We start from the raw sequence: 72,089 nt of genomic DNA on the forward strand, positions 1-72,089 counted from the left end.
TAATGAGGTGTTTATTATGGGGGACTTCAACTACCCAGATATAGACTGGGAAACTGAAACTTGTATATCTCATAAAGGAAACAGATTCTTGGCAATAACCAAAGACAATTATCTCTCCCAACTGGATCAGGACCCGACTAGAGGGACGGCCATACTGGACTTAGTATTAACCAATAGACCTGACAGAACAACAGACGTGCAGGTTGGGGGACACCTGGGAAATAGTGACCATAAAGTAATAACCTTCCAATTATCATTCAAAAGAGCGTTTCTACAGGGAGGAACAAAAATACCAAACTTCAAAAAAGCTAAATTTAGCCAACTAATAGAGGCCATAGGCCTAACTAACTGGGACAAAGCCCTCAAAAATAAAAATACAGCCACAAAATGGGATATCTTTAAAAACATCCTAAAATTTCATTGTGAGAGGTACATACCGTATGGGAATAAAAGGTTAAGGAACAAAAAGAAACCAATGTGGATAAATAGAACTGTAAAGAAAGCAATAAATGACAAAAAGAAAGCATATAAAACACTAAAACAGGAGGGTGGCACGGAAGCACTGAAAAACTATAAGGAAAAAAACAGAACATGTAAAAAACAAATAAAAGCGGCAAAACCAGAGACCGAGAGATTAATTGCCAAAGAGAGTAAAACTTACCCTAAAATGTTCTTCAATTATATAAATGTTAAAAAGTATAAATCTGAAGGTGTCGGCCTTTTAAAGAGTAATGAGGGGGGAGTCGCAGAGAGCGACGAGGAGAAAGCAAAACTGTTAAATATTTTTTTCTCCAGTGTATTCACTGAGGAATATAAACTGTCAGATGAAATGCTGAATGCTGAAATAAATTCGCCATTAAAAGTGTCCTGTCTGACCCAGGAAGAAGTACAACAGCGACTAAAAAAGATCAAAATAGACAAATCGCCAGGACCGGATGGCATACACCTCCGTATCCTAAGGGAATTAAGTAATGTCATAGCCAGACCCTTATTTCTGATATTTGCAGGCTCTATACTGACAGGGAATGTCCCACAGTATTGGCGCATGGCAAATGTGGTGCCAATATTCAAAAAGGGTCCAAAAACAGAGCCTGGAAACTATAGGCCGGTAAGTTTAACATCTGTTGTGGGTAAACTGTTTGAAGGTTTTCTGAGAGATGCTATCTTAGAGCATCTTAACGGAAATAAGCAAATAACGCCATATCAGCATGGCTTCGTGAGGGATCGGTCATGTCAAACTAATTTAATCAGTTTCTATGAGGAGGTAAGTTCTAGACTTGACAGCGGCGAATCAATGGATGTCGTATATCTGGACTTCTCCAAAGCATTTGACGCTGTACCACATAAAAGGTTAGTATATAAAATGAGAATGCTTGGACTGGGAGAAAACGTCTGTATGTGGGTAAGTAACTGGCTCAATGATAGAAAACAGAGGGTGGTTATTAACGGTACATACTCAGATTGGGTCACTGTCACTAGTGGAGTACCTCAGTGGTCAGTATTGGGCCCTATTCTCTTCGATATATTTATTAATGATCTTGTAGAAGGCTTGCATAGTAAAATATCAATTTTCGCAGATGACACTAAACTGTGTAAAGTAATTTACACTGAAGAGGACAGTATACTACTACAGAGGGATCTGGATAGATTGGAGGCTTGGGCAGATAAGTGGCAGATGAGGTTTAACACTGACAAATGTAAGGTTATGCACATGGGAAGAAATAATGCAAGTCACCCGTACATACTAAATGGTAAAACACTCGGTAACACTGACATGGAAAAGGATCTAGGAATTTTAATAAACAGCAAACTAAGCTGCAAAAAACAGTGTCAGGCAGCTGCTTCCAAGGCCAATAAGATAATGGGTTGCATCAAAAGGGGCATAGATGCCCGTGATGAGAACATATTCTTACTACTTTAAAATCATTAGTCAGACCACACATGGAGTACTGTGTACAGTTCTGGGCTCCAGTGAACAAGGCAGACATAGCAGAGCTGGAGAGGGTCCAGAGGAGGGCAACTAAAGTAATAACTGGAATGGGGCAACTACAGTACCCTGAAAGATTATCAAAATTAGGGTTATTCACGTTAGAAAAAAGACGACTGAGGGGAGATCTAATTACTATGTATAAATATATCAGGGGTCAGTACAGAGATCTATCCCATCATCTATTTATCCCCAGGACTGTGACTGTGACGAGGGGACATTCTCTGCGTTTGGAGGAAAGAAGGTTTGTACACAAACATAGAAAAGGATTCTTTATGGTAAGAGCAGTGAGACTATGGAACTCTCTGCCTGAGGAGGTGGTGATGGTGAGTACAATAAAGGAATTCAAGAGGGGCCTGGATGTGTTTCTGGAGCGTAATAATATTACAGGCTATAGCTACTAGAGAAGGGGTCGTTGATCCAGGGAGTTATTCTGATTGCCTGATTGGAGTCGGGAAGGAATTTTTTATTCCCCTAAAGTGAGGAAAATTGGCTTCTACCTCACAGTTTTTTTTTGCCTTCCTCTGGATCAACTTGCAGGATAACAGGCCGAACTGGATGGACAAATGTTTTTTTTCGGCCTTATGTACTATGTTACTATGTTACCTGCAGGATGACTGGCTTGACCATCTCCCCACGGCTGAGTTCGCCTACAACAATGCTGAGCACAGCTCAACCAAGCACAGCCCCTTCTTTGCTAACACAGGCTCGCACCCAGTGTTCATTCCTCACCTGCCCGTCGCCTCCACCCTCCCATCAGTAACCGAACGCCTAACAACCCTACAGGAGGCACAAAAGAACATTATAGACAACCTCCAGCTCGCCCAGAGGCGCTTTAAAGAGGGAGCAGACAGACGTCGCAAACCCACCCCGGGCTTCCATGTGGGAGACAAGGTGTGGCTGTCCACCAGGAACCTCAGATTGAAGGTCCCCTCCAAAAAGTTGGCCCAAAGATACATGGGACCGTTCAGGATCACCGCCCAAATCAACGAGTTCACGTTCCGGCTCGACCTTCTGGACTCCATTAGGGTGCACCCTGTCTTTCATTGCTCACTCCTCAAGCCATACGTGGAGAACACCTTCACAGGCCGCCACTCGCCCCCTCCACCACCCGTGAGGGTAAAGGGTGAAGAAGAATACGTTGTCACAAAGATCCTCGACTCCAGGATCCACCAGGGAAGACTACAATACCTAATTGGGTGGGAGGGTTACCCTCTCGAGGATAACTCCTGGGACCCAGAAGAAAATGTCCACGCCCCCAGACTGGTAAAAGAGTTCCACCAACGGCACCCTGCTAAGCCTGCCCCTGCGGTGCCCGGAGGTCACCTTAGAAGGGGGGGGAGTACTGTCGGGATTCGAACCCGTGACCAGCCACATCCCAGGCGGTAGCCCTGCTTACTAGGCTATCGTCCTCTCTGGACATTCCTCCCTGAAACCTATTATGTAACCTCAGTCTTGCCAAGCCTTGCTCATCACCCTTGATTCCCCACACCTGGTGCTTCCCTATATAAATCCAGCCCCTTGCACTCTAGCTTGCTGATTATTGAGCTCCTGAGCCTTGATCAAGCTTCTCCTCATCTGCTGCTCTTGCTACTACTGGAAGTCCACTGCTGACCAGGAATTGCCTACCGACTACTCTTCTGCTTTGTCCCTACCTACTGAACTGCTACCACCGTTGCCATCCGGATTGTCTGACCACGCTTACTGCCGCCTGCCCTGACCCACCGCCTGCCTACCAACTACTCTTCTGCTTTGTCCCTACCTACTGAACTGCTACCACCGTTGCCATCCGGATTGTCTGACCACGCTTACTGCCGCCTGCCCTGACCCACCGCCTGCCTACCGACTACGCCTCTGCCAGACTTCCTGCACCTACTACCTGCCTGCGGTCCTTGCCACTGGGCTCCACTCCTACCTCCAGACAGCGGTCCTCTGACTCAGGTGAGCCTGTAGGACTGTTCCAGGTAGAGAAGGATTATCTTCACTTAGGGCCGCCTCTCCAACAGACCCTAGGCTCAGGAGTTTTCCGGCTTCAGGGAACAAGCACAGAGAAAATGATCAGAACCACCACAATAGAAACAAAGTCCTTTGTGATCAAGCTCCTGTTCAGACAGCCTGACTTTGTCGACCTGCATGGGCTCTGGAGCAGCAGACAACATGGAAGGCTGAGGGGTATGAGCTTGCTGAAGGAAAGACGCCAGACGAAAATGTCTCCTCTCACGTGCCACCTCTCTGGCATGTTCCTGCCACGGCAAATCAATTAGAGTGGCCAGGGAGATGAGGTCATCCAAGGTAGAAGGAACATCTCGTCCGGCCAGCTCGTCCTTTATTTTCCCACAAAGACCTTCCCAAAAGGTAGCCACGAGTGCCTCATTATTCCAGCCTAGTTCAGAGGCCAGCATGCAGAACTGGACTGCATATTGGCTCCCTTGACGCAACCGCAGTATAGAGGAGTGTCCTGGCTTGTCGAGCACCCTGCAAAAGACTTCTAAGAAGGCCTGTAGATCCCTTATGACTAGGTTATTCCTTTCCCAGAGAGGGTTGATCAAGGCCAGTCCCTCTCCAGTAAGGTGTGACATAAGAAAAGCCATTTTGACATGGTCACACGGTCCGAGAAATTAGCTCAGTCAGTGAAAAAAGGTGATAAGACATTCTTCAGATACATAAATGAAAAAATGAAACTAAAACAAGGAATTACCAAATTAAAAACAAAAGAAGGAAGGTATATGGAAGAAGATAAAGAATTAGCTGACTGCCTCAATTAATACTTCTGTTCAGTTTTTACAAAAGAAAATGAAGGAAAAGGATCTCCGTTAGGAAGGAAGACTAATAAATATTTTGATGCATGTGTCTTTACAGAGGAAGAGGTTCTAAGTCAGCTGTCTAAAATTAATACGAATAAGTCACAGGGGCCTGATGGGATACACCCAAAGCTATTAAAAGAGCTTAGCAGTAAACTAGCAAAACCATTAACAGATTTATTTAACCAATCACTGGTAACAGGAGTCGTCCCAGAAGATTGGAAATTAGCAAATGTTGTGCCCATTCACAAGAAAGGTAGTAGGGAGGAATCAAGCAACTATAGGCCAGTAAGCCTGACATCAATAGAGGGGAAATTAATGGAAACCATACTTAAGAAGAGGATTGTGGAACATCTAAAATCCCATGGATTGAAAGATGAAAAACAGCATGGGTTTACTTCAGGGAGATCATGTCAAACTAATCTTATATATTTTTTTGATTGGGTGACTAAAATAATAGATGGCGGAGGTGCAGTAAGCATCGCTTATCTAGACCTTAGTAAGGCTTTTGATACTGTCCCACATAGAAGGCTTATCAATAAATTACAGTCTTTGTGCTTGGACTCCCATATTGTTAAATGGATTAGGCAGTGGCTGAGGGACAGACAACAGAGGGTTGTAGTCAATGGAGTATATTCAGACCATGGTCTTGTTACCAGTAGGGTACCTCAGAGATCTGTTCTGGGACCCATATTGTTTAATATCGTTATCAGCGAAATTGCAGATGGCCTCGATGGTAAGGTGTGTCTTTTTGCTGATGACACAAAGATTTGCAACAGGGTTGATGTTCCTGGAGGGATACACCAAATGGTAAAGGATTTAGGAAAACTAGAGGAATGGTCAAAAATCTGGCAACTAAAATTTAATGTTGATAAGTGCAAGATAATGCACCTGGGGCGTAAAAACCCAAGAGCAGAATATAAAATCAGTGATACAGTCCTAACCTCAGTATTTGAGGAAAGGGAGTTAGGGGTCATTATTTCAGAAGACTTAAAGGTAGGCAGACAATGTCATAGAGCAGCAGAAGATGCTAGCAGAATGCTGGGGTGTATAGGGAGAGGCATTACCAGTACACAGAGGGAGGCGCTCATGCTGCTCTACAGAGCACTAGTGAGACCTCATTTGGAGTATTGTGCACAGTACTGGAGACCATATCTCCAGAAGGATATTGATACTTTGGAGAGAGTTCAGAGAAGAGCTACTAAACTAGTACATGGATTGCAGGATAAAACTTACCAGGAAAGATTAAAGGACCTTAACATGTATAGCTTGGAAGAAAGAAGAGACAGAGGGGATATGAGAGAAACTTTTAAATATATAAAGGGAATCAACAAGGTAAAAGAGGAGAAAATATTTAAAAGAAGAAAAACTGCTACAAGAGGACATAGCTTTAAATTAGAGGGGCAAAGGTTTAAAAGTAATACAGTCCTGATCAAAAGTTTAAGACCACTTGAAAAATGGCAAAAAATCATATTTAGCATGGCTGGATCTTAACAAGGTTCCAAGTAGAGCTTTAACATGCAACAAGAAGAAAGGGGAGTGAGACAAAACATTTTTTGAGCATTCAATTTAATGAAAACAACGAATAAACTGAAACAGGCTGTTTTTAAAGTTTAGGACCACACCTCCCAAAAAAAAACTAAACCCCCCCAAAACAGAAATCCAACTTCCAAACATGAACTCAGGAATGAGTAGCTCCACCGTTATTGTTTATCACTTCAAAAATTTGTTTCGGCATGCTTGATGCAAGCGTTTCCATGAGGTGAGTGGGAACATTTCTCCAAGTGGTGAAGACGGCCGCACGAAGGCCATCTACTGTCTGGAACTGTTGTCCATTTTTGTAAACTTCCCTTGCCATCCATCTCCAAAGGCTCTCAATTGGATTTAGATCAGGGAACACGCAGGATGGGCCAAAAGAGTGATGTTATTCTCCTGGAAGAAGTCCCTTTTCCTGAGGGCATTGTGTACTGTAGTGTTGTACTGTTTAAAAACCCAGTCGTTACCACACAGACGAGGGCCCTCAGTCATGAGGAATGCTCTCTGCAACATCTGGACATAGCCAGCGGCCATTTGACGCCCCTGCACTTCCTGAAGCTCCATTGTTCCACTAAAGGAAAAAGCACCCCAGACCATTATGGCGCCCCCTCCACTGTGGAGCGTATAAAACATCTCAGGTGGGATCTGCTTGTCATGCCAGTAACGTTGGAAACCATCAGGACCTTCAAGGTTAAATTTTTTCTCATCAGAGAATAAAACTTTCTTCCACCTTTGAATGTCCCATGTTTGGGATGGTTGTGATGGCTGCAGTCAGCACCAGTAAGGGCCTTAATTTGGGTCAAGGATCGTCCAGTGTCTTGACGGACAGCCAATTGGATCCTCCGTCTCAGTGCTGATGAAATTTTTTTGGGTCTTCCCCATGACTTTTTTGTTCCATAACCCTCAGGATCATTTAAGAAATTCCAAATTACTGTCTTACTGCGTCCCACCTCAGCAGCGATGGCGCGCTGTGAGAGACCCTGCTTATGCAGTTCAACAACCCGACCACGTTCAAAAAGGGAGAGTTTTTTTTGCCTTTGCCATCACAACGTGTGACTACCTGACAGAAAATGACAATGAATCCACATCTTTGCACAGATTTGGCCTTTTAATGGCATGTTGTCCTAAAATTTTGATCAGCTGAAAAACAGCCTGTTTCAGTTTAATCGTTATTTTTCATTAATTGAATGCTCAAAAAATGTTTTGTCTCTCTCTCATTTCTTCTTGTTGCATGTTGAAGCTCTACTTGGAACCTTGTTAAGATCCAACAATGTAAAATATGATTTTTTGCCATTTTTCAAGTTGTCTTAAACTTTTGATCAGGACTGTATCAGGAAGTATTACTTTACTGAGAGAGTAGTGGATGCATGGAATAGCCTTCCTGCAGAAGTGGTAGCTGCAAATACAGTGAAGGAGTTTAAGCATGTATGGGATAGGCATAAGGCCATCCTTCATATAAGATAGGGCCAGGGGCTATTCATAGTATTCAGTATATCGGGCAGACTAGATGGGCCAAATAGTTCTTATCTGCCGACACATTCTATGTTTCTATGTACGGATGGAGTAGAGTTAACACTACTATTTTCAGAGATTTCTGAGTTGTGATATTGTCACGGATGGTGTTGCAGGAAACAATAAGTAACAGATAAAGATCCGACTGACTTGATCCCAAACTAAGGAACATAAAGGTGAGCCCTGTAAAAGCCCTAACGCTCTCCCTGACTGATCAGCCCATGCAAAGATCTCTATGATAGATAATTGCATGCCCTCGTGCCTCAACTGTATGACACCTGAACACCCTATAATAGTGAGGGGACACGACCACCGGCTCCCTACACTGAATACGGAGGGAGTCAGGGTCACCTAGGATCAAGCCAACAGGAAAACACAAATAAATGAACAGACTTATCTGTAGAGGCAGCAGTTGCAACATCTAGCATGAGGACAATCCAGGAAGTTGTATAAACCGCAAAGTGATGCAGTATGGGAGGGGATTTAAAGGGATGCAATCAGTGCAACTAGATGACAGCTGAGAGAGGGAAACGAGATGACAAAACGAAAGCAAAACAAAAGAAAATCAAGCAAGAGGTACTGAAGAACGTCTGTCAGAGCTTCTCAGATATCTGGTGGTGACAGTTATCTAATTTAAGCAAACACCTTCAATTGCTTTTTAATGGTTTTTGTCTCAATATAACGCGATGAGTTAAGAAATTTGAGTTAAGAGCTGGACTGCTAACCCTGCTACATCTGTAACATCATTCTACTCCTTTTCTTCCTGGAGCAGATGCTTATATATCTGGCGGGGCAGGAGACATGCCGCCTACATCTCACAGATACCTGAGCCCTGTGGGGGCTGAACTGGCAGAGGAAAAGGACATTCATGCACAAGCAATGTATACAGAAATGGGTGGTTTTTCTGCACAAGTCACAGGAGAGAAGCAGGAGGAGCTAGAGGTCGATGAAGAAGACCAGGCAGATTGTCAGGAGGGTGTCAAGAGCCACATCTGACTCCATTATACCCGGGGTCAGGAAGTCGCAGCGGGTGGCTGCACGTTCGATGTACAAAGACAGTGCTGTTTCGTAATGGTAGCTTTCTGGGTTTGCCTTGCAATCCTTTTTGGCTCACTCTCGGATCCGTAGCTTCTCCTCCTCAGCTGTTTCTTGTCCAGCAATCCCAACCTCCTTATATTCCCATCTCCCACTTCTCTGGTTGCCAGATATAGAGCTTCCTGCCTGGACTTCTATACTGACCCACTGGAGCTGAGTAGCTGAGATCCCTGGTTGTTGTTCCAGAGTGTTACCCTCCGGATCCCTGTTGGGCCTTGGTGGTCAGCTGTTGTCGCCCACCTGGGATTATATGTTTGTCTGTATTGTCTGTCCTCTCCTTGGTGTTTTCCTCTTAGTGTCAGTGGTGCGGACTAGTAATCCCACCGCCCTGTTCATTACACAGGGCTCATCTTAGGGAAAGCCAGGGTTTAGGCACGTGATCGGCGTACGGGTGAGGAACCCGTCTAGGGACGTCAGGGCAGTCAGGTGCCAGCCGCAAGGTGAGTCAGGGGTCACCACCTTTCCCTCTCCCTTGGACAGGGCCTTCCCATTTCCCTCTCTTTGTGTGACGCCGGTCATAACATTATATCTGGCCCTTATTTTGTGTAGGTAAAAAAAAATAATAATAATTTTCTTTCTACCTACTTAGAATCCAGTATGAATCCAATTGCTGCTTTGTCAAAGCAACTTCAAGGCCTGTCTTTGGAGGTGGCAGAATTGAAGGCGTTGGTCCTCCAGCAACAGCAGCAATTGCAACAGACCGCAAGCCCAGCGGTTGCTACAGGTAACCAGGTTGTTGCGGAACCCTAGGTTGTTCTTCCTGACAGATTTTCTGGGGGAAGGGACAAATTTGTGACGTTCCGTGAGGCCTGTAAATTATATTTTAAACTGTGCCCTTACTCCTCTGGTAATGAAGAACAGCGGGTGGGGGTTGTTATTTCCCTGCTGCAGGGGGACCCGCAATCCTGGGCGTTCTCTTTACCCACTGATTCCCAGGCTCTCCGGTCAGTGGATGAATTTTTTGGGGCCTTGGGTCTCATATATGATGACCCTGACCGAGTCGCACCGGCTGAATCAAAATTACGGAGACTCCTACAGGGAGAGCGGCCAGTAGAGGAGTATTGCGCAGAGTTCCGTAGGTGGGCTACGGATACCCAGTGGAACGACCCGGCTCTCAGGAGTCAGTTCTGCTCTGGGTTATCCTAAAGGATTAAGGATGCGCTTGCGCTGTATGAGACTCCATTTTCCCTTGATGTGGTGATGTCCCTGTCTATCAGAATAGATAGACGTCTTAGGGACAGATTGAAAAATCCGGAGCAATTGGTAACCCCTCTCAAGCAGCAGTTAGTCTGTACGGACTTAGACGAGCCTATGCAGCTAGGAGGAACTACTCGTCAGGTCCATCCTCCTGAGGCTCGCCGTAGGCGTGGGGTTTGTTTTTTCTGTGGGGAGAGGGGTCATTTTATTAATGTCTGTCCTTCATTCCTCAAAAACAAAAGACCGTCAGAAAACTACTAACCCCAGGCTGTGTGGAGGATGTCAGCCGGGGGGTATACGTTTCCTCCATACGAACATCGCAATTTGTGTTGCCAGTGGTTGTCGTTTTTGGCGTTAAGACGGAGACTATTTCTTTTTTTCTAGACAGTGGAGCAGGAGTAAATTTGATAGATGCCCATTTTGCCCACACTATGGGTTTGTCTCTCTGTACGCTACAGAGACCTATTCCCATATTCGCTATTGATTCTGCTCCTCTGTCTCAGAGAAACCTCACTCACATTGTCCATAACTTACACCTTCGGGTAGGGGACCACCATAACGAGTTGCTTTCATGTTATGTTCTGGAGGGGCTTCCCACTCCGGTGGTGTTGGGTCTTCCCTGGTTGGTAGCCCACAATCCAGTGGTGGATTGGCAGGCCAGGGAGATATTGGAGTGGAGTGAGCAGTGCAGAGAAAATTGCTTAAATAGCAATTGCTTAGTCGCCTCCATAGCTACCCTACCCACATTTGTTTCGGACTTAGAGGACGTTTTTTCTGAAAAGGGTTGTCAGAAGTTACCACCTCACCGTCCTTATGATTGCCCGGTTAACCTGATTCCCGGTGCAAAATTACCCAAGACCAGGTTATATAATCTTTCGGGTCCAGAGAGACAAGCCATGAAAGATTATATCTCCGAGAGCTTGGCTAAGGGACACATCAGACCATCTTCTTCACCCGTGGCTGCAGGGTTTTTCTTCGTTAAAAAGAAAGATGGGGGCCTGCGTCCTTGCCTAGATTTTCGCGAATTAAACCAGATAACCATCCGAGACCCATACCCTCTTCCTCTCATTCCTGACCTGTTTAATCAGATTGCGGGTGCTAGGTGGTTCTCCAAACTTGATCTTAGGGGGGCCTACAATCTGATTCGTATCAAGGAAGGGGATGAGTGGAAGACAGCCTTTAACACCCCTGAGGGGCATTATGAAAATCTAGTCATGCCTTTCGGTCTGACCAATGCTCCTGCTGTCTTCCAACATTTCGTTAATTACATTTTTAGTCATTTTATCGGCAGGTTTGTGGTGATATACCAAGATGATATTTTAATTTATTCGTCGGATCTGAAAACACATGAGGTGCATGTCAGACAGGTACTGCAGGTCCTACGGACGAATAAATTATATGCTAAAATTGAAAAGTGTGTTTTCGCCGTTCAGGAAATACAGTTCCTAGGGTATTTATTATCTGCTTCAGGTTTCCGTATGGATCCTAGGAAGTTCCAAGCAATTTTAGATTGGGATCTTCCTGAGAACCTCAAAGCACTGCAACGGTTCTTGGGCTTCGCAAATTTCTATAGAAAATTCATTAAAAATTATTCGGTGATTGTAAAACCCCTTACTGACATGACTAGGAAGGGGATTGATTTTTCTAAATGGTCAGACGCCGCTAAAATTGCTTTTTCCTCTCTAAAAGAGAGGTTTACCTCGGCACCTGTACTAATCCAACCTTATGTCTCCCAGCCTTTTATTGTTGAAGTAGATGCGTCAGAGGTGGGAGTGGGGGCTGTGCTGTCTCAGGGTCCGTCTCCTGGCAAATGGCGTCCTTGTGCTTTCTTTTCTAAAAAACTATCTGCAGCAGAGAAGAACTATGATATTGGCAATAGGGAACTATTAGCTATTAAACTAGCGTTTGAAGAATGGCGTCACTTTTTAGAGGGGGCAATCCACCCTGTCACTGTTATTACGGACCACAAAAACCTTCTGTACCTCGAATCAGCTAACCGTCTCACCCCTAGACAAGCTAGGTGGTCACTATTTTTTACCAGGTTTAACTTTGTTATTACCTATCGTCCTGGGGCAAAAAATACCAAGGCAGATGCATTATCTCGTTGTTTCCCTGGAGGGGGTAATGTGAGTGATCCGGTACCCATTCTACAAAGAGGAGTGGTTGTCTCTGCGGTACACTCTGTTCTGGAGGGGAAGGTGTTAGAGGCCCAGGGGGACGCCCCGGTCTCTTGCCCCTCAGAGAAATTGTTTGTACCGTTGAACCTGCGTCTCGAATTATTAAAGGAACATCATAATTCGGCACTTGCTGGGCACCCGGGTAGTAAAGCAACCTTGGAGAAATTGTCTCGTCGTTTTTGGTGGCCAAGGTTGCGTCCGGATGTAATGGATTTTGTGTCTTCTTGTTCTACTTGTGTGCGCGCGAAAGTCTCTCATACACGTCCTGCAGGGTCTTTATTGCCACTTGTCATTCCCAATAGGCCATGGACACATCTGTCAATGGATTTTACCACTTACTTACCTTTGTCTGCGGGTAAAACAGTTATCTTGGTAGTAGTGGACAGGTTTAGCAAAATGGTACACTTCATTGCGTTACCCGCACTACCTAATGCTAAGACTCTTGCTCAGGTATTCATCAGTGAAATCGTAAAGCTTCACGGGGTCCCTTCCGATGTTTCGGATCGGGGAACCCAGTTTATTTATAAGTTTTGGAAAGCTTTTTGTTCCCGTTTGGGGGTACACTTGTCCTTTTCCTCAGCTTTCCATCCTCAGTCGAATGGACAGACTGAGCGTACCAACCAAAACCTTGAGACATATCTAAGATGTTTTGTGTCTGAAAACCAAGAGGTGTGGTCATCATATTTACCGTTAGCCGAGTTTGCCATAAATAATCGCCGTCAGGAATCTACTGGCAAGTCACCATTTCTTGGTGCATATGGTTTTCATCCCCAATTCTGTACTTTCAAAGAGGGGGGTCTTCTGGGGTTCCCGAAGAGGAACGGTTTTCGTTGTCTCTTTCATCTGTATGGCAGAAAGTGCAAGCTAATTTGAAAAATATGGGAGGTAAATATAAATGCATGGCTGATAAGAGACGGTCGCCAGGTCCGGACCTAGGAGTGAATGACTATGTGTGGTTATCTACTAGGAATATTAAATTAAAGGTTCCCTCTTGGAAACTGGGTCCTAGGTTTATTGGTCCTTACAAAATAGTAGCCATCATTAACCCCATGGCTTTTCGCCTGGAGCTACCTCAGACTTTTAAAATTCATAACGTCTTCCATAAATCGTTACTCAAAAAGTATGTTCCACCTCTAGAACTATCACCGCTGCCACCCCCTCCTGTTATTGTGGATGGTAATCTAGAGTTTCAAATATCCAAAATTGTTGATTCTCGTCGGGTACGCCGTTCTCTTCAATATCTGGTGCATTGGAGGGGTTACGGTCCCGAGGAAAGAATGTGGGTTCCAGCGTCTGAGGTAAACGCCGACAGGTTAGTTCGGGTTTTTCATGCCTCTCATCCTGAGAGACCTAGTCCTGAGTGTCCGGAGGCCCCTCGTAGAGAGGGGGGTACTGTCACGAGGGTGTCAAGAGCCACGTCTGACTCCGTTATACCCGAGGTCAGGAAGTCGCAGCGGGTGGCTGCGCGTTCGATGTACAAAGACAGTGCTGTTTCGTAATGGTAGCTTTCTGGGTTTGCCTTGCAATCCTTTTTGGCTCACTCAGGGATCCGTAGCTTTTCCTCCTCAGCTGTTTCTTGTCCAGCAATCCCAACCTCCTTATATTCCCATCTCCCACTTCTCTGGTTGCCAGATATAGAGCTTCCTGCCTGGACTTCTATACTGACCCACTGGAGCTGAGTAGCTGAGATCCCTGGTTGTTGTTCCAGAGTGTTACCCTCCGGATCCCTGTTGGGCCTTTGTGGTCTGCTGTTGTCGCCCACCTGGGATTATATGTTTGTCTGTATTGTCTGTCCTCTCCTTGGTGTTTTCCTCTTAGTGTCAGTGGTGCGGACTAGTGATCCCACCGCCCTGTTCACTACACAGGGCTCATCTTAGGGAAAGCCAGGGTTTAGGCACGTGATCGGCGTACGGGTGAGGAACCCGTCTAGGGACGTCAGGGCAGTCAGGTGCCAGCCGCAAGGTGAGTCAGGGGTCACCACCTTTCCCTCTCCCTTAGACAGGGCCTTCCCATTTCCCTCCCTTTGTGTGACGCCGGTCATTACACAGATGGAGATGGAGACAGGGACTCCCTCTAAGTCCCTTGCGCTAATGGCCAGATGCATGCTGAGTTGCTTGCATAGTGACAGCCGTATTATGAAAATTTGGCAGAGGGATGACTACTGGTTCTCCACCATGTTAGGCTCTCACTACCACTCCAAAATGAGGGCTTTTTTTTCCACCCGCTGAGAGGGAGGATAAACTCAACTAATTTTGAGACATCCTATGTAGTCACATGAAGGTGTGGAGAGTAGAGAGAGAGGAGGCACTGCCAGACGTCACATTAATATTTATACACAGTCTTCAACTACCTGTCCCTTTACACGTCTCGGTGGTGCACAGCCTTGACAGTATACACACAAAATAGGAAGACGAAGCGCAAGTTAGCGCGAAACGGCCGTTGCCACTGACTTCAGCTGTGTTGCACCATACGCTCCAGCCCGAAGATTTTACCTTTTTGTACGAATAAAGGACTTTTAACCACGCCGGTGACTGCTGCTTTTTCTATTCCTCTTCCTATTTCCTATGTAGTCAGTTGGCCACTCTCTATGTGCACCATCACTCATCCTCACGAAGGTCTGACCTGGGGGGCTCTCTGCACTCACGTTCCACTGCCATGACTGTTGGAGGGGGTAGGGGACCAGGAGCAGCACCAGCTGGATCAGCAGCAACTTAAATCTGGAGTCTCTAATGAGCACTTTTCTTTACCCGCCTAGTGAAAAAAACACCCACCAGCAGCAAGATATGGAGCAGAACCTGATCCAGCAGGTGGTGGCATACTTGGACTGCACCCTGCCACCCCACATGGAAGATCACCTGGACTACTGGGCAGCCAAACTTGATTTGTGGCCGCAACTGGCCGAGTTTGCACTGGACAAGCTTACCTACCCGGTCAGTAGTGTGGCATCTACCCAAAATGTTCTAAGACCGATCTTTGTAAAGATGAATCAGGTCTAGATCAGCCAGGATTTTCACAGGCCAGTGCCTGATGCATCAGACTAGAATTCAGTGTTTCCCAACCAGTGTGCCTCCAGCTGTTGCAAAACTACAACTCCCAGCATGCCCGGACAGCCTTTGGCTGTGTGTGCATGCTGGGAGTTGTAGTTTTGCAACAGCTGGAGGCACACTGGTTGGGAAACACTGGACTAGATCATTCTGGGTGCCACACCCAAACTTTGTGAAAAAAGAACAGTTTCTTCGGGTCACCTGCTTCAGTCACTATTTTGATGCCATGCTGTTACTTGGGGCGGCTGCTTCAGACCAGGGTCAGTAGGTATTTATTGCACTTGCACTTTACATTGTGTGTTTCTTCCCCCCCTCTCCTTTGGCAGTCTCTGCTTGGTGTGGGCTGCACCCAGATCTACACTCCCTTACTCACTTGGAGTGTGTTTGTATGCATGTTCTGGGTGCTTATTGCTATGTGTGCCCCACCAGGCTGATACTGTCTTATTTGCGTATGGGGGGATACTAGTCCCTTATTGGTTTGGAGCTTTCTCTGTTTTTATACAATTATTGTTACATCGTAGCGTTCCCATTATGTGCTGTTTTTTGTATATTTTTAACTGATATACCATGTAATATTTTTGGATATCCAATAAAGGAAATAATTAAAATAGAGTTGCTCTCTGTGTGGTTGCTCTTTGAGCTGTGTAGGTGATAATACGAATAACTCCATGTGAGATATTTATGATATAACTGTTTCTTGGTGTTTTACTTGGCCATTATGTTGACTCTTCATGCTTTTGCCACCTTACACAACCTGATTGGGCCACTATGTTGACTCCTCATACGGTTGCCTCCTCCCCACTCTGTGACTGACCATGATGTTGAATCTTCATGAGGTTTCCACCCTCTCCACACTGTGGGCCACTGTTTAGACCTCTCATGCAATTGCCAACCCACTACTCTGTGACTGGGCCATTATGTTGATTCGTCATGTGGTTGCCACCTCCCCACTCTGTGAACGACCACTATGTTGATTCCTCATGCGGTTGCCACCTCACCATTCTGTGACTGGGCCACTATGTTGACACCTCATGCAGTTGCCACACTCCCCACACGTTAACTGGGCCACTATGTTGACTTCTCATATGATTGGTACCTCATCATTCTGTGACTGGACCAATTTGTTAACTCCTCATTCAGTTACCACCCTCCCCACTCATTGACTGGGCAATTATGTTGACTCCCCATGCGGTTGCCACCTCACTACACTGTGACTAGGCCATTGTGTTGACTCCTCATGTGGTTGCCATTTCACCATTCTGTGACTCCGGGCGGTTTTGTTTACTCCTAATGCCGTTGCCAGCCTCCCCACACTTTAACTGGGCCAATGTGTTAACTCCTCATATGGTTGCTACCTCAGCATTTTACTGCTGGGCCATTGTGTTGACTTCTCATGTGGTTGCCACCTCCTCACTGCATAACTGACCACTAGGTTGATTCCTCAGTCGGTTGCCACCTCATCACTCTGTGACTGGACCATTGTGTTGATTCCTCATGTGGTTTCCACCTACGCACTTTTTGACTGGTTCAATATATTGACTCCTCATGTGGTTGCCACCCTCGCCACACTGTAACTGGGCCACTGTGTTGACTCATCATGCAGTTGCCACCTCACCACTCTGTGACTAGGCCATTACATTGACTTCTCATGCTGTTGCCACCTCACCACTCTGTGAATTGGCCACTATGTTGAATCCTCTCGCTTTATCCACCCTCCCCACTCTGTGACTGGCCCACTAGTGTTTCTGTTTGGCCTTGTTGACATCACCATTTATTTTAATCTTCTTCTGATCTGTCAGAAGGATGGAAAAATTAAAAACATAACCGATCTTGTCTTTGGAGCATCCGTAAGTCCTTTGTCACACTGTCAGTATTTTGCACCTGGATTTGCTCATGATTTGGAAGCCAAAAGCACGAGTGGGTACAAAACACAGAAGACATGCAAATATTCCATTCACGTGTCATCTCTGTTTTGGATCCACTCCTGTCTTTTTTGGTCTTAGCAATACTGATGGATTACTGACCAAATTTTGATTGTGTGAGGGCAGATGCTCAAAAGACAGGATATGTTTTTTGGGGGTTATTCTTTTGACGGATGAGAAGATGTGAAAAGTAACTAGTGACGTCAACACAAACTTACTGCTGACACACTCTCCACTCTGTCGGGGGCTCTACTCGTATAAGCGTTTAATAGAACACGTTCTGTAGAAATCTATGTGGAATCAGCTGACGACTGTGTCAAAGGAGTGCGCTCTTTCACGCTATAGTAGGATCTTGGGCCTCTGCACGCTTCTTCATACCTGGCGCTAACATTGACCTGTAAGGCTGAGTTCACACTTGACTTAGGTAATTTCACACTAGATTATTTCTTTTCCGGCACTGAGTTCCGTCACAGGGGCTCTATACCGGAAAAGAACTGATCAGTTACATCCCCATGCATTCTGAATGGAGAGAAATCCATTCAGGATGTCTTCAGTTCAGTCTTTTTGACTGATCAGGACAAAGATAAAACCGTGGCATGCTGCGGTTATATATTTAGCCAAAAAAACTGAACACTTGCCTGAATGCCGGATCCGGCATTTTTTTTTCTATAGGAATGTATTAGTGCCGGATTCGGCATTCAAAATACTGGAATGTCGGACCCGTCCTTCCGGTCTGCACATGCGCAGACCGAAAAAAATGTGAAGAAAATAAACGCCGGATCCGTTATTTAATTAGAAATAAGTGAATTTTCATGCCGCTGCTGTACAGTAATACAATCGTATGATCTATACCAGTGTATTACTGTACAGCAACGGCGGCATGAAGCGCATGGCGTCATAGCAACCAATGACTCCTTGCGCTCCTGCTGTCTGCAGGAATCCTTGCCGTGTTACCACGGACCGCTCTCGGCCGCAGAACACGGCCGTGTGCATTCAGCCTGACGCACAGTATTATTTCACTACCACAGCAGACTCCCTATGCGTGTTACTGCAAGGCACAGTGTTCTACACCACTATACAGGCTCTCTGCAGACAGGAAATAGCCGTTTTTTAATGCGCTTTGTCAAGAATAATTTCGGATCGAAACAAATTTTTGAAAATTCACTTATTTCTAATTAAATGTTATATAACTTACATAACCAATAATAAAATTATATATAATTTATATTACTACGTGCATCGGGCATGTGATCTGGAAGAAAAATAATAATATTATAATAATAATAATACTCAGAGATTAGATAGAAATAGATGTTGCGGGCATTAGTCTAATTATAGAACAAACCTATCTATTAATAAAAATTAATAAAAGGAAGATTATAAACAATATAGCGGCTCACCCCTCTAAATTATTGGATCAAGGTGCACTGATTATTAGTCAACCCACCGGGGGGAATGCATGTGGTATTATAAAGTGTGTGTGTGTATATAATCTATTTTTAGTTTGTAATTTATATAACATATAATCATATATACGTGTGATATGTGTCACTAACACTCACCAAGTGGATTATATTCATGTAATCATTTTTAGTTTCTATGCATGCTGTCATAACAAATGTATGATTCCCCCCCCCCCCTCCCTCTTTTTGCATTTTCTCTTTTTTTTTTTCCATCTCCCTTTTTATATTAATTCATTATTCCAATTCTCTACATCTACACCCACCCACACACTACTGACTACTACTATATACAGACTCTCCTCCACATCCTAATAATAAGTACATAACACTCACTATTTCAGCATTATATACATGCCACACCTCCATTTTATTCTCCATTTAATCTATAGACATTCCCTTTCTTTCTCCCCTACATATAATATTAGTGGAGCATTTCCCCCCTTCACCACAAGATGGCAGTGTGTGACCATAACATCGTGTATTCTCCTCCTACTGGAGGACGCACATGACGCGCCCCTACTGCCAGAACTACGCTGGATTCCGAGTGAAACAACACGCATGCGCTCCGCACGTGTGACCTCATCACGCTGTGCACTGTAGCGCCGCCCACATGCTGCACGTCCTATAACCGCCTCGGTTCCCCTTTCTTCCCTCACAGATCAGTGCAGGTAAGCAGCGCCTCATGGATTCCTGCCCTCCTCCTATAGATGGTACTGGTGGTTTCCTCCCATTGGGATTGCAGGTCTGGCGCTGCCCCAGCCTCCTCCTCTGCCCCATGTCATGCCTGTGTCTCTGCTGTGTGCGGTCCTGTCTATACAGACTGTCACCTTAGGGACCGCTGTATGGAGGGGCTAAGCATTGGGCCCCGCTGCTCTGCTGTGGCAGCATCCCGATGCTTGAAGGGTAAACTGAAGGAGGGAGCTCCCTCCCCCATCGGGCTGCCGCGCTGTGGCAACGTCCCGATGGTTACCATGGCAACCCGGCGCTTTCACGGGCATCCGCGGTAGATCTAAGGGTACTTTCACACTTGCCTTGTTGGATTCCGGCAGGCAATTCCGTCTCCAGAACTGCCTGCCGGATCCGACAATCTGCATGCAAACAGATACCCTTTGTAGACTGATCCGGATGCGGATCAGTCTCACAAATGCATTGCCATGCCGGATCCGTCTCTCCGGTTTTCGTCCGGAAAAAATCCGGTATTTATCTTTTTCACATTTTTAAAAGTCTGCGCATGCGCAAAGCACAAAACCGCATCAGTATTTCCGGAACACTTGGGGCCGAATCCGGCATTCCGGCAAGTGTTCCGGAATTTTGGAGCATGCTGCGGTATTTTCCCCGTCCAAAAACCGTACAGTGACTGAACTGAAGACATCCTGAACGGATTGCTCTCCATTCAGAATTCATTGAGACAAAACTGATCATTTTTTTCCCCCGGTATTGAGCCCCTAGGACGGAACTCAATGCCGGAAAAGTTTAACGCAAGTGTGAAAGTACCCTAAACCTGATCAGGCTTAGGGCTCGTTCACACAGACATGTGCTGCCCGTTGCCATATTGCGGACTGCATTTGCGGATCCGCGATACACAACACCGTTCCATGTGCATTCTGCATCACGGATGCGGACCCATTCACTTCAATGGGTCCACAAATCCAGAGATGCGGAACGGAAGCACTACGGAGCTCTTTCTGGGGCTCTGTGTCTCCGCACTGCAAAAAGATAGAACATGCTTTATCTTTTTGCGGAACGGAGGGATCACGGACCCATTCAAGTGGATGGGTCCACGATCCCCATGCGCCTGCTTCACGGTCGGTGCCCGTGTATTGCGTACCGAAATTTGCGGTCCGCAGCACGGTCTTCACACGGTCGTGTGAACGAGCCCTTAGTGCGAGTTCAATACACTGCAGTACACTATATAGTGTATTGTAAGCTATCAGACCCACTGGATCTTCAAGAACCAAATGGGTCTGGGTCCAAAAAATGTAAAAAAAAAAAAAAAAAAAAGTGTAAAAATAAAATAATTTCCTATAGCCATACATAATTGGTTAAAAATGTAAAAGATAAAAAACACTAAACATGTTTGGTATAGCCGCGTCCATAAGGACCTGATCTATAAAAGGATTATGTTACTTTTACCGCATGGTGAACACCATGAAAAAAAAACCAACTATGATGGAAATGCAATTTTGCCCACCGCATGTACCAAAAAATGGTATAAAAAGTGATCAAAAAAGTCATGTATCCAAAATTACATAAGCCAATCGTCCAAAAAATATGGCTTTCAGAAAATGGAGACACAAAAACATTATTTTATTGAATAAAAGAAAGTAAAAAAAATCTATTTTTTTATCACTTTACATTACAAAAAGTGTAATACCAAGCAATCAAAAAGTCATATGTGCCCCATAATAGTACCAATCACACAATCATCTCATCCCGCAAAAAATGAGACCCTACCTCAGACAATCGCCCAAAAAAAAAAAAATAATGGCTTTCAGAAAATGGAAACACAAACATGATTTTTTTCAAAAATGCTTTTATTGTGTAAAATAAAATAAAAAATGCACACATTAGGCATCGCTGTGTCCGTAACAATCTGCTCTATAAAAATAGTATGTGATCCAACCCGTCTGGCGAAGTTGCGGACATACCTGTTCCGGACATAGGGCGTACCGGTACGCCCTGAGTCCCCGATCCTTAAGGACACAGGGCGTACCGGTACGTCCTATGTATTTCCGATCACCACTGCTTGGCCGGCGGTGATCACGGAACCCAGTGCCTGCTGAAATCAATCAGCAGGCACCCAGGGTCAATGCCCAGGGGGGTCCTGTGACCCCCCCCCCCCCCGTATCGGCGATAGCTGCAAACCGCAGGTCAATTCAGACCTGCGGTTTACAGCGCTTTCAGGAGGTTTCTGATCCCCGCGGTCAAACTTTAAAATGGCTTTATATTATATACATATCGGCAGAAAATATGGGGTTTGGGATTTGTGGGATTTGTCACCCACCAAGTAGCTCACCATCTGCGGGCGGGCGGTTTACTTTAAGTCACTGCATCTTTATTTTACCTTACAATCGTGACGCTCCAGTAACAACTCTGCAGGCAGAGCGGAGGGCGGCGTAACGTCACTTACTCACGTGACGCGCCTGCTCCGCCTCCTTCATTCATAAAGTGGGCGGAGCAGGTGCATCACGTGAGTAAGTGACGTTACGCCGCCCTCTTCTCTGCCTGCAGAGTTGTTACTGGAGCGTCACGATTGTAAGGTAAAATAAAGATGCAGTGAGTGATTAGTCTGCTGTGAGCAGCAGGGCCGGGGCTGTTATGGGTAGGGGGATCGGTCTATGGCACTGCTATGGGGAGGGGGGATCTGTGCACTGTTATGGGGAAAGGGATCTGTGCACTGTTATGGGGAAAGGGATCTGTGCACTGTTATGCCCATAACAGTGCACATATCCCCCCCCTCCATAACAGCGCCACCCACAGATCCCCCCCTCCATAACAGAGCCACCCACAGATCCCCCTCTCCATAACAGAGCCACCCACAAATCCCCCTCTCCATAACAGAGCCACCCACAGATCCCCCTCTCCATAACAGAGCCACCCACAGATCCCCCTCTCCATAACAGCGCCACCCACAGATCCCCCTCTCCATAACAGAGCCACCCACAAATCCCCCTCTCCATAACAGAGCCACCCACAGATCCCCCTCTCCATAACAGAGCCACCCACAGATCCCCCTCTCCATAACAGCGCCACCCACAGATCCCCCTCTCCATAACAGAGCCACCCACAAATCCCCCTCTCCATAACAGAGCCACCCACAGATCCCCCTCTCCATAACAGAGCCACCCACAGATCCCCCTCTCCATAACAGCGCCACCCACAGATCCCCCTCTCCATAACAGCGCCACCCACAGATCCCCCTCTCCATAACAGAGCCACCCACAGATCCCCCTCTCCATAACAGCGCCACCCACAGATCCCCCTCTCCATAACAGCGCCACCCACAGATCCCCCTCTCCATAACAGAGCCACCCACAGATCCCCCTCTCCATAACAGAGCCACCCACAGATCCCCCTCTCCATAACAGAGCCACCCACAGATCCTCCCCATAACAGTGCCATCCACAATTTGTTTTCATTCATGAAAAAGAATTATTAATAAAATCATTAAAAAAAAAGTATTTTAAAAGTATTTGGGCAAAAAGGCAGTTTCGGTCAAGGGCATCCTGAATTTTCGGTTTCGGACCAGAATTTTCATTTCGGTGCACCCCTAGCGAGTGATGGTTACCATGGCAACCGGACACCTTCACAGGCGTCCGGCTGTTCATGGTGCTGATCAAAGACTGCCCATGGTATTGATCAGAGACTGCCCATACTGCTGATCAGACTTCTGCTAAAGGCAGAAGTCTAATCAGACTCTGTAAAGTGAAAATACAGTACAGTACACTATATAGTATACTGTACTGTATTATACAGACATCAGACCCACTGGATCTTCAAGAACAAGCGGCGATACCTAATATGTATACAATTTTTTTTATTTATGTACGTTTTACACAATAATATCATTTTTGAAACAAAAAAAAAATCATGTTTTAGTGTCTCCATAGTCTGAGAGCCATAGTTTTTTCAGTTTTTGGGCGATTATCTTAGGTAGGGTCTCATTTTTTGCGGGATGAGATGATGGTTTGATTGGCACTATTTTGGGGTGCATATGACTTTTTGATCGCTTGTTCAAGATCATCTGTTCCAGCAAAAAATAAGACCCTACCTAAGACAATCACCCAAAAAATAAAAAATAAATGGCTTTCAGAAAATAGAAACACAAAAACCCGATTTTTTTCAAATAAATATTTGTGTAAATCCAAAAAAAAAATAAAAAATAGACTAAGGCTACATTCACATGACTGTATGTGTTTTGCTGTCCGCAAATTGCGGATCAGCAAAACACGGATACCGGCCGTGTGAATGTAGCCGGCCCTATGATAGAAATGCCTATTCTTGTCCGCGATTGCGGACAAGAATAGGACATGCTCTATCTTTTTTGCGGGGCCGCGGAACAGATCTACGAATGCGGACAGCACATTGTGTGCTGTCCGCATCTTTTGCTGGCCCATTGAAATGAATGGGTCCGCACCCGTTCCGCAAACTTGCGGAATGGATGCGGAGCCAAAAATACGGTCGTGTGAATGCACCCTTATTAGGTATCCCGCATCGCTACGACCTGCTCTATAAAAATATCACATTATCTACTCTGTCAGGTGAACATTGTAAAAAAACTAATAATAAAAACTGTGCCAGAACAGCCATTTTTTGGTTACCTTGCCTCATAAAAATAGTAATATATATGTATATAAACACACTATGTACAACTATCTCTAGCAAAAGATTTCTATACTGCAGGAATAACCCTAATAACGCCCTCTGCACCGCTCACACCAGCACAACGACCAATCAGGACACGGCGCTCCACATGCCGCCTGCACCGCCCACACCGGCAAGCAGGTCGGAGCGCCACCATTTCTGTTCGTCAGTCACAGCACTATCAGCCATATAGAGAGGAGCCCCTGTCGGCAGTCTGACCCAGCAGTCTCAGCACCAGCAGTCAGTGCCAGCAGTCTGAGCCATAGCCAGCAGTCATTGTGGTCAAGTTCCCTTGCCATTTAATATAGACTGTTGCTACTAATGTTTATGCGCTACTGTTCTAGTGCACGTTATTGTAACAGGCTTAAAGGGGTTATCCCATCACAATGATCACTGTTAAATCAGTTAATGATCTGACAGTGATCATTTTTGTAAATATACTTGATTAACAAATTCCCACCGTTTAGGATAAAATTCTTATTGTTGTGACTCGGTCTCCCCTGGTTACGGCCACCGCTCTTCTCCAGAATCCCGATGGTCGCGCTTGCTCAGAAGACTCCTTCTTTTCTCCCGGCCGGGCCGCTCGCTGTCCTGAACGCGCACGCTGCCGAGCATGCGCAACGGTGACTTCTTCCCGGCCAGAATAGTACAGAGCCGCACACGCCGGCTGTGTACTATACTGGCCAGAAATAAGTCACATGGCGCATGCGCGGCAGCGCGCGCGTTCAGTCCAGCGCGCGGCCCGGCCGGGAGAAGACTTCAATCAAGATGAAGCCCGCCCCCAGCCAGAATCCAGGAAGTGAACGGCGCGGTGGCAGCAGGTAAGTATAAAAAGGCAAAGTGGGATAACCCCTTTAATGTAGTATCTATATAATCTCCTATATCTAATACCTCCTGTCACATGTGCCCCACCCCCATTTATGCCTCCTTCCTCTCTACTTCAGGAGCAGCTCGCTCTGTGCAGCTGTTTTTATGGCTTCCCGTCCCTCTCTCTCCTTTTCCACTTTCTTCTGTTCATCCTTCTATTTCACCTTCCCCTTCCTCTAATTCATCCCCTTATCGGTTTATTCTTTTCACCATCTCCCCCCTTTGTTTCCCTTTGTGACTTGACAAAAGTCATCTCTAGGGATGAGTGAATAGACTTCGGATGAAACATCCGAAGTCGTTTCGCATAAAACTTCATTCTAATACTGTACGGAGCAGGAGCGCCGTACAGTATTAGAATGTATTGGCTCCGATGAGCCGAAATTATTGCTTCGCGAAGTATTGCGAGACTTGGCGTAATAACTTCATAAATTAATTTGTACTGTAAAAATCTATTTCCCGAACTCTGGTTTGGTTCCAAGGTACCGCTCATCGTAGCCAATACATTCTAATACTGTACGCAGTTCCTGCTCTGTACAGTATTAGAACAAAGTTTTATGCGAATCGACTTTGGATGTTTTTATCTGAACTTGATTCGCTGATCCCTAGTCATCTCGACTGAAATGTCATTTTAAACCCTTCCTAACACATGGTGTACTCTGACGTCATGGCGGGCAATGTGTTCCCGCAACTTTAATTGCAATTGCGCGGTGACCCGGAATAAGATGGCTGCTTTGATCGTCAGGCAGCCATCTTAACTGAGGACGAGCGGGTGGTTTTTGCTCAACCTCCTCCACCCCCCCCCTTCCCTATCGCTGCGATTGGCCAACTAGTGAACACCGGCCCATCGCAACGCTGGCAATGGTATGGTGCTGCACGGGTATTGGTCAGAGGTGACAGGAGCGGATTACATCAGCCCATGTCTCCTCTGAGGTCAGGGAGGGGGCTCCAGACACTAGTGTCCTCTCCTATTGCTGTGATTGGCTGGAGCGCTGATCAGTGTGTACGTTTTTTTTTCCGCATAAAGCATGTTTCCTGTGCCCACCGAGTAAGTTTTTAATATTATTTTTTTAACCCCTTTAGTTAATGCTAGCGTTATATATATATATATATATATATATATATATATATTCGGCGTACCGTGATTTCCACCATGCATGCCCGAGCCGCGCTTACTTCCCGCACAGCGTGATGCGCTCTCTACGGCCTATGGAGCATGCGCACTGGTCTCCCGAGCTCACAGTGGCCATATTAGAAAAGGTGAAGAGGCCACATTGACCAGCGCACACGTTATGGTCCTTGAACATATAGAAAACCGAATCCATTTTTAACAAACAAGCCGACATATAAGGGCTCTTCATCCTTTTTGCATCCCTAGAGTACAATATTCGGGCATATGGCTTAGTGCAGTGTTTCCCAACCAGTGTGCCTCCAGCTGTTGCAAAACTACACCTCCCAGCATTCCCGCCCAGCCAAAGGCTGTCCGGGCATGCTGGGAGTTGTAGTTTTGCAACAGGTTGGGAAACACTGGCTTAGTGGACTATGCAAGTGGATGGACCTACACTAATCAGGGCACATCCCCCACTGCAACAGGGAAAGACCTAACAGCTGCGCGCAAGTTATTGCGGCCTCTGCAATATGTTCCCCCTAATCGCCACTTAATGCCCCAGAGGGGGTTCTCCTCCACAAATCCAAAGTGCAAGACACATATGAAATAGGGATTAAAATCGAATCGCTGCTCCTGTATTGATAGCGCAGCCCGGGCATAACTGGTAGATCTCATAACAACATTATAAGGCCTCATGCACACGACAGTATTTTTTCACGGTCCCAAAACGGGGTTCCGTTGTTCCATGATCCGTTTTTGTTTCCGTGTGTCTTCCTTGATTTTTGGAGGATCACCAGACATGAAGGAAAGTGAAAAAAAATCTAAGTCAAGTTTGCCTTGCAAATGATAGGAAAAAAACGGACGCGGACGATAATTTTGTGTGCCTCCGTGTTTTTTCACGCACCCATTGACTTGAATGGGTCCGCGAACCGTTGACCAATGGGTCCGCAGAAAATCACGGAAAACGGAACAACGGACACGGAACACAACAACGGTCATGTGCATGAGGCCTAACACTGATGTCGTTCAAAGACTCTGGCCAATGTGTTTGTTTTTTCGACTTTATCCTCATCCTCTCCAGCCCAACACCTAAAAAAAAGGACAAAATGGAAAAAAAATTACAAAATAGAAAAAAAATATATAATAAATATATCACATATATTTACTTGTCCCAAAATTACCACCCATACACACGAATGGAAGTCGACCGGTCCCAAGGAATCAAGAGGGCAAGCCCCTCACTGCAATATATTCCCAACGTTATAATCAACATTAAGGTCATTGGGCCTTAACCACTTCAGCCCCTATAGCTTAAACACCCTGAAAGACCAGGCCACTTTTTACACTTCTGCACTACACTACTTTCACCGTTTATTGCTCGGTCATGCAACTTACCACCCAAATGAATTTTACCTCCTTTTCTTCTCACTAATAGAGATTTCATTTGGTGGTATTTCATTGCTGCTGACATTTTTACTTTTTTTGTTATTAATCGAAATTTAACGATTTTTTTGCAAAAAAATGACATTTTTCACTTTCAGTTGTAAAATTTTGCAAAAAAAACGAGATCCATATATAAATTTTGCTCTAAATTTATTGTTCTACATGTCTTTGATAAAAAAAAAATGTTTGGGTAAAAGTTATAGCGTTTACAAACTATGGTACAAAAATGTGAATTTCCGCTTTTTGAAGCAGCTCTGACTTTCTGAGCACCTGTCATGTTTCCTGAGGTTCTACAATGGCCAGACAGTACAAACACCCCACAAATGACCCCATTTCGGAAAGTACACACCCTAAGGTATTCGCTGATGGGCATAGTGAGTTCATAGAACTTTTTATTTTTTGTCACAAGTTAGCGGAAAATGATGATTTTTTATTTTTTTCTTACAAAGTCTCATATTCCACTAACTTGTGACAAAAAATATGAAAAGTTCTATGAACTCACTATGCCCATCAGCGAATACCTTGGGGTCTCTTCTTTCCAAAATGGGGTCACTTGTGGGGTAGTTATACCTCCCTGGCATTCTAGGGGCCCAAATGTGTGGTAAGTAGTTTGAAATCAAATTCTGTAAAAAATGACCTGTGAAATCCGAAAGGTGCTCTTTGGAATATGGGCCCCTTTGCCCACCTAGGCTGCAAAAAAGTGTCACACATCTGGTATCTCCGTACTCAGGAGAAGGTGGGGAATGTGTTTTGGGGTGTCATTTTATATATACCCATGCTGGGTGAGAGAAATATCTTGGCAAAAGACAACTTTTCCCATTTTTTTTATACAAAGTTGGCATTTGACCAAGATATTTATCTCACCCAGCATGGGTATATGTAAAAAGACACCCCAAAACACATTCCTAAACTTCTCCTGAGTACGGAGATACCAGATATGTGACACTTTTTTGCAGCCTAGGTGGTCAAAGGGGCCCATATTCCAAAGAGCACCTTTCGGATTTCACAGGTCATTTTTTACAGAATTTGATTTCAAACTCCTTACCACACATTTGGGCCCCTAGAATGCCAGGGCAGTATAACTACCCCACAAGTGACCCCATTTTGGAAAGAAGACACCCCAAGGTATTCAATGAGGGGCATGGCGAGTTCATTGAAAAAAAAAAATTTTGGCACAAGTTAGCGAAAATTGATTTTTTGATTTTGTTCTCACAAAGTCTCCCTTTCCGCTAACTTGGGACAAAAATTTCAATCTTTCATGGACTCAATATGCCCCTCAGCGAATACCTTGGGGTGTCTTCTTTCCAAAATGGTGTTATTTGTGGGGTGTTTGTACTGCCCTGGCATTTGAGGGTCTCCGCAATCATTACATGTATGCCCAGCATTAGGAGTTTCTGCTATTCTCCTTATATTGAGCATACGGGTAATGAGATTTTTTTTTTCCGTTCAGCCTCTGGGCTGAAAGAAAAAAATGAACGGCACAGATTTCTTCATTCGCATCGATCAATGTGGATGAAAAAATCTCTGCCAAAAAAAGAAAAAGGAGGGGAAAGGCGTCTGCCAGGACATAGGAGCTCCGCCCAACATCCATACCCACTTCAGCTCGTATGCCCTGGCAAACCAGATTTCTCCATTCACATCAATCGATGTGGATGAATAAATCATTGCCGGGATTTTTTTTTTTTATATATACAAAGTGTTTGCCAAAGTATATGAACACCGCCACCTCCTCAGCTCATATGCCTCGGCAAACATATCTTTTACTGCAGAGGAGAAATCTCGTCTTGCAGCGCCGCATACACCGACTTGCGTGTAATCTGACAGCAGCACAATGCTTCTGTCCGAATGCACATCAGTGCTGCAGCTAGTCGATCGGTTGGTCCACCTGGAAGGTAAAAAAAACAAAACAAAAAAGAAAAAACCAGGCCGCAAAGCAATAACTTTATTAACTTTAGAACAGAACATATTAACTTTTTTTAACTTTTTTACTTACCGGTAATTTTTTTTTTGTTTAGTTTTTTTTACCTTTATGGGACAAACCTCTCCTTCCCCATGGGACAATGTGCAAAGCGCAAATCGCCCAAAGATGTGGCGAAGTACGTTATGCACTTTATCCCAGGTGAAAGGAGAGGTTTGCAGCAGCTGAGAGTAAAAGGGCCCTAATAGCCCTGTGTGCCTGTCCTGTGAGATGCAATCCCTATGCTAGGTGTACCTGTGTGTGGTACTTCCGGAAACACTCCCCTAAGCATAGGGCAGGGTGGTCAGGGCAGTCAGGACAGAAATAGCGGGTGTCACGCCTTATTCCACTCCTGCTACAGACACGACATCTTTTTCGGGGTGACGGTTGGTTGAGGTACCAGGAACGACACTGGGGAAATGTCGCTCGTGTAGACGGCTAACTACACTGGTGAATGGGGCCACGGAACCTCCTGGGTAAAGGAGGTTCTCGATGATCTCTTCCTGGAATTTGAGGAAAGATCGTGTTCTCCCAGCCTTACTGTAGAGAACAAAACTATTGTACAGCGCCAATTGAATTAAATATACAGACACCTTCTTATACCAGCGTCTGGTTCTGCGGGAAACTAAATACGGAGACAACATCTGGTCATTGAAGTCCACCCCTCCCATGAGCGCATTATAGTCGTGGACACAGAGGGGCTTTTCAATGACACGGGTTGCTCGCTCAATTTGGATTGTCGTGTCTGCGTGAATGGAGGAGAGCATGTAAACGTCACGCTTGTCTCTCCATTTCACCGCAAGCAGTTCTTCGTTACACAAGGCAGCCCTCTCCCCCCTTGCAAGACGGGTGGTTACAAGCCGTTGGGGGAAGCCCACGCGACTAGTTCGCGCTGTGCCACAGGCGCAAATCCGTTCTAGAAACAAATGCCTAAAGAGGGCCACACTTGTGTAAAAATTGTCCACATAAAGATGGTACCCCTTGCCGAATAAGGGTGACACCAAGTCCCAGACTGTCTTCCCACTGCTCCCCAGGTAGTCAGGGCAACCGACCGGCTCCAGGGTCTGATCTTTTCCCTCATAGATCCGAAATTTGTGGGTATAGCCTGTGGCCCTTTCACAGAGCTTATACAATTTGACCCCATACCGGGCACGCTTGCTTGGGATGTACTGTTTGAAGCCAAGGCGCCCGGTAAAATGTATTAGGGACTCGTCTACGCAGATGTTTTGCTCGTGGGGTATACAAATCTGCAAATTTCTGGTTGAAATGGTCTATGAGGGGCCGAATTTTGTGGAGTCGGTCAAAAGCTGGGTGGCCTCTGGGACGGGAGGTGGTGTTGTCGCTAAAATGCAGGAAACGGAGGATGGCCTCAAATCGTGCCCTGGACATAGCAGCAGAGAACATGGGCATGTGATGAATCGGGTGCGTGGACCAATATGACCGCAATTCATGCTTTTTTGTCAGGCCCATGTTGAGGAGAAGGCCCAAAAAAAAATTAAGTTCGGAAACTTAGACTGGTTTCCACCGGAAAGGCTGGGCATAAAAGCTTCCCGGGTTGGCGGATATAAATTGTGTGGCATACCGGTTTGTCTCTGCCACGACTAAGTCCAAGAGCTCCGCAGTCAAGAACAGCTCAAAAAATCCCAGGGCCGAACCGATTTGAGCTGTCTCAACCCGAACTCCAGACTGGGCGGTGAAAGGGGGAACTACAGGTGCGGCTGAAGTTGGTGACTGCCAATCAGGGTTTGCCAGCACCTCAGGGATTCTAGGGGCTCTACGGGCCTGTCTGTGCGGTGGCTGCGACGGGGTAACTAGTGCACGTGCCACCGTACCAGCTTCAACTGCCCTTCTGGTGCTCGCTACTTCACCATGTTGTACGGCAGTGCTGGTACTAGGTCCAGGAAGGGCTGCGCTGCTGGTATATGCCTCACCACGTGATCCGGCAGCGACAGCCCCACTCTGCTGCTCTTGAAGCGTATCCTGCATAACCTGTGGTCTAGCGACACGGGGCCGGGTACGCCTGGTGCTGCCAGGGACCTCAGCCTCCTCGTCCGAACTTTGGGTCAGACTGCCACTGCTTTCTACAGGTTCATATTCTGACCCGCTAGATTCGTCAGATGAGGGTTCCCACTCCTCATCCGACTGGGTCAGAATCCTGTAGGCCTCTTCAGAAGAATACCCCCTGTTTGACATTTGGACTACTAAATTTAGGGGTATTCCCTGAGACTACCCAAGAAAAAAAGCAAGCCTGTCTTACAAAGGGGAGGCTAGCGAAGTACCGGAGGCCGCTGCAGTTGATAAAAAATATCAAAACTGATTTTTTTATCGCCGCAGTGTGTGTAAAATGAATGTGCAGTGATCAAAAAATATATATTTTTTGTCACTGCGGTGGGGCGGGCGTGGGTGAACGCACGTGTGGGCGACCGATCAGGCCTGATCGGGCAAACACTGCGTTTTGGGTGGAGGGCGAACTAAGGTGATACTAATACTATTATAGATCTGACTACCTAACCAAGGGGCCTAAACTATCCCTAAAACCTAACAGCCAATACCAGTGGAAAAAAAAAGTGACAGTTTACACTGATCACTTTTTTTCCTTTCACTAGTGATTGACAGGGGTGATCAAAGGGTTAATTGGGGTGCAGGGGGGTGATCTGGGGCTAAGGTGTAGTGTTTGGTGTACTCACAGTTCAGTCTGCTCCTGTGCTGGATCCAACCGACGAAAAGGACCAGCACAGGAGCAGACAAGCCATATAACAGATCATATTTACTAATATGATCTGTTATATGACTTTTGATTGGATTTTTTGAAAATCGCCAGCCTGCCAGCCAATGATCGTTGCTGGCAGGCTGGTGACGAACTTGTTCTTTGAATTTTGCCGGCCCGCGATGCGCATGCGCGGGCCGGCTCTGAGCGAAATCTCGCGTCTCGCGAGATGACGCGTATATGCGTGATTGTGCGCAGCGCTGCCACCTCCGGAACGTGAATCTGCGTACAGCGGTCCGGAGGTGGTTAAAGAATTGAGTTTATATATCCACAATAACATTAAAACCCTATTACCCCCTCTCCTGGGCATTGGGACATGATCAATAATTGAACATTTTAGTTTTTTCTGTGTGTTTCATATCTGCAAAATGCTTAGATATTGGTAAATCAAGTCCTGTATCTGCGGTTATTTAGTCGTGTTTTCATGTCCGTGGAAGTCTCACCCACATGCAGCAAATTGCACGGGCATGAAAGGACATAAATAACTAAATTTGAATGACATGTTAAATGAAAACCAATCTGGTGTACGACCCCTGTTGTTGGATGAATGAATACTTTCCCCTTGTTCGTATATCGGCAATTGACACAGTTGAGACATGGAAAACATCCAAGTCCAACCTGCGTCAATGTGCTCTGTCTGTTCTTTTTTATAGAACCAACATCCGCCCTAACTAGCTGATCACGTATACTCTTGGGTCTGCGATATGAAAAGAGCGGAGGAGACTTGAATTCGGAAACATTCCAAATACAAACGCCCAAGATGTTCCAATGGCGTCTGAGGATTTTTGAAATATAAGTGCTCAATTCAGTGTAAGTAGAGATGAATGGAATTCTAGATACCCTCTTCTTTGATCGAAGTATCTTTCCTATCATGTTGTCTCACCTTGTCTCTCTGCGATTTAAGTAACCTATGTGGGTAACCACGTTGTAGAACCTTATCAACCATAGAGTTCAAAGTGGTGTCCAGTATACTTTCATCGGACACAATATGTTTTGCTCTCAGAAACTGTGAATAGGGAAGATGTCTCACCATTGTTCTAGGATGACAACTATTGTACCGTAATATGGTGTTTCTATCTGTAGGTTTAACATAGAGCTGGTATCCAAAAACTGCACTTCTTCTTTGGAATAAACCAACGTGAATTGCAATACTTTGTCTGCACTGTTCAGTGCTTGATGAAAATCCCTCAGTACCTGTCCAAATGAGGAAGATGTCATCAATGTATCTCCACCACCTCAGAACATGTCTGAAGTGGTGGGACACATAGACAGCATCCTCCTCAAAACATTGCATAAAAATATTTGCATTATTCGGGGCCACGTTTGACCCCCATGGCCTCGCCCCTTTGTTGGTCATAATATGTATCATGAAACACAAAATAATTATATCTCAAGATGATACCCAAAAGAGATATAGGATGAAGAGGACATTTCTAACATCCTAGTAATGGCTTGTATACCCTTATCATGGTCAATGGAGGTATACAAAGAATTTACATCAAAGGAAGCCAAAATCATAGTTTAAACGTGACAAATCAATCTCTTGTATTTTACATAAAAAGTTGGTTGTGTCCTGTATATATGAGGACCCTCCCAAAGCAAAATTACGTAATGTTTTGTCAAGAAAAATAGCAATGTGGCTGAAGAGAGAGTCTGACCCCGACACAATAGGACGTCCAGGAGGGTCAGCACGTAAATAACAGGGGTGACGGGATGCATCACCGTAAGGTGGTCTGCAAGGTCAGAGTCAATTATCCCCGTCAACATTGCATCTGACAAAATATGTTTAACCCTTTCGCTACCAGCGCCATACAAGCATGACACCCGCTCGCGCATGCAGCGGGCGTCATGGCCGGCAAGTCTCCTGCGGCTAATTACCGCAACCAGCAATAATGCCGATCGCGGCAATCAAATGCTTTAGATGCCGTGATCAAGTGAGATCACTGCACCTGAATTCGCAAAAACCGTGCGGTCTCACGATGTCCCGTGTGGCCAATCGGGACTTCAGTACATGCGCTGAATGCTCCGAATCTCTACGAAGAAATTCAGAGCATTAATGGTGCAATTCTTATTTTGGCCACCAGATGGCAGGCCAACATAAGAAATGAGCAAAATGCAAAGAAATTGTTATTTTTTAAATCACTAAAAGATCAAAACGAAAAATTCTAAAACATCATTTTATGAGCCTTAAAATGATAATAAAAAATTGAAAAAATATATAAAAAATATAAAAATTTAAATCGCCCTCCTTTCCGTATGATAAAAAAAACTAAATAACAATAAATATAAACATCCTGGGTATCACCGCAAAATAAAAAAAAAACGGCGAATGGCGTAACGGAAAAAAGGGTCAAAATGGACGATTTGGCATTTTTTCATTGCTTCTCTTACCCAATTTTTTTTTATATAATGTGATCCAAAAGTGATGCACACTCCATGGTATCAATAAAAACTATGAATTGTCCCGCAAAAAATGAGCCTCTAAACAGCTCCGTAGACATGAGTATAAAAAGTTATGGGAGTCAGAATATGGTGATGTAAAAAAAAAAAATTCTCAAACTTTTAATTTATTTTTACACTATTTACACATAAGAACCCTATACATATGGGTATCGTTGTAATCGTACTGACCCAGAGAATGAAGGGCATGGGTCGGTTTTGCCGTAAACACTGTGGGAACAAAACACGTAAAACGGTGGTGGGATTGCATTTTTTTTGTCCCAATTCCACCCCATTTGTAATTTTTTTTTCCCGCTTCCCACTACAATTCATGCCATAATTAATCCAAAACAATGATAGAAATGGCTGCAGCTCTCACCTCTGACTTTAAATCCACGAAGCACGGAAATAAGGCCAGAACTGGGCCTAATAGGATATCCAATAGAAAGAGAGAATCCAGCTTCTTGTGGAGTAAAAAATAGTTCTTTATTGGCTCATCGTATAAAATCCACCAAAATCACAGGAAAAAGGGGCAGTAACATGTTTCGGGCTACAGAATCCGGCCCTTCATCAAGACATAACACACATATTAAAACCATTCCTTTTTATGTAGCACAAGGTCCAACCCCCTCTGATCAGCTAAGTGTCCGCACCTGGAGCCTGGAATGGGAACCACTCAGCGGTCCAGGGGAGGAGATCCAGCATCACAGGTGACGCATACATACACGTAATGAACATATCTTAGTTGTATTGCAGAGTGAGGTCATGTTTTCTATTTAACCCCTTTGGCATGCATCCCCTGTGCACAAAACGCAGATGCGTCACCTCTGTGAACAGTGGCAAAGTGGAAAGTCGCTGCCGATACATCGCGAGGAATGTTTTCTGATCCGTATTTTCAGCTCATTTACAGTGCATCCAGCATATTGAACTTTACAGATTCTGCATGTAATAACGTACACCACAAACTCCGTATTACAGTTGATATACTGTTTTAGAGCGTATCTGTTGTTATTCACTGTAGATGTGACCTCCTTAGTGACACACATGTATCGGCAGCAAATGCATTTCTTACTTCCACATTTATAATTGCCAGTAGTTTTTGGCCAGGAACATGTCCGAGGAAGGGTATCAGTAAACAGGATGGGGCTGAGTTTTTTTCCCCACCGTAGGTGCTTTCTTGGATATGACCTGATACCCGCAGACACCACATCTCTCCACTCCTCATCGTAATTGAGGACAGAGAGATGTTTGCGGATAATCCTGCAGATGTGTGGATATTCTCTACTGTAGTTAGTAATAAAAACAGTAGGTTTTTTTGTCCTCCTCAGCAAGGTCTTGACTTTTTTGACATCTATAGGATTTTTTCAAGGTCTGAGGAAAGATCAGAGATTCCCTATCTTTCAATCTGGCAAACTCAACGCCTTTATTAATGTTCTGGAGTGTATAGCCTCTGCTCAGGAGTCTCTGTGTAATGATCTCTGTTTCTTTTAAGAACAACCCCTCTGTAGAGCAATTACGTCTAGCTCTAATCATTTCCCCCTTCGGTATGTTATTTATGACATGCGGTGGGTGGCAGGAGGAGGCAAGAAGAATGGTGTTCCCAGATGTCTTTTTTTCTAAAGGTACAGGTAGTGACCAATCCCTCAGAGGTCCGATTCCAAATGTAAATCAAGAAAATGTATTTTAGCTGAATCGCTAATATAAGTAAGTTTAATGGAATCTGTACAGTTATTAAGATACTTGATGCACTGGGTCACCTTATTCCCCCTCCCCCCGCCAAACCCACAGCATCTCATCTATAAAACGTCCATACCATTTAATGGAGCCAGCAAAGGGGTTGTCATCAAGAAACAGAAAATGTCGCTCCCACCACGCCATGTATATGTTTGCAATAGATGGTGAGTGTTTGGCCCCCATTGAAACACCCGACATTTGGAGATAGTATTTCCTATTGAACATGAAGAAATTATGTCTGATCAGAAAATCCACACATATGCACAAGAAATCCTGCAGTTCCACAGTATAGTCGCTATAGTGCGTCAGAAACCATTTAAGAGCCACAATGGCTGAATCCTGAGGAATGTTAGTATATAGTGCGGTAATATCAGCCGCAACCCAAATATATTCTTCACTCCACTTAAAGTTATAAAATTTCTGAAGCACTGTGCGACTATCCTTCAGATAACCAGGCATCAAAGGTATCAGTGGCTGTAGCAGGGAATCGGTCCATTCCGATAGTCTCTCAGAATAGGACCCGATGCCTGCCACAATCGGACGCATAGAGGGCGGGGAACCCGGTTTATGCACTTTTGAAAGTGCGTGAAAGATTGGTGTGGTCGCATGTTCCACATAAATATACTCCACTTTTTTTTGGGATAAAATTCCCAATCTTTGACAGCTCAGTAGACATAAGTATAAAAAAGTTATGGGGGTCAGAATATGGTGATGTAAAAAAAAAAAAAAAATTCTCAAAGTTTTAATTTCTTTTTACACTATTTACACATAAGAACCCTATACATATGGGTATCGTTGTAATCGTACGGACCCAGAGAATGAAGGGCATGGATCGGTTTTGCCGTAAACAAAACGCTGTGGGAACAAAACCCGTAAAACTGTGGTGCGATTGCAGGTTTTTTGTCCCAATTCCAGCCCATTTGTAATTTTCTTCCCGCTTCCCAGTACAATTCATGCCATAATTAATTAATTAGAAAGTACAACTTGTCCCGCAAAAAATAAGCCCTCATACAGCTATGTGACTGGAAATCTAAAAAAGTTATGGCTCACGGAAAATAGGGAAGAAAAATGAAAACGCAAAAATGAAAAAATAAAAAATTAAATTTGTGATCAGAATGTATACAGCGATAAACCTCCACATCATTAAGTTGCCTCAATATCTCTGTATAGATGTATTTCTGAGTATCCATGACTATCAGCGCACCTGCCTTTAGCAGAGGTAAGATTAGGATGTTTTAAATTAGACTTAAGCCTCTTTCACACTACTATATGGCTATTTTAGTGTTTTGCAGTCCGTTTTTTCACGGATCCGTTCCGTTTTTTTGTTTCCGTTTTGTTTCTGTTTAGTTGTCGTTCCGTTTTTCCGTATGGCATATACAGTAATTACATAGAAATGGCTGGGAATAACATTTTCAATAGATAGTTCCGCAAAAGACGGAACGGATACGGAAGACATACGGATGCATTTCAGTATGCATTCCGTTTTTTTGCGGACCCATTGACTTTAATGGAGCCACGGAAACGTGATTTGCGGCCAAATATAGGACATGTTATATCTTTGCACGGAACGGAGATACGTAATACATACGGAGTACATTCTGTTTTTTTTGCGGACCCATTGAAATGAATGGTTCCGTATACGGACCGCAAAAAACGGCCCGCAAATAGAAAAAAAGGCCTTAGAGTGCATGGATTTAAGTTCCTCTATTAGATTTAACCGCAGAGATATAGGCATCTATAGCAGGTACATTTAGAACAGGATTAACATTGCTCTTGTTAGACAGGTTGAGCATCCCCAGGGAGAGTTCACTCAGCTGGGGCTGCTCAACCCGATCTTTGTCACTGAATCAGATCTTTAATTTTAGAGATTAAAAAAAGCAGCTAAATCAAACCAGTTAATACCACATTTTTCGCCCTATAAGACGCACCGGCCCATAAGACGCACCTAGGTTTTTGGGGAGGAAAATAAGAAAAAATATATTTTTAACCAAAAGGTTTGCTTTTGGTGGGTTTGGAACTAATGGTGGTCTGTGGATGGCACTATTACTGGGGATCTGTGGATGACGGACACTGTTATGGGGGGATCTGTGGATGACGAACACTGTTATGGGGGGATCTGTGGATGACGGACTCTGTTATGGGGGGATCTGTGGATGACGGACACTGTTATGGGGGGATCTGTGGATGACGGACACTGTTATGGGGGGATCTGTGGATGACGAATACTGTTATGGGGGATCTGTGGATGACGGACACTGTTATGGGGGGATCTGTGGATGACGGACACTGTTATGGGGGGATCTGTGGATGACGGACACTGTTATGGGGGGATCTGTGGATAATGGACACTGTTACAGGGGGGATCTGTGCCTGGCACTGTTACAGGGGGGATCTGTGGCTGGCACTGTTACAGGGGGGATCTGTGCCTGGCACTGTTACAGGGGGGGATCTGTGGCTGGCACTGTTACAGGGGGGGATCTGTGGCTGGCACTGTTACAGGGGGGGATCTGTGGCTGGCACTGTTACAGGGGGGATCTGTGGCTGGCACTGTTACAGGGGGGGATCTGTGGCTGGCACTTTTACAGGGGGGGATCTGTGGCTGGCACTGTTACAGGGGGGGATCTGTGGCTGGCACTGTTACAGGGGGGATCTGTGGCTGGCACTGTTACAGGGGGGGATCTGTGGCTGGCACTGTTACAGGGGGGATCTGTGCCTGGCACTGTTACAGGGGGGGATCTGTGCCTGGCACTGTTACAGGGGGGGATCTGTGGCTGGCACTGTTACAGGGGGGGATCTGTGGCTGGCACTGTTACAGGGGGGGATCTGTGGCTGGCACTGTTACAGGGGGGATCTGTGGCTGGCACTGTTATATATGTGCCATCCACAGACCCCCCCCCACCCCATAACAGTGCCATCCACAGACCCACCCAGCCCATAACAGTGCCATCCACAGACCCCCACCCCTTAACATCCACTGATGTTATCCACAGATCCTCCCCCCCCCCCGCCCCAGTATACAAATATAAAATGTCCTATTCAATTAAAAATGATTACACATGCCCCCCAACTCCTAATAGTACCGTACATCCTAATAGCTTCTGTACAATTCCGGCAGGCAGGCCGGGCGGCCGGCGCGTCACTCACTGACGTCACTTGCCTGCGCCGCCTGCTTCATTCATAAAGTAGGCGGCGCAGGCACGTGACATCAGGGAGTTACGCTGCCGCCCGCTTGGCCTGCCTGCCGGCATTGTACAGAAGCTATTAGGATGTACGGTACTTTTAGGAGTTGGGGGGCATGTTTAATGACTTTTAATTGAATAAGACATTTTATATTTGTGCAGCACCGGCGGGGCGGGGCTATAGTACAGTGACTGCACCGCCCCGCCGCAATTGCTGGCCCCCAGCTCCTACCCCGCTTGCTCGTACATCGCAAACTGCGCTGTTAAACTGTCAGCATTCGCCCCATAAGACGCAGGGGCATTTTCCCACCATTTTTTTTTGGGGGGGGGAGTGCGTCTTATGGGGCGAAAAATACGGTAAATGCATTAGGACAAAACGATAGTCCCTTACTAAGAACACTCACTTGCATGTCGGTGAGCACCTTGGAGGATAAATTAATGACCGTCATTTCTTGGGCATTTAAGTTCTGCAAGATCCTGTTGTTGCGCAGTTTTCCTCCATCTCCGATGTGTACAACCTCCTCGCCGGGTTCGATGACGTCTTTCCTTTGTAGAGTCACTTTGTCCTCTAAATAAAAATTCACACTAGGCGCAGAACTCTGTACAGGATTCCTTTTCTTTCTTTTGGCATCTCTAAAATTCTGTTTTTTCGCATCCTCAGATTGCCAAGTGTAGATGGCACCTTTTTGGTATTTTATATGGTGAGTAATCGCTTATTCGCATAGGGCGTTGCACCCGCTTACTGCTATTATCTGTGCTGCCATTTTCTCTTATATTTTTTTATATAATAAAAAAAAAATATATATATATATATATATATATATATATATATTATATAATATATCTCTCTCTCAATTTAGTTAGTGCTAGTTTAGGTTTTTGAACCCATGCACCTGCCATCTGTGTGTGTGTGTGACCTGCACCTGGTCAGTACTGTCAATTACTTACTGACAGCTCAGGTAAATTTTATTATTTTTCATATCTTTCTTTTTTTTTTTTTTTTTTCATCATAAATTTTTATTTTAAATTCATCAAAAGCCCCCTCATGTGTGAAGTCACTGCATACACCCTCTGACACTTTTCACACTATGCACACCAATAAAAATAAAACTGTCCTGTCCATCCCAGAGAATGTGCTCAGCTAAAGAGGCATACGCGTATCTTACTTCTGGAGTCTGCTAGTGAGGGAGAAGAGGATGCCACGTCCCTCTACTCCTCTACCACCTCACTATCTGGTGAGGAGGAACACTTAAGAAGATGCCCCAGGAGAGGAGATGTAGTCCCCTCCCCTAGTGATCCCCTATGGACCACAGCCCTTGAGGACTATGAGTAGGTATGAGCGAATCGACTTCGGATGCTTCATCCGAAGTCTTTTCGCATAAAACTTTGTCTGAATGCTGTACGGAGAGAGATCACTCCATGCAGTTTTCAGAATGTTTTGGCTCTGAACTCGGAGCCAACCTTGGTACCGAACTCTGGTTTGGGTCCAAGGTACCACCTGGAACCAAACCCAAGTTCGGTACAAAGTTTTTTTTACAGTAGAAACTAATTACCAAAATTATTACCCAAAGTCTCGTGAGACTTCGCAAAGTAATGAATTCGGCTCATCGGAGACTATACATTCTAATACTGTACGGAGTATACATTCAAACAAAGTTTTGTGTGAATCAACTTTGGATGAAGCATCCGAAGTCCATTTGCTTATCCCTAATTATGAGCCCCAAATTTGTGGGAAACTCTGGAATCCAGATTGACTACACTGGCTTCTTAATCTTTTTCTCTGAAGATTTAATAAATTCTATGCTGACACAAAAAATGTATACACCCAGCTGTTTATTGCCCCAAACTCCATATCCTCATATGCAAAACCCTTTGGTTGGACCTCAGTAAATGAAGCCAAGATTATGAAGTTTTGGGGGATCGTACTGTATATGGGCCTTGTCAAAAAACCTGAAATGAGAAAATATTGGAGTTCAGATGTCTTGTACTGCACTCCAATTTACAATATGGTCGCGTGCTGCACAAGATTTGAATCCAATTTGAAATTCCTACATTATGATAACGCACATTGTCCACCCCCATCCCTCCTAATGACCCACAATTTGACCATCAATTCAAAATTAGACAATGTTCTGGAGCACCTCAACTCCAAATTTACAGAGGTGTTCACCCCAGAAAACGAAATTGGCATAGACGAGTCCCTTGTACATTTTTAAAGGAAGGGTTAAATTCCACCAGTACCTGCCCAGCAAGCGGACACGGTACAGAATTAAAATGTACAAGCTGTGCAAGAATTCCTCTGGGTACACCTATTGATTCTGGGTTCAAGAAGGGAAAGACTCACTGATTGACTCCCCCGGCTTGATGTTAGTGGGAAGATGGTGTGGAATTTACTGCACCCACTGCTGGATAAGGGTTACCACCGCTGTGTGGATAACTATTATACCAGCCCCCCTATTCGTTTCCCTAAGAGCCAGAGGTACTGTGGCTTGTGGCACAGTATGCAAAAATCAGAGAGGCCTCCCTAGCTCCCTGGTAGGGCAGGTACGCCGAAAAGGCAGCAAGACTTTTAGCTTTGAGAACATGCTGGCGGTTAGGTACAAGGACAAGAGGGATGTCCTTGTACTGACCACCATTCACACTAACGCCAGTTCTCCTGCCTGAGTGTGAGGTACCACTACCAGTGTCTACAAGCCAGACTGGAGGGGTTGATCTATCTGATCAAGTTCTGAAGCCCTACAGTGCCATGCGTAAAACTAAGGTGTGGTACAAAAAGATGGCTGTATGCATTGTACAGATGGCACTGTACAATGCGAACACTTTACATCGAGCTGCAGGTCACACAGGAACTTTCCTTCAGTTCCAAGAGGTGCTCATCAAGTCTTTAATTTTTCAAACTCAGGAAGGGGAGGGCCCGAATACTTCACCTATGTTGTACCAGGACAGCATTTCCCTGGTGAAGTCCTACAAACAGCAAGAAAGTGAAGGACCCAAAAAAGATGCCAGGTTTGTTACAAAAGGGTAATTTGAAAGGACACCATTTATCAGTACGACACCTGCTCTGATAAACCTATCCTCTGTATAAAGGATTGTTCCGAACCTAGCACTCATCCATGGATTATTAATTTCATCCTTTATGCTCCCTGTAATATTTTCACTTTATATTTCTGATTTAGTCCACCTCGCTTGCATATCCGGTTTTCAACAACTACTACGTATTTTCTGTGAGACACGGTTAGGTCAAAAGTGCCCTTTTCATCCATTTTAAATGTTTGTAAAGGGGGGTCACTTTCCAAAATGGGGTCACTTCTTGGGGTTTTTAATTTATATTTATATTTCTCTAACTGACCACTGGGTAAATGTAGTTGTGGTTGGGCCTGAGGTGGAAAACAGTTCAGCGCATGTCCTACCGCTGCTGAGGATTGCTAAACGTTTCAGCGTAACACATACACCACCAACTTCAGCACTCTTCTGTTTTGGGGGAAAACCCCACACTGCGCAGGAGCTCTGGACGGGCATGGAAGTGGTTGGTGCCGCTGAGCCTCAAGTCTGGCCTGGTGGTGTGCAATAACAGGCGAAATCTTGTAGCACCTCTGGGCCTAGCCGGTTTAAGGCACATCCCTTGCCTGGCTTATGTGCTAAATTTGGTGGTGAAAATTTTCCTGAAGAATTACCCCAATATGTAAGAGCTGCTGCAGAAAGAGAGGACAGTCTGTGCGAGCTTTTGGCGTTCTCACCCTGCTTCTGCTTGCCTGTCTGCGCTACAGCACGACTTATGCATTTCCACTCAACACCTCATATGTGACGTACCCACAAGGTGGGACTCCACCTTGCACATGCTGGAGAGACTGCAGTAGACACTGCGGAACAGCACCACTTCACAACAAACGAGGACCTCCATGCGAGACGTTTGTGCCTTGTTACGCTGTTTCGAGTACTTCACCATCATGGCCAGCGCCAAAGACACCATAATCAGCGTTGCTATCCTACTTCTATGCATCCTTGAAAGAACTGTTTGGGTGATGATGGATGAAGAGGAGGAACAGGGATAATTTCCACAGTTATCAGGCCTTTTGTCCACAGGTGGCTTGGAGGGTGGGTTCCAGCACCAACAGCGGCCAGGTACACAGCGGTCTAGCCAGGGCACAGTTTTGGAGGAGGAGGAACCATGTTCATAGCTGGGTGGCACCCAAATCCGCTTGCGTGCATCAATGGAGCGTGGCTGGGGAATACAGAGGACACAGACCATACACCTCCCATCGAGGACAGCTTGTTGTTACCTCTGGGCAGCCTAGCGCACATGAGCGAGTACATGCTGCAATAACATCGTTACCAGTGCTGATTACTGGGTGGCCACCCTGCTGGATCCTCGCTACAAGGACAGCATGCTGTCCTTCCATTACTGGAGTGTGATCAGAAGATGCGGGAGTACAAACGCATGCTGGTAGACGCACTACTGATGGTGTTCCCACCTGACAGGGGGGGGCTCAGTGGAAGCAAGAGAAGTAGGATGAAGTTGCCAACACAGCTATGGCACCACCAGCACCTCAACAGAGATGGTTAGCATGGCCGAAATGTGGAAAAGCTTTGTCAGCACGCCACAACATCCAGCACCACCATCTGATACGGACCGTCTTAGCATGAGGCAGCGTTTTAGTAACCTGGTATGTGTGCACACGTCTGCACGTACTGAGTGATGGGTTTCCCCTCATATAACTTCTTGGTCTCCAAATTGGACACATGGCCTGAGCTTGCCCTTTACGCTTTGGAGGTGCTGGACTGACCTGTGGAAAGTATATTGTCCAACATTGACAAGCTCACATTCATCGAAATAAATCAGGCATGGATCCCAGAGGACTTGTCCGTAACTTGGGCAGTGTACAGAAGTATACCGGCTGCACCCAGCCATTGTTATACTCCAGCGCAGTTTGTGCGTTCTCTTTGCCACTTCCCAATGTTTTGGGGCCTCCATAAACAAATTTAAAAAAAATGGTTGCCTCTTCCACCTACATGGCCATGTAGACATCGGACCTCCACCTCCTGGCTCAGGATTATTATTTCTTATATTGGCAGAGTAGAGAAGTTTGGCAGATGCACCCAAAATTTGGCTTTAGGTCACAAACAGAATTAACAAAAATAATACAAACATTGTTGGCTTCTTACTCCACCTCTTCCACCTATACCGTCACTTCTACAGCCTCCTGAACTCCCTACTGTACTTGGACCTTCGCCTCCTGGTTGGTTAAAGGGCCCAGGAAACTGTCTGTTGGCCACAGTGGTGTGCCTAAGGTGTTTGGCACCCGAGGCGGTCCTTTCTCTGACACCCGCCAATGCTTTAAAAAAGTGTGCCCCTTTACAGTAGTATTGCCCTCATTGCACAACATTCACAGTAGTTATGTCGCAGATATGTGCCCCCTAATACTAGCCTCATTGTGTCCCCTCACGGGAGTTATGCCCACATTATGCTCCCCTCAGAGTAGTTATGCCCTCGCTGTACCCCTTACACAGTGGTAATGCACATTGTACCTCCTTCATAGCAGTAATACCCTCTGTGCCCCCTCTGTGTTAATAAAACAAAAAAACTATAACTACTCATCTTGTCCTGTTCTTGATGCTCACTTCCAGCGTTCTCCTGCAGACACAGATCACTCTGCAGCACTGTGTGAGAAGAGCACAGGCAGATTCCCATGCTGCAAGCAGTTTTCCCTCTAAGCTGCGCGGGTGAGTAGGCAACGCAGCAGTTATTGTGCCCCTGCTCAGAAGTTTAAGAAGTCTGCTCAGCGGCCGCTCACTCTGCTTCCAAAAAATGCCCGCACTCATGATGAGTCTGACTTCTTCAAAACTTCCTCCTGTGCGGCTCAGCGGGGCGCCGCCTACCACATATTCCCACGCTATTGCTGCCTCCTCCTTTTTCTGACCATTGAGGAGGAGCAGCGGCAGTGTACAGGGAGAGGTAACATGTTGGCGCTGCCATCTTAGAAGCTAGACTCTGTCCTGAGACTGAGAGCTGCCTGCTACAGAAGTATGCTAGGAACAGACCTGGAGGGCATGCTGCTGCAGAACACAAGGGGTGAAACCACTGGCAGGAACACACCATCCCATCCCAGTGATAGTCCAACTATGTACAGCCTATACCTATACAGTCTACTCTACACCTATGTACAGCCTATACAGTCTACACCTATGTATAGCTTATATCTATTTACTGCCTATGCCTATGTACAGCCTATACAGTCTACACCTATGTACAGCCTATGCATATAGTCTGCACCTCTATATAATCTATACCTATATACAGCCTATGCCTATAGACAGCCTTCACCTAAATACAGCCTATACCTATATACAATCTCTCATTGCTTCTGGCACCCCCCTGACAGCGGGGGAACGAGGTGAGAAAGGATGCTTGATATGCATTAGATGTGGAGTCAGTATTGGCCATGGCATATGATGGGTTAATCTGATTGGAGCCATCTATGATCCTAGTGGGCAATGGTGTAATGTTGAGGGCATAGGTCTTGTCACCATGCCAATAAAGAGTAGCGTGGTCCAATCGTAGTGAATAGCGTCACAGCCAGGGAGAAGGTTAGCTTTTTATTTTCTCCCTGGCTGTGATGCACTCAGCTGCGATTGAGAAACAGGGCAGTCTCCTCCTCCCTGTACCGATGATATTAATTTACATACCAGGCGGGAAAAGTAAACTAGTAAGCATTCTCACATCCCTTCACTAGTCCCTACACAACCCCCTACTTATTCGATAATGTCTGGACCCATAAAAGGTCCTCTTTAACTATCTTTTATAGGGACGGACTGATAACACATGGAAAGGGAGAAGATAATAACAGAAACCCCTATAATGGAACAATCATAAAATAAAATAAACTTTCTGTCTGGACTTTCATTTCACATTTTTATGCTTTTTTTTTTCATTCAGTATGTGGTGATGAAAATTTGTCTCAATAATCCAGGAGCACTTATCATAAATTATTATTTTTTCCTTAAGTTCCTCAATTTGCATAAAACATTTTATGAACTTTTTAATAATTTATCTCAATAACAACAGATTTAAAACCCGCAGAAACATCTATGATATAAAGGTATATATAAGCAGAATTCAATCTGGGTTTTTGCTTTACACTTTTGTCTTCTATATCTAATTTTTACTGTGTGTCAGAAAATCCATAGATCGGCCAAGAGCAAATATTTTGTCCTAAAAATTGATCAATTGGAATAAAGGATCATGTATTTTTAAAATATCTATAAAATTGAGTCAATGGTGTAATGAAGGATTAATCAGTCAGGAGAAATCCAAGCAGATACCCAAAAGAGGTCTTCATTCTCAGAATCAGTGATGAAGCCACAGATATCTGAGAGCATTGCACCCACGCGATAAAAACTGAACGCGATCGCAGGCAAAACTGAATGACTTTGCCTGTGAAATAATGCAATTTTCACTGAACGCATCCGAACACGCTCGTCTGCAATGGGCCTTACAGATGTTAAATAGGAGTGTGAACAATAGGTCTCTACTCTGCAAAAACAATGTGTAAATGAAGGACCATCTCAGGAGGCCAGATAATGCTAAACTGGTTGATGAGAAGGTGTGGCCATTATTATTCCATTGTATGTGGTAATAGGGGAAGCCAGATCTGATGATGAAAGGTATCATTGATTATGAAGGTGGGACTGGGTGTCTGGGGGTAAGAGGAGGAGCAGATAGTTATCGCCACCAAAGGGGTATAAAAGACACAAGCATGGCTCAGAAATCTGGAATTTAACAATGGCATTTACTCAGATCACTGACTTGCTGAGGAGAAGACACTGATTGGAGATCAAGTCCTGAGTGTGTGGAGGGTCCATGTCTGGTTAGTGTCACTGAACTGACTGTAAGTGGAAGGAATTATAAGATATTGTAATCTGTGCTGTGTATAGGTACTATGGGGGTCATTTATGATTAGATATACTCCACTTTTTGGCATATATCTGTTGCAGATTCGGTCGCGAAGGGGATTTGCGGTCAAATATGCAACTTCTTCCCATTCCATGCCACGTACGCCAGTTCGAAAAAAGCGGTCAGGTAAAGGGGGTTTGATTTATCATTTTCTTCGCCAAGTTTTTGGAATTGAAAAAGATCTAAATCTATACTAGCAAGGGAGCTGATGTACATATTAAGACTGGTAGGAGCGCCAGTGCAGGGGGTATTAAGATCGGCATCTAAAAAGACACTCTTAATAAATGACCCTATATGTCATATTTGTCTGTAATGTCTCTTGTGTATGTCTCCATGTATATCTCCATATAACTCCCATCATAACTGGAAACTGATTTTCAGGGAATAAAAAATGAAAATTCCAAAACAGAAAATGCCCAGTACTTTATGGGTTAATCAATGCATTTAATGTCTTATTGGCAGCTAATCTTTATAACTTTGGCACATTTCTTTTATAAATATAGTTACTTTCATGGTACTGACAGATATTTTATTTGTACTTTTTATGTGTATTTAAAAAAAAATAAAAGAACCTCTTTATCTAATAAAAATAATTACCTTTTCTAGGTGAAGGCTGAATGAGAAGCTTTCATAGACGTCAAATTTTATTTCCTTTTTATGAAGTAGAAGATCACAGATTACCAGTAACAGAGACTGTCTGAGATGTCTGCAAGCTCGGAATATGGGAAAGATTTTGAAAATAAATCAAACCTTTTTATTCACAAGGAAATTAACAACGATGACCATCCATTTTCATATTTACAAAGTGAAAAAACATTGATATCCTGTTTTGTTGAGCATCAGAGAAAACACAAAGGAGAGAAGCCATACTCATGTTCAGAATGTGGGAAGTGGTTTAGTCGTAAAAATAATCTTGAGACTCATAAAAGAATTCACACAGGAAAGAAGCCATATTCTTGTACAGAATGTGGGAAGTTGTTTATTCGTAAAGAACATCTTGAGACACATATGAGAATTCACACAGGAGAGAAGCCATATTCATGTACAGAATGTGATAAAAAATTTACTTTGAAAGCACATCTTGTTAGACATCTCCGAACTCACACAGGGGAGAAACTATTTTCTTGTCCTGAATGTGATAAGTGTTTTAGTCATAAACACAGTCTTCAGATACATCAGAAAATTCACACAGGAGAAATACCACTTTTATGTCTTGAATGTGGCAAAGGTTTTAGAGATAAATCAAGTCTTGTGAAACATCAGAGATTTCACACAGGAGAGAGGCCCTATTCTTGTCCTGAATGTGAGAAGAGTTTTAGTTGTAAATCGAGTCTTGAGAAACACCAGAGAATTCACACAGGAGAGAAGCCATTTTCATGTACAGAATGTGGGAAATGTTTTACTGAAAAATCAAGTCTGGTGAATCATCTAAGAGTTCACACAGGAGAGAAGCCAAATGCATGTACAGAATGTGGGAAATGTTTTAGCCATAAATCAAGTCTTTTGAACCATCAGAGAATTCACAAGGGAGAAGACGTATGTGTGTAAAGTCCAGAGCAAAAAATACCAGATATCAGGACTTGTGGCACATCAGAGGGCTCAGTGAGGTGGCAGTCCACTGAAATGTTTAAATTGTTAGAATTTGGCAGGTGGGGAGCTCCATTTCAGGACCTGCTGCCTAAGGACAATTTCTCATATAGAACGTAACGTAAAGGTGTTTTCTAGGACTAGATAAATAGCTACTTTCACTGTCCTTAAGTTGAGTAAAGTATTGGAATCCTGCCACATTTACTATAATAAAGCAAAACTACAATATCAGACATAACCTATAGACAGGTGTTTTTCTGTTTCTCAAAGAAAGTAGCCACAATTTTCCGGTCGTCTGTTAGCGTATCGTATAAATGACTAGTTTTAGGGAATATTTTTTCCACAAAACTAAGAAAATTTCAATCTGCTCAGCTGCTTCTGCTGTATAACTTGCTGCCTATAGATTGCATTAAATTATCTGGTGGCAGGTTCTCTATAAATATCTGGCTATAATACAGAAAACTATTACAGCTACAACCAAATTCAACTGGGTTTGGACTAAATGGGCTGCATCCCAAAATCCTATTATGAGATTAAAGTAAGGCTATTTTCACACTACCGTTCAGAGCGGGTCCATCTAATGTCTGCTCAGACGGATCCGCTCCTATAATGCAGATGTTTGTATCCGTTCAGAACGGATCCGTCTGCATTCTAACTTAGAAAAAATTCTAAGTGTGAAAGTAGCCTGAACGGATCCGTCCAGACTTTACATTGAAAGTCAATGGGGGAGCCATATAGTGTCATTGAGCCATATAGTGTCATCTTCAAACGGATCCGTCCCCATTGACTTACATTGTAAGTCTGGACGGATCCGCTTGCCTCCGCACGGCCAGGCGGACACCCGAACGCTGCAAGCAGCGTTCAGGTGTCCGCTTGCTGAGTGGAGCGGAGGCTGAACGCTGCCAGACTGATGCATTCTGAGCGGATCCGCATCCACTCAGAATGCATTAGGGCTGGACGGATGCGTTCGGGGCCGCTTGTGAGACCCTTCAAACGGAGCTCACGAGCGGACACCCGAACGCAGGTGTGAAAGTAGCCTAAGGCTACTTTCACACTCGCGTTGATCCGTTCAGATAATACAACCGTCTGCATCCATTCAGAACAGATCCGTTTGTATTATCTTTAACATAGCCATGACTGATCTGTCTTGAACACTATTGAAAGTCCATGGAGGACGGATCCATTTTGTAGTGTGCCAGATTGTGTCATAGAAAACGGATCCGTCCCCATTGACTTACATTGTGTGTCAGAACGGATCAGTTTGGCTAAGTTTCGTCAGACGGACACCAAAACGCTGCAAGCAGCGTTTTGGTGTCCGCCTCCAAAGCGGAATGGAGACAGAACAGAGGCAAACTGATATATTCTGAGCGGATCCTTTTCCATTCAGAATGCATTAGGGCAAAAATGATCTGTTTTGGACCGCTTGTGAGAGCCCTGAACAGATCTCACAAATGGAAAGCCAAAACGCCAGTGTGAAAGTAGCCTAAGAAGATTTGTCTTCATATATAGCTCCTTGAATTGCTTTCCTATGTTTTGTTTTCTCTTTATTTTCTTTCTTTCTTCTATTCTGTTTGTAGAAGTTCAGCGGTCAGACTTTATTCAAGAGACCTCCCAAATGCATGAATGGACTTGAGAAATATGTTTCATTTTAAATCTCCTGCTCTATATTCACCTGATCATTAATTTGAATTAATAAAATTTGTATTTGATAAAAAATGTTTGGATTTAATAAGATATTTAAAAAATACACAAGATAGATGGCACTTGGTAAATGAGTATAAGGAGGCGGGTAGATAAATGCAAAAGGAACTTAATGTGTAAAGATAAGTGGAGGATGAGATGCCCAACTGCTCGAAAGTATTCCTATTTTCCATACCAATACTCCAGAGAGTTAGCACAGGTTAATGCTCAAGGGTCAATGAGGGTTTTTTATTAGAGAGTACAATACTGCATGTTGGATATCTGAGTATGAGCCTCTGCCAGTTGAACGGTTACGAATAATTTGTTGAAAAACATACTTTTCATTGCAAACAGGCAAAAATATTACTATTGCTACTGGATCAGAAAGATAGAGCAAATGTCATAGATCCCATGCACCCCATAGATGGGAACTGCCCCCATTACACATGGCAGGAGAGTCTAGGACACATGTTCATGTCCTATATCTCCCACTCCACCATATTAAGGGGAACACGGATCATAGATGTCCTCCCAACATACTGTATGTCACAGTTCACACCTTATAAAGAAAGTTCTTCTGAGGAACCTAACAAAGTACGGTAGGTACAAATAGGTGGTAGATATGTGGCAGATACCGGATTAACCATGTCCCATGCTCGTCTGGATTATATATTGCATTACTTAAAATACAAACTACTACTTCAAATCAATTGTTGATTGATTGGCTGCGTCAAATTGTTTGACAGAGTAGGGAGGGGAAGCAAAGGCTGTGTTAACATTACTGTTTACAGATCTAGTTAGGCATGTGTGCGAAGTTTACTGTACTTGTTAACTAAACTAGTTGTGTTAGGCTGATGCCTTCAATTACTTTTTAACCCCTTCAACCCCGGGCCTGTTTTCACCTTCCTGCCCAGGCCATTTTTTGCAAATCTGACATGTCACTTTATGTGGTAATAACTTTAAAACGCTTTTACTTATACAGGCCATTCTGAGATAGTTTTCTCGTCCCATATCGTACTTCATGACACTGGTAAAAATTTGTAAAAAAAAATACATTTTTATTCATAAAAAAATACCAAATTTACCAATTTTTTTTTTAAATTTCCAAATTTAAATTTCTCTACTTTTAGAATAGTAATACCTCCAAAAATAGTAATTACTTTACATTCCCCATATGTATACTATGTTTGGATCATTTTGAAAATTACATTTTATTTTTTGAGGACGTTAAAAGGTTTAGAAGTTTGAAAGCAAATCTTGAAATTTTTCGGAAAATTTCCAAAACCCACTTTTTAAGGACCAGTTCAGGTCTGAAGTCACTTTGTGAGGCTTACATAATAGAAACCACCCAAAAATGACAATTTACAAACTTTAACCCTTTTAGGTGTTCCGCAAGAATTAATGGAAAATGGAGATGAAATTTCAGAATTTCACTTTTTTGGCAGATTTTACATTTTAATCCATTTTTTCCAGTAGCAAAGCAAGGGTTAATAGCCAAATCAAACTCAATATTTATTACCCTGATTCTGCAGTTTACAGAAACACCCTACAAGTGATCGTAAACGGCTCTACGGGCACACGGCAGGGCGCAGTAGGAAAGGAACGCCATATGGTTTTTGGAAGGCAGATTTAGCTGAACTGGTTTTTAGATGCCATGTCCCATTTTGAAGCCCCCCTGATGCACCCCTACAGTAGAAACTCAAAAAAGACCACATTTTGGAAACTACAGGATAAGGTGCCAGTTTTATTGGTACTATTTTGGGGTACATATGATTTTTTTATTGCTCTTCATTACGGTTTTTGTGAGGCAAGGTTTTGGCACCATTTTAATTTTTTTATTTTTAACAACATTCATCTGACAGGTTAGATCATGCACTATTTTTATAGAGAAGGTTGTTACGGACACAATGATATCAAATATGTCTACTTTCTATTATGTTTGTTTCAGTTTTACATAAAGCATTTTTGAAAACAAAAATTAGGTTTTTGTATCTCCATTTTATGAACGCCCTATTTATTTATTTTTTCTGCCGATCGTCTTGTGCAGGCGCTCGTTTTTTGCAGGAAGAGTTGTCGTTTTTATTGATACCATTTTTGGGTACATATGATTTTTTGATCATTCATTATTACACTTTATGGGGCAAGGGAACCAAAAAATTGGTTGTTTTGGCGCAGTTTTTATTTATTTTGACAGCGTTTACCTGAGGGATTAGGTCATGTGATTTTTTTTAAAGAGCAGATCGTTACGGACGTGGCAATACCTAATATGTCAACTTTTTCTTATTTAAGTTTTACACAATAATAGCATTTTTGAAACCGAAATAATGATATTTTAGTGTCTCCATTGTCTGAGAGTGATAGCGTTTTAATTTTGAGAATATTATTTTTTATTTTTTTATTTACGGTGTTCACCTGAGGGGTTAGGTCATGTGATATTTTTAGAGCTGGTTGTTACGGATGTGCCGATACCTAATATGTGTGTATATGTGTGTGTGTGTATATATATATATATATATATATATATATATATATATATATATATATATATTATAATTTTTTATTTTAATATTTTTTTATGTATTTCACTTTAGCACAATAATAGAAACATAGAAACATAGAATGTGTCGGCAGATAAGAACCATTTGGCCCATCTAGTCTGCCCAATATACTGAATACTATGGATAGCCCCCGGCTCTATCTTATATGAAGGATGGCCTTATGCCTATCCCATGCATGCTTAAACCCCTTCACTGTATTTGCAGCTACCACTTCTGCAGGAAGGCTATTCCATGCATCCACTACTCTCTCAGTAAAGTAATACTTCCTTATATTACTTTTAAACCTTTGCCCCTCTAATTTGAAACTGTGTCCTCTTGTGGTAGTTTTTCTTCTTTTAAATATGCTCTCTTCCTTTACCGAGTTGATTCCCTTTATGTATTTAAAAGTTTCTATCATATCCCCTCTGTCTCGTCTTTCTTCCAATAGTTTTGAAACAAAAAAATGTTTTAGTGTCTCCATGTTCTGAAAGCTATATATATATATATATATATATATATATTATTTTTTTTGGGCAATTGTCTCAGGTAGGGGCTAATTTTTTGCGGGATGAGGTGACTGTTTTATTGATACCATTTTGTGGGACATGCGCCTTTTTGATCGCTTGGTGTTGCACTTTTTGTGATGTAAGGTTACAAAAATGGCTTTTTAAAAAAAAAAATGTATGGTGTTTATCGGAGAGGGTGGATCATGTGATATATTTATAGAGCCGGTTATTACAGACGCTGCAATACCTAATATAGGGCGTTTTTTTTTTTTACTTAACTTTATTACTTTATTTTATTAAATACACTTTTTTTTTTTTTTTTTTTTACTTTTTTTTTTATCACTTTTGGGGGTCTGATCCCCTCTTCAATACATTACAATACATTTGTATTGTAATGCATTGCCTGTTAGTGTATGACTCAGTGTTAGTGTTGAGCGAACTTCTGTTTTAAGTTTGGCGTCTAAAGTTTGGCTTCCGGTTAGCGTAGAATCCCGATATGGATTCCGAATTCCGTTGTGGTTTGTGGTAGCGGAATCAATAATCGGCCATTATTGATTCCGCTACCACGGAATTCGGAATCCATATCGGGATTCTTCGCTAACCGGAAGCCGAACTTTAGTCGCCGAACTTAAAACAGAAGTTCGCTCAACACTACTCAGTGTCATACACTAACAGGCTGCCTAGGAGACCCAGCCTGAGGCTGGATCTCCTCGGCACCCGTTGAAGGCAGTTCCCAATGCCATGCAAGGCATTGGGCAGCCTCTGCACGGCATCGGGCTGCCTTGTCACGCATCGGGTCCCCGCAATAGCAGCGCGGGGACTCAATGCGATTACTCACCCGACATAAACCCCTTCTATGTCACGGTCAGCGTGGACCGCGGCATAGAAGGGATTAATCCGCCGGCATCAGCTTTTACAGCGTATACAGCAGGGTACTACCAGGGACTGCCGGGCCCCTGCAGTGATCGCACGCGCACCGCTGCGGTGCCGGGCGCGATCACCATGACGTACTATTACGTCAAATTGCGGGAACGCAGTGGATCCCATGACGTAGTAGTACGTCATAGGTCGGGAAGGGGTTAATAGCTTATGTTTTGAGATATCACGATGAGTTAAGAAATTTGAGTTAAGACTGAGTAATTTTGATATATCCATATGTTTCCATTCTTCTGATCCATCAGAAGTACATAAAATAAAAAAATAAAACCATCCTGTATTTTGAGCATCCATAAAGCCTCTTTCGGGCAGTCGGTATTTTGTCAGTGTTCTGCATCAGTCTTTGATTAGTAATTGTAAGCAAAAAATGGGAGTTGGGGTAGACCTGTCCATCTATTGCATTAAGAAATTGTTGTCCGTCTTCCTCTGCTCATACAGGGCGATCTAACCTATGGAGGATATCGGTCAATGTTGGGGAAGAGTATTTTAACTTTGCTGCTTTAGGAGGGTGTGTTTTGAAGATTAAAAGTTACTGAAGTGGATGCACTGTTTCCTGCACATTTTTAACAGCTCTTGAAGTTAAGTGGAAGACTTGAGGAACAGGTAAACAATGAGAGCAGGGAGCATGGGTCAGCCCTCCCTGACATAGCACAGACAAAATGTCTTCCTGTTATCAGTTACCATGGTTAGAAGACAGTTTTCAATTTCTTTATTGATGGTGCTGAGCAGTTCCTCCCCGGTGTGGCTCAGTTCGCCAAGGCATAGGTAATATACATTTGGTTTTGCACAGGTAATGTAATTGAGAACCACTGTAAACTGTGCCTAGAGGTGAGGGTGAGGACAAGGTAGAGGATGAGGAGGCAGAGTTGCTGGTGTGCCTGTCCCGGAACGATATTTACCCAATAAGCTGTGAATAAAATAAACAGTCCTTGACCATAGTTATAACTCTATATGTCAGCTCTGGTATAAACACTACCAGACACAGAGAGACCCAAGGACTGGACCACCTTCTGCTTAATGTATATATGTGCAGGGCTGGTATATCTTGTTTGGAAAAGTAATGTTGGCTTGGGGCTCTCCATCTTGGGTAGGCACAAGCCATCAGTTCTCTGAAATACGCAAAGTCCTCTACATGAGAAGGGAGGGCCTGTAGTACCAGCACCTTGGCCAGATGCACATTCAGCTTCTGAGCCGTTGGATGAGTGCACGCATACTGTTGTCTTGCAATAGCCTCGGTGATCAATTGCTGTCGAAACACCTGATGAGCAGTAAAAGGATGAGCAACAGACAACATTTAAAGTCGATGGGAAGGAACGATAGCTTCCTTCTGCTGAGGCTGTGTTCCTCACAGATAGTCTCCCAAGTAGCAGATGGTGTACCTCTTCTGTGTTTGGGTGCAGATTTCCGATTGCTTTCACTCTGCTGTCTCACGGGCACATTGCCATCCTTGCCCCTGATGAGGACAATGCCCTCTCTTCACCTGGCTCCCACATGTAATCAGCTTCATCATCATCTAGATTTGTTTGCGAATCAGTTATGTCACCCTCGCCTGTCTCTTGCGCATATCCCTGACCTCTTGCAACATGTGCGCCCACCAAACTGTCATCATCGGTAGAGTCCACAGTGGACCGCCCCTCTAAGTCTGGGATGGCCTGTAACTGCTGAATGTCCTGGCCATCTGCGCTGAAAAGCTGAGCCGGCAGCATAAATTACTTGGCTAGCAGGAGTAGCAAAAACGAGAGGTAGGCTCAGGATAGGTGAGGGCATACCTTCTGAGTGTGGTAGTAGTAGTAACGGTGCCAGTCACACTTTTGGTAATCTGGCGATCTTGTTAGACGTGAGGCGCAAATCACAACCGGATTTGGGATATATAAGTTTATTGAGACAACGCGTTTCGGGGTGCGTATGACCCCTTTATCAAGTCTACAAGAAACATAAATCATAACAAAAAGGTATGTACATGTACAGTTTGCACTTAAATGTGGGGGGGGGGGGAATCGTTGGTTTAAAAAGCAAGGGTTTAATAAAACTCACAATAATAGTAGTAATAAGAGTGGAAATGTCATCCAATAGACAGTAGTATGGAATAAAAATTGTTAGATTCAGAAAAGAATAGTGTAATAATATAAATATATATAATGGCTTTTTGGATGGATAAAAATTAAGAGCAAATACTCAATAAAGAGACATCAAAAGGAATACGCATCAAAGAAATTAATACGTAGGAGTCTAGCTAATACAACAATTTGATAAAAAGAGTCAGTGTTCATATGTCGTCATATAAACTTGTGCGTGTATGACTGAATTCATAAATGGATAAATAGATGAAAATCAGTCAATTCATATGCATTCTCAGATCAAATTTCATGGGTCAGAGAAGGTGCGGGCATCAATTGGTACATGAATAAATAAATGTATGAATAATTATATTTAAAAAAAAAAATTAAGTATTTTTTATAAAAAATTAAAGTTTTTTTTATAAAAGTAAAAAAAAAAGATTAATAACATAAGTTGATGGAGCGACGGACAGTGACTGGTTCCTGCGAATGAACTTGAATAGTATATTCTGTAATGGATTGTGACATCATATGTTGATCTGAGTGCATTTTATCGGTGGTTGGAAAAGATGGCAGTGAATGAATGTGGGTCTGAGTACGGACATTGGATGGGGGATGTTACCTGGTGTGTTGCAGGTGCAGCTGGATGTTTGCTGCTCAGTTACTGCTGCCCGATCGCTGTTAATGGCACTGTAATACAACAGGGTGGGCCATTTATATGGATACACCTTAATAAAATGGGAATGGTTGGTGATATTAACTTCCTGTTTGTGGCACATTAGTATATGTGAGGGGGGAAACTTTTCAAGATGGGTGGTGACCATGGCGGCCATTTTGAAGTCAAAAATGTTGAATCCAACTTTTGTTTTTTCAATAGGAAGAGGTTCATGTGACACATCAAACTTATTGGGAATTTTACAAGAAAAACAATGGTGTGCTTGGTTTTAACGTAACTTTATTCTTTCAGGAGTTATTTACAAGTTTCTGACCACTTATAAAATGTGTTCAATGTGCTGCCCTTTGTGTTGTATTGTCAATGCAACCCTCTTCTCCCACTCTTCACAACACCGCAGGAGAAATGCTAGCACAGGCTTCCAGTATCCGTAGTTTCAGGTGCTGCACATCTCGTATCTTCACAGCATAGACTATTGCCTTCAGATGACCCCAAAGATAAAAGTCTAAGGGGATCAGATCGGGAGACCTTGGGGGCCATTCAACTGGCCCACGACGACCAATCCACTTTCCAGGAAACTGTTCATCTAGGAATGCTCGGACCTGACACCCATAATGTGGTGGTGCACCATCTTGCTCGAAAAACTCGGGGAATGTGCCAGCTTCAGTGCATAAAGAGGGAAACACATCATCATGTAGCAATTCTGCTTATCCAGTGGCCTTGAGGTTTCCATTAATGAAGAATGGCCCCACTATCTTTGTACCCCATATACCACACCATACCATCATTTTTTTTCTTCCAACAGTCTTGGAGGGATCTATCCAATGTGGATTAGTGTCAGACCAATAGCGGTGGTTTTGTTTGTTAACTTCACCATTCACATAAAAGTTTGCCTCATCACTGAACAAACTCTTCTGCGTAAACTGAGGGTCCTGTTCCAATTTTTGTTTTGCCCATTCTGCAAATTCAGTGCGCCGATCTGGGTCATCCTCGTTGAGATGCTGCAGTAGTTGGTGTTTGTAAGGGTGCCATTTGTGAGTAGCTAATATCCACCAAAGGGATGTTCGACTAATGCCACTCTCCAGTGACATGCGGCGAGTGCTACGCTGTGGGCTCTTGCTGAATGAAGCTAGGACAGCCACTGATGTTTCTTCATTAAAGACAGATTTCATGCGTCCACATTTTGGCAAATCCAACACTGAACCAGCTTCACGAAACTTAGCAAGCCTTTTTGCTAACTGTAGCATGGGAGATGGGTGGTCTCATAGGGTGTCTTGCATTGAAATCTGCTGCAATGACCCGGTTACTGCGTTCACCAGATATCAACACAATTTCTATCCGCTCCTCACGTGTTAACCTTGGCGACATGTCAATGGCTGTAAACAAAGAGAAACTTGTAAATAACTCATGAAAGAATAAAGTTACGTTAAAACCAAGCACACCATTGTTTTTCGTGTGAAATTCCCAATAAGTTTGATGTGACATGTCACATGACCCTCTTCCTATTGAAAAACAAAAATTGGATTCAAAATGGCCGCCATGGTCACCACCCATCTTGAAAAGTTTCCCCCCTCATATATACTAATGTGCCACAAACAGGAAGTTAATATCACCAACCATTCCCATTTTATTAAGGTGTATCCATATAAATGGCCCACCCTGTACTTCCGATACGGTGGGGCGGAGGAGTTTTAGGACCTAGAAAACATGCCCTGCTTCCTGCTGCCATCACGTGGCACGCCACAAGAGGACGGCTGGATCACGTGTGACGCCGCGTAGGTCCTAGCAGGCCAAAGAGGAAGTGATACCCCGGAGAAGCCACATACGGCTTGGAGTCGTAAAGTACATTTATACACATGTAAATTGCGTAAAATATAATATCTCTGGATGAAAGTATTGAATAGAGACATACATGTTAAAGAACAGTATTTATCTATTATATGAACAGATGAGCATGATCGAAACACAGGTGGCCATTTCATCCTAGCCACTGCTGGATATTCATTTTTATACTGCCACTTTGATGCTGCTGGCTCATTACCTTGTTGCACATACACTGCGTGCAGAATTATTAGGCAAATGAGTATTTTGACCACATCATCCTCTTTATGCATGTTGTCTTACTCCAAGCTGTATAGGCTCGAAAGCCTACTACCAATTAAGCATATTAGGTGATGTGCATCTCTGTAATGAGAAGGGGTGTGGTCTAATGACATCAACACCCTATATTAGGTGTGCATAATTATTAGGCAACTTCCTTTCCTTTGGCAAAATGGGTCAAAAGAAGGACTTGACAGGCTCAGAAAAGTCAAAAATAGTGAGATATCTTGCAGAGGTATGCAGCACTCTTAAAATTGCAAAGCTTCTGAAGCGTGATCATCGAACAATCAAGCGTTTCATTCAAAATAGTCAACAGGGTCGCAAGAAGCGTGTGGAAAAGCCAAGGCGCAAAATAACTGCCCATGAACTGAGAAAAGTCAAGCATGCAGCTGCCAAGATGCCACTTGCCACCAGTTTGGCCATATTTCAGAGCTGCAACATCACTGGAGTGCCCAAAAGCACAAGGTGTGCAATACTCAGAGACATGGCCAAGGTAAGAAAGGCTGAAAGACGACCACCACTGAACAAGACACACAAGCTGAAACGTCAAGACTGGGCCAAGAAATATCTCAAGACAGATTTTTCTAAGGTTTTATGGACTGATGAAATGAGAGTGAGTCTTGATGGGCCAGATGGATGGGCCCGTGGCTGGATTGGTAAAGGGCAGAGAGCTCCAGTCCGACTCAGACGCCAGCAAGGTGGAGGTGGAGTCCTGGTTTGGGCTGGTATCATCAAAGATGAGCTTGTGGGGCCTTTTCGGGTTGAGGATGGAGTCAAGCTCAACTCCCAGTCCTACTGCCAGTTTCTGGAAGACACCTTCTTCAAGCAGTGGTACAAGAAGAAGTCTGCATCCTTCAAGAAAAACATGATTTTCATGCAGGACAATGCTCCATCACACGCGTCCAAGTACTCCACAGCGTGGCTAGCAAGAAAGGGTATAAAAGAAGAAAATCTAATGACATGGCCTCCTTGTTCACCTGATCTGAACCCCATTGAGAACCTGTGGTCCATCATCAAATGTGAGATTTACAAGGAGGGAAAACAGTACACCTCTCTGAACAGTGTCTGGGAGGCTGTGGTTGCTGCTGCACGCAATGTTGATGGTGAACAGATCAAAACACTGACAGAATCCATGGATGGCAGGCTTTTGAGTGTCCTTGCAAAGAAAGGTGGCTATATTGGTCACTGATTTGTTTTTGTTTTGTTTTTGAATGTCAGAAATGTATATTTGTGAATGTTGAGATGTTATATTGGTTTCACTGGTAAAAATAAATAATTGAAATGGGTATATATTTGTTTTTTGTTAAGTTGCCTAATAATTATGCACAGTAATAGTCACTTTCACACACAGAAATCCCCCTAAAATAGCTAAAACTAAAAACAAACTAAAAACTACTTCCAAAAATATTCAGCTTTGATATTAATGAGTTTTTTGGGTTCATTGAGAACATGGTTGTTGTTCAATAATAAAATTAATCCTCAAAAATACAACTTGCCTAATAATTCTGCACTCCCTGTAGGATTGCTACTGATTTATTGCTATCTATGCTGCTGCTCTTAAATTATTTCCATTGCTGCTGATATATTGCTGCTAACTCATATTTATTATGTTTCATTGCTGCTTGAATATTGCTGCTGATTCGTATTTATTGGTTATTTTATTTTATATATTGTTGCTGACTCATATTTATTATCTCATATTGCTGCTGATTCATATTTATTGGTTTTATTTTTTTAGTATTTTATCTTCACTCCAATTTTATTGTGTGGCGTTTTATGTATATATTACATATTTTTTATTATCTGTTCTGATGGATTGATGGTACATGTGGCCCTGATTACTTTCATTTTTGAAAACTCTATATTTATTAACCTTATTCTGCGGCTTACAGAAACACACCATATGTGGTTGTAAACTGATGTAAGGGCACACGTCAGGGAGCAGAAGAAAAGGAGCTCCATATGGTTTTTGAAAGGCAGGTTTTGCTGAACTGGTTTTTAGATGCCATGTCCCATTTGAAGCCCCTCTGATGCACCCTTACAGTAGAAACTCCCAAAAAGTGACCCATTTTGGAAACTAGGGGATAAGGTACCAGTTTTATTGGTACTATTTTTGGGTACATATGATTTTTTGATAATTCATTATAACGCTTTTTGGGGCAAGGTGACCAAAAATAGTTTGTTTTAGCACAGTTTTTATTTATTTATTTTTACAGCGTTCACCTGAGGGGTTAGGTCATGTGACATTTCTATAGAGCAGATCGTTACGTACGTGGCGATCCCTAATATGTATACTTTTTTTCTCATTTATTTAAGTTTTACACAATAATAGCATTTTTTTAAACCAAAAAAATTATGTTTTAGTGTCTCCATAGTCAGAGAGCCATAGCTTTTTTATTTTTTAACCGATTGTCTTAGTTAGCGTCTAATTTTTTGCAGGATGAGGTGACAGTTTGATTGGTACTATATATTTTTTTTACAGTGTTGACCCGAGGGGTTAGGTCATGTAATATTTTCATAGAGCTGGTAGTTACGGACACGGCCTAATATGTATACTTTTTTTATTTATTTCACTTTAACACAATAATAGCATTTTTGAAACAAAAAAATGATGTTTTAATGTGTCTATGTTCTGAGAGCTATAGTTTTTATATATTTGTGTGATTTTCTTATGTAGGGGCTAATTTTTTGCAGGATGAGGTGACTGTTTTGTAGGTACCATTTTGTGGGACATATGCCTTTTTGATGACTTGGTGTTGCACTTTTTGTGGTGTAAGGTGACAAAAATTGCATTTTTTTTAATTTAAATTTTCTTATGGTGTTTATCGGACTGGGTGGATCATTTATTCCTTATTTGGGGCCTTTTTTTTTTTACACATGTGAAACCAATTTTTTTTTTTTTTACACTTTGCATACCCCATAAGGTCAGAAAAGACTTCTGGGGCACATTTAAGTTCACTTTTTTTTTTCCCACTATTGATTTCTCCTGTAACTGGGGCTGACATAGTAGCCACAGTTACAGGGGAAATACACCCCCCAGAGAGGCTGTACAGCAGTATTCTGTGCTGTTCAGCCTCAGTGCAGGGCTGATCGAGGTTTGTACAAGACCCGACAGCTCCTGCACTCACCCGGCACTGGCGGTCACATGACCGCCGGGCCGGAACATAGCGCTTCCTGCTCTGTATACACAGCGCTTGGTATACTGTGATCTAGAAGGCAGGGACACCTGTGAACTGTCCCTGCCTTCCCTCTGGGTTTCCCTGCTATCACTGATAGCAGGCAACCCGCTCTGCAGCTGCATGATTAGCGTGCAGCTGCCATCTCTGATTAGACGTTCTGAACCGTCCATTCAGAGATAGAGATCCACCTACCTGATGTTTATAGTCAACTGGCGGACAGAAGGTGGATAACAACCACATAAAGTGACTTGTGTCAGATTTGACAAATGGAGCTGCGTCCTGAAGGTCAAAACAGGCATTGTCCTTAAGCGGTAATGACCAGTGATTATGGTTACAATTTAAGGCCTCATGTACGCTAACAAAGCGTATTTATTGCCCTGATTCTGTAGTTTACAGAAACACCCCATATGTGGTTGTAAACTGCTGTACAGGCACACGGCATTGCGCAGAAGGAAAGGAACACTATATGATTTTTGGAAGGTAGATTTCACTGTGATAATTTTAAGCTGCCATGTCACATTTGTAGACACCCTGATCCACCCCTAGAGTAGAAACTTATTTTGGAAACTATGGGATAAGGTGGCAGTTTTGTTGGTATTAGGGTACATATGATTTTTGGTTGCTCTATATTACACTTTTTGTGAAGCAAGGTAACAAAAAATAGCTGATTTGGCACCGTTTTTATTTTTTATTTACATTGTTCATCTGAGAGTTTACATCATGTGGTATTTTTATAGAGCAGGTTGTTACGGACCCGGCAATACCTAATAGTATTTTATTTTTATTTTTTATGTAGGTTTTACAAAATGATATAATCAAAAAATTTTGAGAGCCATAGTTTTTTAATTTTTGGGTGATTGTCTTAAGTAGGGTAGCATTTTTGTGAGATGAGGTGATGGTAGATTGAAACTATTTTGAGTGCATGTGATTTTTTGATCGCTTGCTATTACACTTTTTGTGATGTAAGGTGACAGAAAATGGCTTTTTTTACACCGTTTAAATTTTTTTCTTACGGTGTTCACCTGAGGTGTTAGGTCATGTGATATTTTTATATACCAGATTCTTACGGACACGGCAATACCTAATAGTATACTTTTTTTATTTATGTAAGTTTTACACAATGATATTTATGTAAGTTTTAAAAAAAATTATGAGAGCCCTAGTTTTTTATTTTTTGGGCAATTGTCTTAAGTAGGGTATCATTTTTGTGGGATGAGGTGATGGTAGATTGTAACTATTTTGGGACTATTTTGGGTGCATATGATTTTTTGATCGCTTGCTATTACACTTTTTGTGAGGTAAGGTGACAAAAAATGGCTTTTTTGATAAGGGTTTTTTTTTTGTTTTTTTTACGCTGTTCAACTGAGGGGTTAGGTCAAGTGATATTTTTATGGAGCCATTACAGAGCCGATACAGACTCGGTGATACCTAATATGTCTACGTTTCTTTTTTTCCCTATTTTTTACAAAATAAATGTACTTTATTTTGGGAAAAGGACGTTTTTTTTACTTGAAACTTGTATTTTTTTGTAAAACTTTTTTTTACTTTTTTTTCTTCACAACTTTTAGGGGTCTGATCCTCTGTACAGTGCATTACAATACTTCTGTATTGTAATGCATTGGCTGTAAGTGTATGACTAATGTAATACAGGAGGCTGGATCTCACAGGATTTCCCGGAAGGCAGTCACAATGCCTAAGGAAGGCATCGGTTTGCCTTCCCTGCCATCAGGTCCCCGTCACAGCAGAGCGGGGAATAGATGGCTGCTCCGATCCCTGTGCGGACATTGCACGTGCCGCGGTCATCGCTGACCATGGCACATCAACGGTTAATGCGCATACAGCAGGGTTCAGGCTATCAGTGACAGCTGTACCCCTGCCTCTGATCGGGCGGGCACAACTCCTGTACCCGCCCGATCAGCATGCCGTTGGCAAGTCACGTCCCGCTGCGCAGTACTATTACGGCGCAGGTCGGGAAGGGGTTAAACACTCATATACATTTTAACACTTTTTTGCTAAGGGTCTTAGGCTGGGCCCCACCCTACTTAAGATGGCCCAGCCTAATCGCTGCAGGGCTCTCCTGTGCAGTGGAGAGCTGGGTCTTAGCTCCTTTCATTCAGTCCTAATGGACCCATTGCACGTGTCTTCATAATTAACCAGGTTTCTTTTTGTAATAGTTCCCTCCTATCGTCGCCTCCTGCTAAACGAGATTTTATTTGTAAGATGCCTGAAAAACACAGTACATTTGGATCTCCTGCAGGCATCTCGCTAACATGGCTGATGAAGTGAGTGGCACCCTGCCCTGTACTCCTAGAGCAATAACGTTCATAAAACCTCTTATATAGGTAACGAATTGTCCGACCAATGAAAACTTGTTGCAGGGGCAAAAGATACGGAGCATAAACCGTAAATTTAGTTCTGCAATTCAAGAAATCCTTTACCACCCACTGAGCTACTCCCAATATTAGACTTCTTAAAGTACAATTAAAATGGTAAGAAGGGCAATGGCCACATCGAAAATTATACTTTGAAATCATGTTATGAAGCCATGAGGTATGCGGTCTTGTATGTCTACTTTTACTGGCATATTACGGAAGGTGCGGTTTCTCCTGAAAGTTACAACAGGTTTCTCTCCAGTTATATAATTCCGGCTGCAATTACTTTATAACAATTGCCAGATATTATGTATCGCAACACGGATAACTGACAGTATATGACTATGTCTGACAGATAATACTGCCTGTTTTATATCAGTTTTTTCTTCTTTTTTTTTATACCTTCTATAAAGAAGATTTCTCTCTTCATCCAATAAAACTATTAGGTAGCCTCATTCTAAGGATCATTCAGATGGCTGTATGTTTTTTGCTGTCCGCAAACATGTGGATCTGTTTTTTTGCGCACAGCTCATCATGTCCGCAAAAAGAGATTGCATTCCACATTTTTGTGGACCTATGGACTTCAATGGGGCCACGTGCCTGACTTTCACTGACACGTATAGGACATGTTTTATTTATTTTGTGGGGCCGTAGAACAGAAAAAAAGATGTGGACAGCAGACAATGTTTTGGGGCCTCATAGAAGTAAATGGGTCTGTGTCTTGCGCAGAAGACTGAAGTTTTTCTCCCGGCCTGTATAGTACAGTGCCGGCGTGCGCGTTCGCAGCTCTGTACTATACTGGCCAGGAAGAAGTCATCATGGCGCATGCGCGGCGGCGTGCGCGTTCAGTCCCGGCCGGGAGAGAATCTTCAGTCTTCTGTGCAAGCGCGGCCCGGCAGGATTCGACAGGAGAGGTGGCTGTAACCAGGGAAGACGAAAGACAACATCATGTAAGAGGGGACTTATTTTCTCAAAAAGCGTGGGAATTGGGTAATAAAATGTATTTAGATCACTAACAGAGTTAACAGTGATCATTCAGATGGGAATACCCCTTTATGAACTGACTAGAAGGGGTTGATCTTTTGACACCGTGAATATGAATGCTATCAAACTGACGTAAAGTGTTTTTAGCAGTTGGTTTTCTATAGCCTTCTGTAATAATGTCACCATCTTCTATAGCCACCGGGACAAATCCATCTTCAGTGTCAAATTTACACGTGAACTTCATATTCATCTCATTGATGTTATTTAAATAAGTAACAAAATCTAGAAACTGCACTTCCTCCTCTGAATATATGATGAACACTTAATGGATGCACCTAAAAGAAGCTTTGATGCACTGTACATAAGGATTTTTTACGGTTAACTCATAAGAGTCTTCAAAAACTGGTAAAAATATATACGCCAAGGCAGCGGTCCCCAACCACCGGGCCGGGACCCAGGACCGGGCCCTGGAAGATTGTTTGCCGGGCTACGGCAATACAGAGGAGGGGAGACGCCAGGTGCATGCGCGCCTGACACGCACATCACACACAGCAAGCGACCGTACAGTGGGAAGGAAGGAGAGTTTTCCTTCCTTCCAACTGTGATGCCGGCAGCCACTGCGACCAATGAAAATTCTTGAAAAGGGCTAGTGAGGCAGGGATTGGTTAGGTCTCACTGCCACATGGATGGAAATAAACATGACAGCCCGAGGGGGGAGGGCAGTTGTCGCCATCCAGTTTCAGCTAGTATCTGAGGGAGTGAGCGGGAGGATGACCTTCAGATCCTCTTCCATGTCACCTTGAAAATATCAGGAGTGTAGCAGAGCCCTGTGTAGCAGAGCCCTGTGTAGCAGAGCCCTGTGTGGCAGAGCCCTGTGTGGCAGAGCCCTGTAAAGCAGAGCCCGTGTAGCAGAGCCCCGTGTAGCAGAGCCCCGTGTAGCAGAGCCCCGTGCAGCAGAGCCCAGTGCAACAGAGCCTTGTCATATGGTGTTATATATTTTAATAGCCACCTTGTGTTTTGTTATGCACGTGAATCAGGCAGCGCCGACCAGCACCCCCTAAGCCCTGCCCACCCGGTCCCTGGGAAAATTGTCTTGCATTAAACTGGTCCTTGGTGCAAAAAAGATTGGGGACCACTGAGCCAAGGTACATAGGACAGGAGTGTCCATCATCATAGCAATTTCTGATACCAGAAAAACCAAAGCATTGTGAGACCAAACAAAAAATAATATCACACTCTGGATTTTTGTTTTACTCTGTTATGTCTTTGTCTTTATATTTGGTTTTAATGTGTGTCTCAGAAAATCCATAGATCAGCCAAGAGCAAATTTTTTGTTCTTAAATTGATCGATTGTTATGATGCATCAGATATTTTTTTTAAAAGGCTGTAAAATATAGGTGAAACTCTAAAAATTTGAATATAATGCAAAAATTCTTTTATTTCAGTAATGCAACTTAAAATTTGAATTTTGTGAAAAGGTTCAATATTCTAGGCTCAAAGTGTCACACTCTAGTCAGCTAATTAATCCATACCCCCTGAGCAAAGGCTACCTCAAAATTGAGACTTTGCGGTTTCATAAGCTGTAAGCCATAATCATCCAAATTATAACAAATAAAGGCTTGAAATATCTCGCTTTGCATCTAATGAGTCTATCTCATATGTTAGTTTCACCTTTAAGTTGCATTACTGTAATAAATTAACTTTGCACAATATTCTAATTTTTCAAGTTTCACCTGTAGACTGAATAATAGATGGAGAGTCATGTGGTTATATGTCTGGATGGAATGTATCTCATCAGGATGTAAAATGCTCATTGTTTACACTGATTCTCACATGAAAAGGTCTCGGAGTATCCCAGGAATCTCTTACAGATGCTAAATAGGAGTGTAAACAATAGGTCTCTACCCTGCAAATACAATGTGTAAATGAAGAACCATCTCAGGAGGCCAGAAAATGCTAAACTGGTTGATGAGGAGGTGGGGCCATTATTCTTCTATTGTATATGGTAATGAGGGAAGCCAGATCTCATAATGAAAGGTTTCATTGATTATAAAGGTGAGACTGGGTGTCTCCTGGGGGAAGAGGAGGAGCAGATAGCTATAGACACCAAAGGGGTATAAAAGACCCAAGCATGGCTCACAAAGCTGGAATTCACCAAAGGAATTTACTTGAATCACTGATCGCTGAGGAGAAGACACTGACTGGAGATAAAGTCCTGAATGTGTGGAGGGTCAATGTCTGGTAAGTGTCACTGAACTGACTGTAAGTGGAAGGAATTATAAGATATTGTTATCTATTTTCACAAAAGATGGCGGACACAGCACACCAGGTGAAGTTGCTATTTGGGCTTTATTCGTACAGTAGTACACACGATTACATTTACAGCTAATGCAACATTTCGGGCCCTGATACTGTGCCCTTTATCAAGCTTAAGCCTGGACTATGGTGGACACATCATGTCCGCCATAATCCAGGCTTAAGCTTGATAAAGGGCACAGTATCAGGGCCCAAAACGTTGCATTAGCCGTAAATGTAATCCTGTGTACTACTGTACGAATAAAGCCCAAATAGCAACTTCACCTGGTGTGCTGTGTCCGCCATCTTTTGTGAAAATTGTATATAAGACTCCTTGGGTGGAAGGAATTGATAGGAGGCGTGCACCCACAAAAGCCTTATATACTAGTGCTGTGGTCACCCTTGATTGGAAGATATTGTAATCTGTCCTGTGTATAAGGACAATGTGTCTCTGTAATGTCTCCATGTAGATCTCCATATAACTCCCATCATAACTGAAAACTGATTTCGCACCTTTTACAATACACATTTTCTACACTTCTTCTTGTATTTTATTTTTTGCTCTGAACCTTAGAATCAGACCCAGTAAGAGGGAGGAAATTCTTACAATGGGAAAAACTCTTTCCTGGAGGTTCAGTGATGGCAGCAGTGACTGGTGATTGTCCGCACAGTAGTGTGTAAGTAATTGTACACGCAGTGTCCATACATGTGATAGTACATACCTGTAAAGCTATAGCGTTTACAAACTATGGTACAAAAATGTGAATTTCCGCTTTTTGAAGCAGCTCTGACTTTCTGAGCACCTGTCATGTTTCCTGAGGTTCTACAATGCCCAGACAGTACAAACACCCCACAAATGACCCCATTTCGGAAAGTAAACACCCTAAGGTATTCGCTGATGGGCATAGTGAGTTCATAGAACTTTTTCTTTTTTGTCACAAGTTAGCAGAAAATGATGATTTTTTATTTTTATTTTTTTTCCTTACAAAGTCTCATATTCCACTAACTTGTGACAACAAATAAAAACTTCCATGAACTCACTATGCCCATCACAAAATACCTTGGGGTGTCTTCTTTCCCAAATGGGGTCACTTGTGGGGTAGTTATACTGCCCTAGCAATTTAGGGGCCCTAATGTTTGGGAAGTAGTTTGAAATCAAAATGTGTAAAAAGAAAAACTGTGAAATCCTAAAGGTGCTCTTTGGAATGTGGGCCCCTTTGCCCACCTAGGCTGCAAAAAAGTGTCACACATCTGGTATCTCCGTACTCAGGAGAAGTAGGGCAATGTGTTTTGGGGTGTCATTTTACATATACCCATGCTGGGTGAGATAAATATCTCGGTCAAATGCCAACTTTGTATAAAAAAATGGGAAAAGTTGTCTTTTGCCGAGTTATTTATCTCACCCAGCATGGGTATATGTAAAATGACACCCCAAAACACATTCCCCAACTTCTCCTGAGTACAGCGATACTAGATGTGTGACACTTTTTTGCAGCCTAGGTGGGCAAATGGGCCCACATTCCAAAGAGCACCTTTCGGATTTCACAGGTCATTTTTTTTACACATTTTGATTTCAAACTCCTTACCACACATTAGGGCCCCTAAATTGCCAGGGAAGTATAACTAACCCACAAGTGACCCCATTTTGGAAAGAAGATACGCTAAGGTATTTCGTGATGGGCATAGTGAGTTCATGGAAGTTTTAATTTTTTTGTCACAAGTTAGTGGAATATGAGACTTTGTAAAAAAAAAAAAATCATAATTTTCCGCTAACTTGTGACAAAAAATAAAAAATTCTAGGAACTCGCCATGCCCCTCACAGAATACCTTGGGGTGTCTTCTTTCCAAAATGGGGTCACTTGTGGGGTAGTTATACTGCCCTGGCAATTTAGGGGCCCTAATGTGTGGGAAGTAGTTTGAAATCAAAATGTGTAAAAAATGACATGTGAAATCCTAAAGGTGCTCTTTGGAATGTGGGCCCCTTTGCCCACCTAGGCTGCAAAAAAGTGTCACACATCTGGTATCGCCGTACTCGGGAGAAGTTGGAGGAGTACAGGGGGTGATCACCCCATATAGACTCCCTGATCACCCCCCTGTCATTGATCACCCCCTTGTAAGGCTGGCTCCATTCAGACGTCCGTATGTGTTTTGCGGATCCGATCCATGTATCCGTGGATACGTAAAAAACATATGGACGTCTGAATGGAGCCTTACAGGGGGGTGATCAATGACCCCCCTGTCATTGATCACCCCCCCTGTAAGGCTCCATTCAGACGTCCGTGGAACCGCAAAACACATATGGACCTCTGAATGGAGCCAGCCTTACAAGTGGGTGATCAATGACAGGGGGGTGATCAGGGAGTCTATATGGGGTGATCACCCCCCTGTAAGGCTCCATTCAGACGTCAGTATGTGTTTTGCGGATCCGATCCATGTATCCGTGGATACGTAAAAAACATATGGCCGTCTGAATGGAGCCTTACAGGGGGGTGATCAATGACAGGGGGGTGATCAATGACATTAATTATCAAATCAGCGTCTAATATACCTGTAAGGGGTTTAAAAAATCGCATCTACAGCCTGCCAGCGAACGATCGCCGCTTCTGTAGATCCACTCGCTTACCTTCCGCGCCTGTGTGCGCGCATTCACAGGAAATCTCGCGTCTCGCGAGATGACGCGTATATGCGTGACTCTGCCTGCAGCTGCCGCCTCCGGAACGCGATTAGGCGGTCCGGAGGCGGTTAATTGGTGTCTGATTTGTCAATATGTTATTTTCACTGTAGATATTTTATTTCCAGAACCTCTATAAATATCTGTACATAGTAATATAATAAAGGTCTCTATACAGAAAGCAGTCAGTACACTATATAGTAAATATCACCCTAAAGTCATCTATTACACATAAGTTTAGAAGTGTCATAAAGCCGTCCAGAATGTCTTTTTAAGGTTTTTTGTGCTCTGATGACTTAAATAAATTTATCATTAAGAACATGAGCGACTGGAGGACAATCTGCTATTATTTATACTCCATTTAGATTCCATTATTTTCCAGGCACTAGACCAATCTGATATAAAATGTGTATAAAAGGCCGTACAGAAACAATGTTGCATCAGAAAACAGATTCTAGTGATTTTACCATAAGAAATATGTGTCAAAGCCTCACTTCTCCACCTGGGTCCATGTGCCAGTCTCTAGGGGCTGTTGGGATCCATGTACCAATCTGTGACTCCTCATCTCCCACAATTAATTAAATAAAATGGTAGAGAATACTGAAATATTACTTTATTATAAATGCATTACCAGATTCCTCTCATTATTTATAATGGTAGTGTCATGTGGTGGTTCACTGTGACACGGGTTGCCATGTTTCCTCACATTGGTTGCTCTCGCATACTGGCTACAATGGATGCCGAGTAGGCTGGTTGCTATAGGCAACAGGTATTTTTACGGCGGCCTGTGTGTATATACTGTTCAACTTGTATTTTCTTTCTCCTCTCCCTGTTGTCTGGTTCTTGGGAGGTTAATGTCTTGGTCTGGCTGTGGTTACTAGGTGCTATACTGTAGATTCCTGTTAGCTGTGGCCCCGGAGGTCAGTCTGTCTCCAGCTCTTCTGGGTGCAGGAACTATGCACCCGACCTGGG

At 43.5% G+C, this 72,089-nt stretch overlaps 1 protein-coding gene across 2 annotated transcripts; it reads left to right on the forward strand.

The window, feature by feature from the left end:
* The first annotated feature begins 19,337 nt into the window (after positions 1–19,337).
* Positions 19,338–49,439, forward strand: LOC120993182 (gastrula zinc finger protein XlCGF52.1-like). Of its 2 annotated transcripts, XM_040421743.1 has the most exons (3): positions 19,356–19,402; positions 32,891–33,047; positions 48,147–49,439. In XM_040421743.1, the coding sequence occupies exon 3, from the start codon at positions 48,243–48,245 to the stop codon at positions 49,086–49,088; it is 846 nt and encodes a 281-aa protein (XP_040277677.1). In that variant the 5' UTR covers positions 19,356–19,402; positions 32,891–33,047; positions 48,147–48,242; the 3' UTR covers positions 49,089–49,439. The 2 variants fall into 2 exon arrangements, with proteins under 2 accessions (XP_040277678.1, XP_040277677.1); XM_040421744.1 differs by lacking the exon at positions 32,891–33,047 and having other exon boundaries at positions 19,338–19,402.
* The last annotated feature ends 22,650 nt before the right edge of the window (positions 49,440–72,089 follow it).

The sequence above is a fragment of the Bufo bufo genome, chromosome 3 (assembly GCF_905171765.1).
Source record: "Bufo bufo chromosome 3, aBufBuf1.1, whole genome shotgun sequence".
Taxonomy (NCBI): Eukaryota; Metazoa; Chordata; class Amphibia; order Anura; family Bufonidae; genus Bufo; species Bufo bufo.

Coding starts and splice junctions, on each gene's coding strand:
- LOC120993182 (XM_040421744.1), top strand. CDS start 48,243: ATGTCTGCAAGCTCGGAATATGGGAAAGATTTTGAAAATAAATCAAAC.